Here is a 71,542-nt window from a genome sequence, read left to right as displayed (position 1 = left end):
TGTGTGTAGGGGCCACTATGGGACATTATACTGTGTGTAGGGGCCACTATGGGACATTATACTGTGTGTAGGGGCCACTATGGGGCATTATACTGTGTGTAGGGGACACTATGGGACATTATACTGTGTACAGGGGTTACTATGGGACATAATAGTGTGTGCAGGGGCCACTATGGGACATAATACTGTGTGTAGGGGCCACTATGGGACATAATACTGTGTGCAGGGGCCACTATGGGACATAATACTGTGTGTGTAGGGGCCACTATGGGGCATTATACTGTGTGGAGGGGCCACTATGGGACATTATACTGTGTGTAGGGGCCACTATGGGACATTATACTGTGTGTAGGGGCCACTATGGGACATTATACTGTGTGTAGGGGCCACTATGGGGCATTATACTGTGTGTAGGGGCCACTATGGGACATTATACTGTGTGTAGGGGCCACTATGGGACATTATACTGTGTGTAGGGGCCACTATGGGGTATAATACTGTGTGCAGGGGCCACTATGGGACATAATACTGTGTGTAGGGGCCACTATGGGACATTATACTGTGTGTAAGGGCCACTATAGGACATTATACTGTGTGTAGGGGCCACTATGGGACATTATACTGTGTGTAGGGGCCACTATGGGACATTATACTGTGTGTAGGGGCCACTATGGGGCATTATACTGTGTGGAGGGGCCACTATGGGACATTATACTGTGTGTAGGGGCCACTATGGGACATTATACTGTGTGTAGGGGCCACTATGGGACATTATACTGTGTGTAGGGGCCACTATGGGGCATTATACTGTGTGTAGGGGACACTATGGGACATTATACTGTGTGTAGGGGCCACTATGGGACATTATACTGTGTGTAGGGGCCACTATAGGACATTATACTGTGTGTAGGGGCCACTATGGGACATTATACTGTGTGTAGGGGCCACTATGGGACATTATACTGTGTGTAGGGGCCACTATGGGGCATTATATTGTGTGTAGGGGACACTATGGGACATTATACTGTGTGTAGGGGCCACTATGGGACATTATACTGTGTGTAGGGGCCACTATGGGACATTATACTGTGTGTAGGGGCCACTATAGGACATTATACTGTGTGTTGGGCCACTATGGGACATTATACTGTGTGAAGAGGCCACTATGGGACATTATACTATGTGTAGGGGCCACTATGGGGCATTATACTGTGTAGAGAGGCCACTATGGGACATTATACTATGTGTAGGGGCCACTATGGGACATTATGCTGTGAGTAAATGGGTGTATATATATCGTGTGGGGGTCAGGATATGTGGCCCAGTCTTTGCTAGTTATTGGGTAAAAATCTCATACACCTTACATGGTTGGCAAGGCCTGAAAAAATTCAGGCATAGGGTGGTTCAGCCAACCTTAGTCTAATGTGTATGGTCACAATAAGATGTTCTCCTGCTCTAGAAAGTAGACGAGGGCGTCCCCAGATCACTTTGCCACTGACCCTGAAGATTTTGTGGACCTGAGACATAAATGATGTATCTTACATGGTGGTTGAGGAGCTTTATGCTTCCAGTCTCAGTATTGGGTAGATGAAGGCTTCGGAGCCTCCTCAGATATATTTCTACTTCTTTACTTCTTTGGTAGGACATGAAGTTGTCACTTGAGTATAAAGGGTTAAGTAGAAGATGACGTCTGTTTTGTGTTTCTCCATGTTAATGCCTTGCAGGACCCTTCATCTCTGAAGACAGAGTTTTAAGTCCCAATATTTTTGGCACAGTGGCTGCTTTTGTGTAACTAGTTATCTCTCTCCCGCAGGAGCCTTCAGAGGAATGTGCAAGAAAATTGATCATTTTCCGGAGGACGCAGATTATGAGCAGGACACGGCGGAGTATTTACTGCGTAAGGACTTTACTTTGAGTGTTCACCCTGTCTGCTCCTCAACCTCAATACAAGGCGGCCCAGGCTATTCACGGTCAACTAATACATCTTCAGCAATTTCTCTTCTGACAGAACAGGGGGAGAGAATGGAAGAAGGTGGTGGAGGGCAATGCCAGTCCCAAACATGTGGACAGAATTGCAAGGAGAACTGGGCTTTGTATCCAGAGAGCCCAAAGGAAAAGTCAGTCATATATTTGTGCATTGGAGAAATTAGTAAAGATGGAGGAGGATGGACCGGAGGGGAGGACACAGCGTAGATACAGGAGCCATCTGAATGTAAAGATTATGTCCCCAAAATCCAGCACTGGAATCACAAATAATATATAACCCCCCTCCAGAACAGCCTAAAATAAATACAGAGCCCAGACCGGACCCTCTAAATATATACAGACTTCAGACCGGACCTGTCACGGAGCGAAGGTATACGTCTTCCTCCGGAAGGTCTTTTGAATCAACACGGACGCAAGAGGTCGGGAGACAACAGCAATTTATTGTAATCCACAAAGTTAGTAGCCGGCGGCGGTCACATCAACCGTAATAACAATAAGTCCACAGAAGTCACAATCCAATGATAGCTTTGGCTCCTTGGTCCTGTAACTAAATCCTGGCTCTCTGCAGAGCTGTGCACAGGCCGGCTAACACATACTAACTGCTAGCTACATCTATATACTAAGACTGTTACACCTATATCTGTGGGGGGAAGGGCTGAGTCACAGATCCTTCCCCCCTCACCTATACCAAGGAGAGCAGACTCCCTGTCTACTATGGACAATGCACCATCCAACATCTTCTTGGAGACACTGATCAGATTATCTCCACCCATTGTCCTCACTAGTTAGAGGTATTTGCATACAATGTGCTAACACACTAGACCCCAATCAGCCAACTACACACTGATGTATATAACAGGTTAGAGAATACATTCCACATGAAATATATATTACACATTGCCTATAGTATAGACTCTAACCATCCCGTGACAACCCCTCCCCCTCTCAGAACATGTGCATGACACAATTGGCCTACACAGGTAAATTGGGGAATGCACATCAGTCTCTATAGCTCATATGTCCTCCTGCCGGGATAACCCATCCGTGTTCTGGTGTTGGTTCCCTCGGCGGTACTGAATGGTAAAGTTGTAGGGTTGAAGGGCTGGCATCTGGCAGAAAATCCGGTGGATCCATGTTGGCTTCTCCCTGAGCTTGGCTTCGGGTCACTGCTCCCACAAAGTGGCACTGTAGATTTCCAACATCGTTGCCTAACAGAACATCGGCCGGCAGCCCGCTCATCACACCAATTGTGCATCGTTTTGGTCCATAACCATAGTCGAGTTCCACGGTAGCTTTAGGAATACGTCTTTGAGTACCCCCTGCCAACTTGATAGAAATGCCAGGGCCCTCCTCTAGGGCCTCGGGTCGCACAACTCGGGGGTCCGCTACCGTTAGGAAAGCTCCCGAGTCCCGGAATCCAACAACTGTTCGGCCATCCAGTAGGACCTCCTGCAAGTGCTTCCGCTGAAGGTTTGCGGGATGTGTGGCGGAAGGCTGAATCCCATAGACCCCTGGAGGTGGAACAGATGGGTCATTCATGGAGTCATCTGGAAATGGGGCTAAACTTTCAGTCCTAGGGGTGGTTCCCAGGTAGTGAATAGGCCGGGATGCCACGGTGGCCCGTGCCCCCATGTTAACAGGGCAACTAGCTTGCAAATGTCCAGGCCGCCCGCACCCAAAACATCTGCGCTCTAGCATTCTTCCAGTGGGTCGTTGTCTAGGGACAGGGTTGTTCATAGCTGGAGGCCGATGGGCTGGGGAAGGGGTAGAGGGGGAATTGTAATCCTGAGGCCGGGCACGAAAGGTGGGTGGCTGGCTGAAGGGTGTCTGGGGGATTGTGGTAGTTTTCCGCTCCTCTGCAAACAACCTCTTCCACTGCGGCTTGATGGTCAGGCCCTCATCTGCAAGAGAAGCAGCTTGCTCCACTGTGGCTGGGTTCCGTTCCAGCACCCACTCACGGATCTCAGCGGGGCACTGGGAAAAGAACTGTTCCTTAAGTATGACTTGGAGGACCTTATCGACTGTGACAGCCTCCTCTCCTTCTAGCCAGCGCTTGCATGCTTGCTTCAACTTGTGGGCGAACATGTGGAAGGAGCTTCCCCCATTGTAAGACAAAGAGCGGAACTGAACTCGGTAGGTCTCTGGAGTGACTGCATAATACTTCTGCACCGCTCTTTTAATGGCCTCATAGTCCTGCTGATCACTAGGGTCCATGGCTCTGAGAGCTTCCGCAGCCCCATCTCGTAGGTGCCCCACCAGATACCGGACCCAATCCTTCTCTGGGACTTCCATCAGGTGGCACTGGTGTTCGAAGTCCTGAAAATATCCATCAACATCCCCAGCCGCTTCATCAAAGGTCTTGAAGTGTTTATGGGAGACATATGGTGGTTCTCTCACTGTTGGGCTGGGGGTCGACTTTTGATTATAATTCCTCATAGTTATCTCAGCCATTCGCATTTCATGCGCCATTCTTTCCTTTTCATGCGCCATTCTCTGTTCCTCCTTCTCCGTTTCCTGAGCCCTCTGTAATGCTCTACTCCTTTGCTCTGCAGTTGCTCCTAGCCCCAGCACTGCCAATTCCTCCTCATACAAAACAACCCATCTGCTCTTTTGGGTCTGTACCTGCCACTCCTGTATCTCTCCAGTCTCCTGGGGGCAGCCCTCCTCATGGTCGCTTTGCAGGGTCATCTCCTCCAGTGCCTCCATCAGTTGCTCTTTCGTTCTTCCCTGGTAACTCAGGTTTAGTTCCCGGGCCCTTACTTGTAGACTTGCCATAGTCCAGTTCCTGTATTCTGAGGTTGTGGCTCCATTAATCGCTGGGCTGCTGTAGTCCATCTCGCTGTCCGCTGTTGATCCCACTGCTGCCAACCAGTTGTCACGGAGCGAAGGTATACGTCTTCCTCCGGAAGGTCTTTTGAATCAACACGGACGCAAGAGGTCGGGAGACAACAGCAATTTATTGTAATCCACAAAGTTAGTAGCCGGCGGCGGTCACATCAACCGTAATAACAATAAGTCCACAGAAGTCACAATCCAATGATAGCTTTGGCTCCTTGGTCCTGTAACTAAATCCTGGCTCTCTGCAGAGCTGTGCACAGGCCGGCTAACACATACTAACTGCTAGCTACATCTATATACTAAGACTGTTACACCTATATCTGTGGGGGGAAGGGCTGAGTCACAGATCCTTCCCCCCTCACCTATACCAAGGAGAGCAGACTCCCTGTCTACTATGGACAATGCACCATCCAACATCTTCTTGGAGACACTGATCAGATTATCTCCACCCATTGTCCTCACTAGTTAGAGGTATTTGCATACAATGTGCTAACACACTAGACCCCAATCAGCCAACTACACACTGATGTATATAACAGGTTAGAGAATACATTCCACATGAAATATATATTACACATTGCCTATAGTATAGACTCTAACCATCCCGTGACAGGACCCTCTAAAGAAATACAGACCTCAGACCTGACCCTCTAAATAAATACAGAGCCCAGACCTGACCCTCTAAATAAATACAGAGCCCAGACCTGACCCTCTAAAGAAATACAGACCCCAGACCGGACCCTCTAAATAAATACAGACCCCAGACCAGACCCTCTAAAGAAATACAGACCCCAGACCTGACCCTCTAAATAAATACAGACCTCAGACTGGACCCTCTAAATAAATACAGACCCCAGACCGGACCCTCTAAAGAAACACAGACCCCAGACTAGACCCTCTAAAGAAATACAGAGCCCAGATCAGACCCTCTAAATATATTCAGATCCCAGACCAAAACTTCTAAATATATACACAGCCCAGACTAGACCCTCTAAACATATACAGACCACACACAAGACCCTCTAAAGAAATACAGACCACACAAAAGACCACAGATGAAACCCGGGACCAGACCCTCTAAATAAATGCAGACCACAGATGAGACCCTATAAACAGACAGAAACCACACACAGGACGCTCTAAAGAAATTCAGACCCCAAACTACACCCTCTAAACTAATACAGACCTCAGGCCAGACTCTCTAAAAGGAATGCAGACCCCAGACCAAACCTTCCACCTATACAGAGCCCAGTAAGGTGCACCATCTATACAGATTCAATCCAGACTGTTCAGACTAGACAGAGCAGACCCCCTATCTATACAAATCCCAGACCAGACTCTCATCAATAAGGACCCCAGATAAGACCCCCATCATTACAGACTTCAGATAAGACCCACATAACTACAGACCCCCATATCTACAGACCCCAGACCAGATCCTACATCAAAACAGACCCAATGTCAGACCACCCTCAATACAAACCCCAGAGCACAGCCTCTCCCTACTTATACAGACCCCAGACCACACCCAGGAGCTGAAGTAGATTTCAGGTAATACTGACACCAGTTTTCTAATATAACTAATATCTAATGTATTAAGCCTTAGCCACCCTATGATGAAATTTTTGGAAACTGAGAATAATTGAGATTGAAGAGGAGAATTGTGCCCCTTCTGGTGTAGGCGCCAGGTGTACAGTAGCAAGTCCATAGCTAAAGAGAACCTTTCACCTCCTCCATCTTCATTCTAACAGCATTCCCTCCATTGACTGACACAGTTGGATTTTTTTTCTCTAGCCCCACCATTCCTGAGCAATCACTGCAGTTAGTTTTGGTGCCTGATGTGCTAACTGGACTCCCTAATGTCCAATGGGTGGTATCTGAGTGGAGCAGGCAAAGGGGTGTGACTCTGTCTGATACGGTCCGCCTCCTCTGAGTCACGCCCCCTTGTCTGCCTAACACCACCCACTGGATGTTAGGGAGTCTAGTTAGCATATCAGGCACCAAAACTGAATGCAGTGATGGCCCAGGAACGGCGGGGGCTAGAGAAAACATTCCAACTGTGATGAAAAGTCTTCTTTAACCAAAGATTAAGATTCAGCGTGCTATGCTACCCTAGTATCTAAATACCCTTGCCAAGACAAATTGATCTGGTACCCATCCCCGCCCCCTCAGGTTAATTGTAGTATTACAGGAATTATGATCACATGACGTGATTAATATAGCAGAGAGGATGCCGCACATTAAAAGCTGTTGCTATTATGTTGAATTGACTACATTTCCATAAAACCAAGCAGAACAGACTAGTCGCGGCAGAGCTCAGCCACTCAGCGGTCAATAATCAGTGACATCTATGTCCATGTAGCTTGGCGGTCCTGAGCCAATCCCGTGCGCTCCTCTAGGTGCCCCGAGCTAGCTGGCTGATAGGAACAAGATGCTTGCTGGGATTCTGTATAAATAAAGATACTGTGTAACAAGTTTCTTGCAATCTGGATGCCCTGGGCATTTCTCGGCCTGGCTAGATAGCTTTTTATTTATTGAGAGACAGACGTCTATTTTTCTTTGTGTCTTTTTATACCCTGGGAACTTTGAACCTGTTCTCTCGCATTAGAGATAGCACAGAAGCAGATACACAATTGTTACAGTGGGAAGAAAAAGAAAAACCTGCAAAAACAGAGCGCCGGCAGGTAGCACAGTCACAGCTGGAAAACGTTAATCAAAGGGACGGGGCTCTTATCCGTGTCACCCAGGTGAAGAGACCAAATCTCAGGAGAAGCTTCTGGGCTGTAGATGAAATTGAAGGAACATGAAGAGCAATTAAAGGGCAATTACAGCAATGTCCTGTCTGTAATAATTAGTATCTAGATAGAGAGATAGATAGATAGATAGATAGATAGATAGATAGATAGATAGATAGATAGATAGGAGATAGATAGATAGATAGATAGATAGATAGATAGATAGATAGGAGATAGATAGATAGATAGATAGATAGATAAATAGATAGATAGGAGATAGATAGATAGATAGATAGATAGATAGATAGATAGATGATAGGAGATAGATAGATAGATAGCTAGATAGATAGATAGATATGAGATAGATAGAGAGAGAGATAGATAGATAGATAGATAGATAGGAGATAGATAGATAGATAGATAGATAGGCGATAGATAGATAGATAGATAGATAGATAGATAGATAGGAGATAGATAGAGAGATAGATAGATAGATGATAGATAGGAGATAGATAGATAGATAGATAGATAGATATGAGATAGATAGAGAGATAGATAGATAGATAGATAGATAGATAATAGATAGGAGATAGATAGATAGATAGATAGATAGATAGATAGATAGGAGATAGATAGATAGATAGATAGATAGATAGATAGATAGATAGATAGATAGATAGATGATAGGAGATAGATAGATAGATAGATAGATAATAGATAGGAGATAGATAGATAGATAGATAGATAGATAATAGATAGGAGATAGATAGATAGATAGATAGATAGATAATAGATAGGAGATAGATAGATAGATAGATAGATAGATATGAGATAGATAGAGAGATAGATAGATAGATAGATAGATAGATAGATAGATAGATAGATAGATGATAGATAGGAGATAGATAGATAGATGATAGATAGATAGATAGATAGATAGATAGATGATAGATAGATAGATAGATAGATAGATAGGAGATAGATAGATAGATAGATAGATAGATAGATAGGAGATAGATAGATAGATAGATAGATAGATAGATAGGAGATAGATAGATAGATAGATAGATAGATAGATACTGTAGATAGATAGATAGATAGATAGATAGATAGATAGATAGGAGATAGATAGATAGATAGATAGATAGATAGATAGATAATAGATAGGAGATAGATAGATAGATAGATAGATATGAGATAGATAGAGAGATAGATAGATAGATAGATAGATAGATGATAGATAGGAGATAGATAGATAGATGATAGATAGATAGATAGATGATAGATAGATAGATAGATAGGAGATAGATAGATAGATAGATAGATAGATAGATAGATAGATAGGAGATAGATAGATAGATAGATAGATAGATAGATAGATAGGAGATAGATAGATAGATAGATAGATAGATAGATAGATAGATAGATACTGTAGATAGATAGATAGATAGATAGATAGATAGATAGGAGATAGGAGATAGATAGATAGATAGATAGATAGATAGATAGATAGGAGATAGATAGATAGATAGATAGATAGGAGATAGATAGATAGATAGATAGATAGATAGATAGATAGATAGGAGATAGATAGATAGATAGATAGATAGATAGATAGATAGATAGGAGATAGATAGATAGATAGATAGATAGATAGATAGATAGGAGATAGATAGATAGATAGATAGATAGATAATAGATAGATAGATAGATAGATAGATAGATAGATAGATAGGAGATAGATAGAGAGATAGATAGATAGATGATAGATAGGAGATAGATAGATAGATAGATAGATAGATAGATAGATAGATATGAGATAGATAGAGAGATAGATAGATAGATAGATAGATAGATAGATAGATAATAGATAGGAGATAGATAGATAGATAGATAGATAGATAGGAGATAGATAGATAGATAGATAGATAGATAGATAGATAGATATGAGATAGAGAGATAGATAGATAGATAGATAGATAGATGATAGGAGATAGATAGATAGATAGATAGATAGATAGATAGATATGAGATAGAGAGATAGATAGATAGATAGATAGATAGATAGATAGATAGATGATAGGAGATAGATAGATATATAGATATGAGATAGATAGAGAGATAGATAGATAGATAGATAGATAGATAGATAGGAGATAGATAGATAGATAGATAGATAGATAGATAGATAGATAGATATGAGATAGATAGATAGATAGATAGGAGATAGATAGAGAGATAGATAGATAGGAGATAGATAGATAGATAGATAGATAGATAGATAGATAGGAGATAGATAGATAGATAGATAGATAGATAGATAGATAGATAGATAGGAGATAGATAGATAGATAGATAGATAGATAGATAGATAGGAGATAGATAGATAGATAGATAGATAGATAGATAGGAGATAGATAGATAGATAGATAGATAGGAGATAGATAGATAGATAGATAGATAGATAGATAGATAGATAGGAGATAGATAGATAGATAGGAGATAGATAGATAGATAGATAGATAGATAGATAGATAGATAGATAGATAGATACTGTAGATAGATAGATAGATAGATAGATAGATAGATAGATAGATAGATAGGAGATAGATAGATAGATAGATAGATAGATAGATAGATAGATAGATACTGTAGATAGATAGATAGATAGATAGATAGATAGATAGATAGATAGATAGATAGATAGATAGATACAGTAGATAGGAGATAGATAGATAGATAGATAGATAGATAGATAATAGATAGATAGATAGATAGGAGATAGATAGATAGATAGATAAATAGATAGATAGGAGATAGATAGATAGATAGATAGATAGATAGATGATAGATAGATAGATAGATAGATAGATAGAAGATAGATAGATAGATAAATAGATAGATAGATAAATAGGAGATAGATAGATAGATAGATTGATAGATAGATAGATAGGAGATAGATAGATAGATAGATAGATAGATAGATAGATAGAAGATAGATAGATAGATAGATAGATAGATAAATAGATAGATAGATAGAAGATAGATAGATAGATAGATAGATAGATAGATAAATAGATAGATAGATAGGAGATAGATAGATAGATAGATAGATAGATTGATAGATAGATAGATAGATAGATACAAAATGAACCGTCGCTATGTTTTTGGGTTAATAAAGTTCCCACACTTTTTTCTTCACCAGTGCTGCTTGATTTTTTTTATCGATAGATAGAAAATGAGACATAGAAAATATACAGATGTGACATTTTGTTATATTAGACGTTACTATGATATTTCCTGGCCTCCGCTATGTCTGACTACATGTCCTCTGTCTTCTTCAGGTGCAGTTCGGGCTTCCAGCATCTTTCCTATCCTCAGTGTCGGCCTTCTGTTTTTTGGGGGTCTGTGTGTCGCAGCCAGTGAGTTTTACAAAAATAAGCACAATGTCATTCTCAGCGCGGGGATCTTCTTTGTCTCTGCAGGTAAGTATACTCTCAGTAATCGGTGCTGATTGTTCTACAATTATTCATCTAGGATCTTTAAAGGGGTTATCCTGCTAAAATGGAAAAGGTGGGGTCCTCTTTACATCCCACACAGGCACTGGTTGGGCCAGAAGTGAAGCATCTCAGGTGACTGGCCTCAGGGGTCACATTTTGGGCACTGGTGACCCTATTAGCATAAGCCCAGTCACTGCACAGGATGAAACGGGGGACCTGACACCAGAACAGAGGACGGGGTTTTACCCCACCTCTTCCTCTATCCCAGGTTTCCAATTTGCCTGGAGATCCCCTTTATATGCAGATTTTGTTCTTAGGGGAAGTTCACGCTACCATTATTACAGATCATTGCTTTCACCTGTCATAGGATAAGAGCAACGGACATTAATGGAAGTAGAGCGACGGATACGGTATCCGTTCCCATAGACTATAATGTACACATGATGATGGCCGCTTTCTTCTGTCTTCATTGATTACTTTTGTAATGGAAAGGTCCCGCATGTGCTCCTTCCAGGTGTCCTGGTGTACAATGATTGACATGGATGATACCTTCGATGTCATCCACAGACCGCTCCAGCAGAGAACCGGCGCATGCGCAATTTGTGTATTTTACTTTTGGAGGGAAGAGACATCTTTGTTGTTCTGCCCATGTCCTGGTCACCGTCAAGGAGATGGCTGATGTCTCTAGAATTGAGATGGGGACTGGCGCATGTACAATGCCTCTAAATCTAGAAAACAGTAAAACTCACTGCGCATGCGCCGTCCTCTGCCGGCCATAGTAGACTGAACCGCACAGTTAAGATCCACTTTCTGAATCCTTTTGGATTTCTAATGACTAGGGTTGAGCCGATCTTGAGATTTCAGGATCGATTTTAAAATCCGATCATTTTCCAGCCAGTCCCGATCGCGTTCGTGAAATTTTGCTCCATCGCCGATCGGGATGCGATCTTTCCCGATCGCTCAACCCTAACTGTATATTATATATACAGTAGGGTTGAGCCGATCTTCAGGTTTCAAAATCCGATTTTCGATCATTTTTTAGCCGATCCCGATCGTGAAATTTGCTCGATCGCTGATCGGGATCCGATCTTTCCCGATCCCGATCACCCAACCCTACTAATGACTAATTTCTGTTTCAGGCCTGAGCAACATTATTGGAATTATTGTCTACATTTCTGCCAACGCCGGAGACCCTGGCCAGAGTGACTCCAAGAAGAGCAACTATTCTTATGGTTGGTCCTTTTATTTCGGGGCCCTGTCGTTCATTATTGCCGAAATGGTGGGAGTCTTAGCTGTACACATGTTTATCGAAAAGCATCGGCAAATAAGAGCCAAGTCCCATTCCGACCTCTTCAAGAAATCTGCCTTTACCCGGATACCAAGCTACCGTTATCGTTTCCGTAGGCGTTCCAGCTCCCGTTCTACAGAGCCTCGCTCTAGAGACCCTTCCCCTGTAGGTAAAAGTTTCAACCCCATTCCCACCAGCGATATCTCCCTCTACACGTTAACCGCCCGAGACCCTACCAAGATGACTGTTGGATCTTTACTGAATTCTGAGAGGGAGCATAACTTTCTTCAGGTTCACAACTCCATCCCTAAAGACTACAAGGAGTCCCTACACAACAATCCTTCCAACAGGCGCACTACACCCGTCTGAGGCCTGTGTTAAAGGGGAAACGTGACCTAAAAAAAAATTAAAAAAAATTAAATATGGTGGCAACTGGAGACAAGTCACAGCGCTGTTTACTCTTTACATGTTGTTTTAAGAAAACCACAAACCACAAAGTGGCGGGATGAAAAAAATTCCACAATCCGTGTCACTTCCTGCTTGGAATGTCACTTCCTGTACGGAATGTTACAACACTGCCGGAATCTAAGGAGCTTCTATGGTGCCCCATATGTTGTAACTGGGATATTGGGATGACTGCCTATGTTATATAAGTGTTTGTGTTTTAGAATGATGTAGGAACACTTTTTAAGAATTTATAGGTATGTTTTGAAGGTATCTTATACATATACCTGCTCTTTCGAAGGAGAAGTCAAGGGTCTTAAGGGCAACGCTTGGTCCTCAAGCCAACCACCCTCCAAGAAGGTTCAATGTATTAGATAGTTGTGCAAAATTTTTCCTAAATTGCTTCCTTTTTTTTTTTTCGAGAGGTGGAAATAGGACAATAACATCCTCCTAATGATTGTATAGCCAAATCTTTTGCGTTCTCGACGAGTGGCGGTGGATGACACCGCGTGAGAGAGTGTGTAGTGCCTGTCTAGAATATATTATTATGTATCTTAGAGGTACGGCAATACACATGACGCCAGAGTGAAGAATCTTACGATATGTAGCACGTTGGTGCTATCGATATTCAGATTTTCATTTATTTTCATAAACCAAAAAGAAAAAAAAAAAAAAAAAAAACAGAAAAAATATAAAACTGTGTCGAGAAATGTGATGCTAGGTAATCTCCCCCACGCAAAATTCGAGAGGGTTTTAAAAGCGCTGTTTTGACAAGTGTGGGGGTGGCGTGACGGGTATACTGTTGATGAAGACATGATGGGCCAATCAGAGAACGTAGACTGTGCATCAACAATTTTTGCGAAGGTCTCCAGACAGAAGTTTTTTTTTTTCGACTGGAACACATGACAGAATGAAATTGAGACTTTGTTGGGGATTTGTACAAGTTCCTTGGATATTAGCAATTGTGAGGATTAACAAAGTCGATGTATACAAGGTCAAGGAAGGACTTCACGTTGCGAGCGGTGGCTCTTAAGGATCGTCTATGTCAGACTTGGAACGTTTATCCATTTCCATGGAAATTCCGCAGCAGATCTTCGGTACATACTGAACAGCGATGAGTGGGAGAGATTCCTGGTTGGTCTCCAAGTCAACATTCCAATATTTTTTGGTTATATAACTAATTATAATAAATAATAGCAAACATTCTGGCCTGATTATTTGGTTTACTGTGCCCAGGGGAAGCAGATGTGGGCGCCATTTTGTAGCCTACACTAATATTTACAGTATCTGGAATCTATGCATTGTGGTTTCAAAGGGTTTATTGATACAATAGGTCTTCCATGGCTGACTGATGGAGATACTTTGTCCTGTGGCAAAAAGAGACCCATTTAGAAAAAGACCAACAAGCCACTGGCATTCCTGTCCTTGGCACAATGGCATATCCGTATGAGCGGCTTACCCTGGCTTGACCCATTCAAGAGGGAACAATTATACTTTGTGGGCCACATGGAGGAGGCCATTATGCCATGCAAATATTTATACTGTAGGGGGCCACAAAGAGGGAGCTATTATATTGTGGGGGCCATTATACATTGGGGGTCACAAGGAGGAAGCCATTATTCTGTGGGGGCCATTATATATCGAGGACCATAGTGTTGGAACAGGGAAGGTCACTAGGAAGTGGTCATTATATAGTGGAAACCATACTGTTGGGACCATTATATTATTGTGGGAAACACAAAGAGGGGCATTATGTTGTGGAGGTCACAAGGAGGAGGTCATTATATAGTGGGGCCATACTGTTGGAACCATAGTACAGTGGAGGTCTCAAGGAGGTCCTCATTATATAGTGGGGACCAAATTGTTGGGACCATTATTCTGTTGGAGTTAACAAGGAGGAGGACATTATATAATGGGGACTATTCTGTTAGAAACATAATAATGTGGAGGCCACAGGGAGAAGGCCATTATATAGTGGGGACCAAACTATTGGGACCACTATACTGGTGGGACCCACACAAAAGGGGAATTTATACTGTGGGGGTCACAAGGAGGGGGACATTATACTATGTAGACCATTACACTATTGGGTGCCACAATGATGGGAATATTATGCAGCCACTGTTTGTAGTGGTGTCGGGGATTGGACTTCCACCAATGTGATATTGATAACTTATCCTAAGGATAGACCATCAATATAAAAGTTACAGGAAACTCCTTTTTTTTGTTTTTTGAAGGCCTCTACACTGTGCCATCATCACACCCAGTGCACGAAAAAAGTGGGTTGCCACTAAAAAAAATGTGCGTCGGATGCGTCTGCTATAGAAACCCGTCTTGAAAGACACCATACTCCCGACAATCCAAGACTACTGGACCAAAAGGTACCAAGTAGCCAAGGGTTACAAAGGCCAATCCGCCAGAGCAGAAAGACCAACACTGCTCAGTTTCCCCTCGGGCTGCCACCACCAAGGGCACTTCTAGAGCCTGTCCTGAGTCTGGATTCCTCCTGGGCTGCCCCCACCTGGAGTACTTCCAGAACCTAAGACTGTGTCCACCTCCACAGAAGCAGAGGTGAACCTGCTAGTCAGAGAGGGGGGAACCTAGTGGCCACACCACCCTACTCCTAGGGTGACAAAACGTGACCTTGATCCTCAGGGGTCGTCAATCCCTGGTGGTTTCGCTGCCAGCTTCCATGGTCTTTATTGGTTCCCTACGGCGGGGCGCCTATCTCCCACTGGCAGAACCAATTACTAGCCGTTTCTGCTGACAGGTACTCCACAAGTGGTTCTCTTATTCCCATCTCCACAGCTTTCGGTCTGCTTCCGCCATTAGCCTCGCACTCAGGCCCTATGGACAGAAAGGACGTACTAACTGCTTCTGATAAGAACAGATACTACACTTGATCTTAGCCAAAAGGCCGAGAAGCGACCCGTTACAGGAATCTCCTTATTCTGCCATGCATCCCTCAGGCTCCTGTGATGTAAATCCTCTCCCATTTATAGAGTCTAAATTTGTCCCAAAGGCTCCTGGCTCTTGAAGACGTCTTTCCTGCACTTCCTGCTATGTAGAGTACTGGGGATCAGCTGCCAATCCCTCTTTGTGCGCCATAACAATGGTGTGATTTTGATTTATCACTGACATTGTTGTTCAGTCCCGGCTTTGTTTGCTGATGAAAGCTGTAGGATTTGTGTGTGCGCCTCATGATCAGCGCCGTTTTCATCGCACACACTTAGTTCGGGAATGTTTTTGGGGAGGGGGGGCAGCTGTTTATCTCTCCTTCCTACTCATAAGATTTCTCTCAAACAATCTTTTGTAAACATCGGCTCAGCGGAGATCTTCCTCCTGGTCCTTGTTAATTTCTGTGGGCTACTGGAGTCTAACACCAGTCATTTACTGGGATTATACAACTATTTTATTCTCTAAATGACATTTAAGCTGAAAATGTTTTATATCAATATATCAAAGAATTCTGGATTATGGACTGTATTAAAGCGGGAACACCTGCACTGCTGCCAATTATACTGAAACGGGTTCTCCATGCTTATAACTACTATAATACTAGACCCTATATACAAGAATATACCTACTATAACACTACCCCTATGTACAAGAATATAACTACTATAATACTGCTCCTATATACAAGAATATAACTACTATAATACTGCCCCCTATGTACAAGAATATAACTACTATAATACTACTCCTATGTACAAGAATATATCTACTATAATACTACCTCCTATGTACAAGAATATAACTACTATAATACTACCTCCTATGTACAAGAATATAACTACTATAATACTACTCCTATGTACAAGAATATAACTACTATAATACTACCTCCTATGTACAAGAATATAACTACTATAATACTACCTCCTATGTACAAGAATATAACTACTATAATACTACCTCCTATGTACAAGAATATAACTACTATAATACTACCTCCTATGTACAAGAATATAACTACTATAATACTACTCCTATGTACAAGAATATATCTACTATAATACTACCTCCTATGTACAAGAATATAACTACTATAATACTACCTCCTATGTACAAGAATATAACTACTATAATACTAGTCCTATGTACAAGAATATAACTACTATAATACTGCTCCTATGTACAAGAATATAACTACTATAATACTGCTCTTATATACAAGAATATAACTACTATAATACTGCCCCCTATGTACAAGAATATAACTACTATAATACTACTCCTATGTACAAGAATATATCTACTATAATACTGCTCCTATGTACAAGAATATAACTACTATAATACTGCCCCCTATGTACAAGAATATAACTACTATAATACTACTCCTATGTACAAGAATATAACTACTATAATACTGCTCCTATGTACAAGAATATAACTACTATAATACTACTCCTATGTACAAGAATATAACTACTATAATACTACTCCTATGTACAAGAATATAACTACTATAATACTAGTCCTATGTACAAGAATATAACTACTATAATACTGCTCCTATGTACAAGAATATAACTACTATAATACTGCTCTTATATACAAGAATATAACTACTATAATACTGCTCCTATGTACAAGAATATAACTACTATAATACTGCCTCCTATGTACAAGAATATAACTACTATAATACTACTCCTATGTACAAGAATATAACTACTATAATACTACTCCTATGTACAAGAATATAACTACTATAATACTAGTCCTATGTACAAGAATATAACTACTATAATACTGCTCCTATGTACAAGAATATAACTACTATAATACTGCTCTTATATACAAGAATATAACTACTATAATACTGCTCCTATGTACAAGAATATAACTACTATAATACTGCCCCCTATGTACAAGAATATAACTACTATAATACTACTCCTATGTACAAGAATATATCTACTATAATACTGCTCCTATGTACAAGAATATAACTACTATAATACTGCCCCCTATGTACAAGAATATAACTACTATAATACTACTCCTATGTACAAGAATATAACTACTATAATACTGCTCCTATATACAAGAATATAACTACTATAATACTGCCCCCTATGTACAAGAATATAACTACTATAATACTACTCCTATGTACAAGAATATAACTACTATAATACTACTCCTATGTACAAGAATATAACTACTATAATACTGCCCCCTATGTACAAGAATATAACTACTATAATACTACTCCTATGTACAAGAATATATCTACTATAATACTGCTCCTATGTACAAGAATATAACTACTATAATACTGCCCCCTATGTACAAGAATATAACTACTATAATACTACTCCTATGTACAAGAATATAACTACTATAATACTGCTCCTATATACAAGAATATAACTACTATAATACTGCCCCCTATGTACAAGAATATATCTACTATAATACTGCTCCTATGTACAAGAATATAACTACTATAATACTGCCCCCTATGTACAAGAATATAACTACTATAATACTACTCCTATGTACAAGAATATAACTACTATAATACTGCTCCTATATACAAGAATATAACTACTATAATACTGCCCCCTATGTACAAGAATATAACTACTATAATACTACTCCTATGTACAAGAATATAACTACTATAATACTACTCCTATGTACAAGAATATAACTACTATAATACTGCTCCTATGTACAAGAATATAACTACTATAATACTACCTCCTATGTACAAGAATATAACTACTATAAGGGTGAATTCACACTGAGTAAACGCTAGCTTATTCTGAACGTAAAACACGTTCAGAATAAGCGGCGTCTAAAGCAGCTCCATTCATTTCTATGGGAGCGGGGATACGAGCGCTCCCCATAGAAATGAATGGGCTGCTTCTTTCACTCCGTGCAGTCCCATTGAAGTGAATGGGGAGTGCCGGCGTATACGGCAAGCTCTGCTCATGCCGGAGCGTACACGCCGGCACTCCCCATTCACTTCAATGGGACTGCACGGAGTGAAAGAAGCAGCCCATTCATTTCTATGGGGAGCGCTCGTATCCCCGCTCCCATAGAAATGAATGGAGCTGCTTTAGACGCCGCTTATTCTGAACGTGTTTTACGTTCAGAATAAGCTAGCGTTTACTCAGTGTGAATGCACCCTAATACTGCTCCTATGTACAAGAATATAACTACTATAATACTGCCCCTATGTACAAGAATATAACAACTATAATACTACCTCCTATGTACAAGAATATAACTACTATAATACTACTCCTATGTACAAGAATATAACTACTATAATACTGCCTCCTATGTACAAGAATATAACTACTATAATACTGCCTCCTATGTACAAGAATATAACTACTATAATACTGCCCCTATGTACAAGAATATAACTACTATAATACTGCTCCTATGTACAAGAATATAACTACTATAATACTGCTCCTATGTACAAGAATATAACTACTATAATACTACTCCTATGTACAAGAATATAACTACTATAATACTGCTCCTATATACAAGAATATAACTACTATAATACTACTCCTATGTACAAGAATATAACTACTATAATACTGCCCCTATGTACAAGAATATAACTACTATAATACTACTCCTATGTACAAGAATATAACTACTATAATACTGCCTCCTATGTACAAGAATATAACTACTATAATACTGCCCCTATGTACAAGAATATAACTACTATAATACTGCTCCTATGTACAAGAATATATCTACTATAATACTGCCCCAATGTACAAGAATATAACTACTATAATACTACTCCTATGTACAAGAATATAACTACTATAATACTGCCCCTATGTACAAGAATATAACTACTATAATACTACTCCTATGTACAAGAATATAACTACTATAATACTGCCTCCTATGTACAAGAATATAACTACTATAATACTGCCCCTATGTACAAGAATATAACTACTATAATACTGCTCCTATGTACAAGAATATATCTACTATAATACTGCCCCAATGTACAAGAATATAACTACTATAATACTACTCCTATGTACAAGAATATAACTACTATAATACTGCTCCTATGTACAAGAATATAACTACTATAATACTGTCCCCTATGTACTATAATACTGAGCTTTCATGTCCTCCCCCAATATAACCAGTGCTGTAGTTGGAGCTCCCCAGTATTTTGGGTGACTTGGTATATTTTGGGCTCGGCTGCTTGTCTCTGTAGCTTCCATTTTGGCGGAGTCCTCCATAGATGACAATGCGGCAATAACCCGCTCCCTGGTTTCCAGCTGCTGTGATTAGAAAGGAAATCTACACTGACGAGAGACATTCACAGTCTTGTTTCCCACCGCCAATATGAGGAGCAGCCAAGATCCTGAAACCCGCAGTAATAACAGGAACTCATCAGGAGATGTTCAGAGAGGAAGCCGCGCTCGTCGCCATTCACACACATAAATGCATCATTTGCCTCTTACAAAAACAAGGAGATTTTTCCCTCTTCCCCCCTCGGCTCTGTGTTTGGTTCGGCGGCTCGCAGATCTCTTGTGAATCCTATTATTCTGTGCAGCACCTTGATCCTTCCTTCCCTGCTAGGAGAGCATCGGCTCAGGTCAATGTATAAAAGCATCAAAGGATGGAAATGTCTTCAGAATCGGCAGCGGATAATGATGCGGCGTTTGGTTTTCTAGTTTATACATATTTTTTATTTTGCGCTTTCACAATATGCGGCGAGTGGCCATTTTTTTAAAGGGGTCAAATAAGCAGCACCAGGGGAGCCACATAAAGCACCAATTTACTGCATACGGTGCTGAGATACATGGTACACGTATTACACCGCCAATACAGTGCTAGGATACATAATACACGTATCACACTGCCAATACAGTGCTGAGATACATAGTACACGTATTACACCGCCAATACAGTGCTGGGATACATAGTACACGTATTACACCGCCAATACAGTGCTGAGATACATAGTACACGTATTACACCGCCAATACAGTGCTGGGATACATAGTACACGTATTACACCGCCAATACAGTGCTGGGATACATAGTACACGTATTACACCGCCAATACAGTGCTGGGATACATAGTACATGTATTACACTGCTAATACAGTGCTGAGATACATAGTACACGTATTACACCGCAAATACAGTGCTGAGATACATAGTACACGTCTTACACCGCCAATACAGTGCTGGGATACATAGTACACATATTACACCGCCAATACAGTGCTGAGATACATAGTACACGTCTTACACCGCCAATACAGTGCTGGGATACATAGTACACATATTACACCGCCAATACAGTGCTGAGATACATAGTACACGTATTACACTGCCAATACAGTGCTGAGATACATAGTACACGTATTACACCGCCAATACAGTGCTGAGATACATAGTACACATATTACACCACCAATACAGTGCTGAGATATATAGCACACGTATTACACCGCCAATACAGTGCTAGGATACATAATACACGTATCACACTGCCAATACAGTGCTGAGATACATAGTACACGTATTACACCGCCAATACAGTGCTGGGATACATAATACATGTATTACACCGCCAATACAGTGCTGGGATACATAATACATGTATTACATCGCCAATACAGTGCTGAGATACATAGTACACGTATTACACCGCCAATACAGTGCTGGGATACATAGTACACGTATTACACCGCCAATACAGTGCTGGGATACATAGTACACGTATTACACCGCCAATACAGTGCTGAGATACATAGTACACGTATTACACCGCCAATACAGTGCTGAGATACATAGTACACGTATTACACCGCCAATACAGTGCTGAGATACATAGTACACGTATTACACCGCCAATACAGTGCTGGGATACATAGTACACGTATTACACCGCCAATACAGTGCTGGGATACATAGTACATGTATTACACCACCAATACAGTGCTGAGATACATAGTACACGTATTACACCACCAATACAGTGCTGAGACACATAGTACACGTATTACACCGCCAATACAGTGCTGGGATACATAGTACACGTATTACACCGCCAATACAGTGCTGGGATACATAGTACACGTATTACACCGCCAATACAGTGCTGGGATACATAGTACACGTATTACACCGCCAATACAGTGCTGAGATACATAGTACACGTATTACACCACCAATGCAGTGCTGAGATACATAGTACACGTATTACACCGCCAATACAGTGCTGGGATACATAGTACACGTATTACACCGCCAATACAGTGCTGGGATACATAGTACACGTATTACACCGCCAATACAGTGCTGGGATACATAGTACACGTATTACACCGCCAATACAGTGCTGAGATACATAGTACACGTATTACACCACCAATGCAGTGCTGAGATACATAGTACACGTATTACACCGCCAATACAGTGCTGGGATACATAGTACACGTATTACACCGCCAATACAGTGCTGGGATACATAGTACACGTATTACACCGCCAATACAGTGCTGAGATACATAGGATACGTACCACACCGCCAATACAGTGCTGAGATACATAGGAGATGTACCACACCGCCAATACAGTGCTGGGATACATAGTACACGTATTACACCGCCAATACAGTGCTGAGATACATAGTACACATATTACACCGCCAATACAGTGCTGGGATACATAGTACACGTATTACACCGCCAATACAGTGCTGGGATACATAGTACACGTATTACACCGCCAATACAGTGCTGGGATACATATTACACGTATTACACCGCCAATACAGTGCTGGGATACATAGTACACGTATTACACCGCCAATACAGTGCTGGGATACATAGTACACGTATTACACCTCCAATACAGTGCTGAGATACATAGTACACGTATTACACCGCCAATACAGTGCTGGGATACATAGTACACGTATTACACCGCCAATACAGTGCTGAGATACATAGTACACGTATTACACCTCCAATACAGTGCTAAGATATATTGGAGACGTACCACACCGCTAATACAGTGCTGGGATACATAGTACACGTATTACACCGCCAATACAGTGCTGAGATACATAGGAGACATACCGCACCGCTAATACAGTGCTGGGATACATAGTACACGTATTACACCGCCAATACAGTGCTGAGATACATAGGAGACATACCGCACCGCTAATACAGTGCTGGGATACATAGTACACGTATTACACCGCCAATACAGTGCTGAGATACATAGTACATGTATTACACTGCTAATACAGTGCTGAGATACATAGTACACGTATTACACCGCAAATACAGTGCTGAGATACATAGTACACGTCTTACACCGCCAATACAGTGCTGGGATACATAGTACACATATTACACCGCCAATCCAGTGATGTATCCTCTGACAGTCATCATGCCCATGATGATAAGGGGACCGGGAGTGGGCAACGAACCACCGATGAAGGTGAGCCTATCACCCTGACCTCCCCAAATCCTGGACAACCCCTTTAATAAATCTGCCAATTCTCTACATCTTGTATTTGTGCTATCACATGGAAAGGCTCTTTAAGGTGAAGTCACTTTGGGTTCTTTTACCCTAATTTAATCAAACAAGGATCAAGTTAATGGGATTATTTCACCGAAGAGCAGAATTTCGTTGGCACTGGTATGTCGCTGCGTTCGCGCGTGCTTATCTGGGGTGTAATTACGGACGCGGCAGCTGTCATAGTGATTTACTATCCATATCACCCCAGCGCCATTGTTATAATTGCTGTATTTGTTACCTCATCCTGGTGAGGGCTCCTGACAATAATCTCACCCCACTATTACCGCCTGTACATTAACCGAAATCAGCGTCCGAATTACAGCAGCGGTGCAGACACGTGGCGGGGAGTATACCGCAATGTACGCAGAAAAGGTGGCGATCAACATTTACACCATAGGGACATTTAATAATGCATGGAAGCCCAAAGTGCGAGTTACTGAACTGCAAGTAATGCACGGAGGTCTTAAAGGGAAATGGAAGATTTATTGTATGTGTCCTCATAGTCCTTCTACATAAAATAGGTCCCTGATATCAGATCTGGGGGGGGAGTCTGACACCCGCCACACCCATGATACACAGAAAATGGAGCAGGAAGCAGACAGCACTGTTCTCTGTGTAGTGGCAGAACTGGGGTACTGCAGCTTAGGTCCTATTCAAATGATAGGGAGCTGATCTGCAGTATCTGTGCTTGAAATAAGTGGACTGTACACTGGAGAGTGAATACTAAACCACTGGCCACCAGGGACTGAACACAAACCATTATGTAATAGGGAGCGAATACTAAACCACTGGCCACCAGGGACTGAACACAATCCACTATGTAATAGGGAGCGAATACTAAACCACTGGCCACCAGGGACTGAACACAAACCACCATGTAATAGGGAGCGAGTACTAAACCACTGGCCACTAGGGACTGAACACAATCCACTATGTAATAGGGAGCGAGTACTAAACCACTGGCCACCAGGGACTGGACACAAACCACTATGTAATAGGGAGCGAATACTAAACCACTGGCCACCAGGGACTGAACACAATCCACTATGTAATAGGGAGCGAGTACTAAACCACTGGCCACCAGGGACTGAACACAAACCACTATGTAATAGGGAGTGAATACTAAACCACTGGCCACCAGGGAATGAACATAAACCACTATGTAATAGGGAGTGAATCCTAAACCACTGGCCACCAGGGACTGAACACAAACCACTATGTAATAGGGAGTGAATCCTAAACCACTGGCCACCAGGGACTGAACACAAACCACTATGTAATAGGGAGTGAATACTAAACCACTGGCCACCAGGGACTGAACACAAACCATTATGTAATAGGGAGTGAATACTAAACCACTGGCCACCAGGGACTGAACACAAACTATTATGTAATAGGGAGCGAGTACTAAACCACTGGCCACCAGGGACTGAACACAAACCACTATGTAATAGGGAGTGAATCCTAAACCACTGGCCACCAGGGACTGAACACAAACCACTATGTAATAGGGAGTGAATCCTAAACCACTGGCCACCAGGGACTGAACACAAAACACTATGTAATAGGGAGTGAATACTAAACCACTGGCCACCAGGGACTGAACACAAACTATTATGTAATAGGGAGCGAGTACTAAACCACTGGCCACCAGGGACTGAACACAAACCATTATGTAATAGGGAGTGAATACTAAACCACTGGCCACCAGGGACTGAACACAAACCACTATGTAATAGGGAGCGAGTACTAAACCACTGGCCACTAGGGACTGAACACAAGCCACTATGTAATAGGGAGCGAATACTAAACCACTGGCCACCAGGGACTGAACACAAAACACTATGTAATAGGGAGCGATTACTAAACCACTGGCCACTAGGGACTGAACACAATCCACTATGTAATAGGGAGCGAATACTAAACCACTGGCCACCAGGGACTGAACACAAACCATTATGTAATAGGGAGTGAATACTAAACCACTGGCCACCAGGGACTGAACACAAACCACTATGTAATAGGGAGTGAATACTAAACCACTGGCCACCAGGGACTGAACACAAACCACTATGTAATAGGGAGTGAATACTAAACCACTGGCCACCAGGGACTGGACACAAGCCACTATGTAATAGGGAGCGAATACTAAACCACTGGCCACCAAGGACTGAACACAAAACACTATGTAATAGGGAGCGAATACTAAACCACTGGCCACCAGGGACGTATGGCAGTAAATCACTGATAAACACGATGTTATATAACAATTTCCACTTTAATGACGTGTTAATTTGCTGTATTTCCCCCACATTACAGAGCGCGCAGCTTTCCATCAGTCACAGCAGTTTTATAAATGTTCCTCATTGTCATTACATTAAGTTGAGCCTAATGATGAGCGGAGAGACAGATGTGGGTATAATTCTGCAGATTTGGAAGCTTGCCCCGTCTCATCCATCACACTTACCAGTAATTGATTCTAGATGAGCAGCCTGATATTTACAGGGTCCCATACTGTACGGGTACAATGAGCCAAAAACAGGAACATCAATGTAGGCCAGATACGTCTGAGACAGAAGATCCGGAGAGAGGACTATTCCCTGTGGCCAATGTTTCCTCTGCCCTACAGTTTGGAGAAAGACTTAAGCGCCAGGAGAATACCATATGCTCTGCTCGGGCCAGCGCTCCCATCCCCCAGACATAGATTTCACTTTACATCTTGTCACTCTCCTCGCTGATCTCCTGCATGGTCAGCTGAGATTTCTGTCCTTTCTGGGAGCCCGTTATGTGTCTATACATGACTATAGTGCCAAGGTCCTGCGCTTACGTCTGCTTACCCGGATCCCCTCTCTAGTTGTATTCATGTACATGCAGAAAATGTAAAGACAAGACATGGCCGAACCTCCCAAGATTCATTATGTTTTGGGTTTGCAAGGCTTAAGTCCCTCATTTGTTTCAGGTCGAACAAGTTCGGATAACTATATAATAGCTGGAGGCTCAGGGGAGGTGTGAAAAATAAAAACACGTACACTCACCTTCCCTCGCCTCTTATGGGCCTCCTTGTGGCGTCCGGTGCTGGTGATATCCTATGCCCGGGGTCACATGGGCCTCAGCGGTGACAGGGGCATCATGATGCTCGCTATGCCCATGTGACCACTGGTGACCCAATCACAGGCCTCGGCGGTGACCCTAGGCTCATGGCATCACCAGGAGAGCACTGGAGACCGTGAGGAGGCCCAAAAGAAGGCAGAAGGTGAGTATGCATGTTTTTTTATTTTTTTCACTTCCCCTGGACCTCCACCTATTATACTTACCCTTCCCCGTTCCCCTGTTTTCTTCTGTCTCTGGTCCTGAAGTTTTCAGGGAGCAACAGGTGCAATGTAAGTGACATCACGACAAGGCGCCTCCAAGGGACCGAATGGTAAGGGGAGGACTCTTGTCTCATCATTGTACTAAACTCCAGGGGATGCTGATGAGTTAGAGTTGGGGCAGCCCTAACCCACTGCCCAGGACAGCGTGACCACAAATACAAGTCCAAAAGGGCCCCTGATACCACAGGGCCCAGTGTAAGTGCACCATTGGCCCTATGGTTAAAGCGACCCTGGCTGCACATAACAAAACATCATCTGCAAATCCCATGAGATGATTCCGTGAAACTGTGAAAATGTTGTGGACGGCGATGATATAAAGAGAGACAACGGACACCTAATTGACTCTATCGGTAACGACCTCCAGAGCTGCGTGCGACTAAGCCGTAAAGTAAGGCCTGTGAGAGGGCGAAATTACTGCAAGATGCTTGTTCTGGTCCTAAGAGAAAGATGTCTAACCATGTACACCCACACAATGGACCTGAAGGAAGGTAATTTACCCCTTATAGGACACATAAAGGTCCCCGGGGCCGCTCATGACTCTGGACAAGGTGCATCTCTTATAAGTCAACCTTGACCTAAAGTGCAATAAATGGAAGTCCTTAGAGAGGAAATAACCTACAGGTAACCTCACATCCCTGCTCTTCTTTGGGGGACAAGGATCACGTATGAGATGACAGTGGCGCCACACGTGGATTCTACGGTGTTCTTCTGACCTCTAGTGGTGGAGAGGTAAATTGTTCTATACTAGGAAGATCATTTACTGTACCTGCTGAACCTATTTGGTATGACCATTGAGAGGTGCGGTGGAACATTTATTATTCTGTACAATGTACTGGGAAGCTGGAAAAAAATTCAGAATGGGGTGAAATTAAAGAAAAACTACATTTGTGCGACTTTCTTACGGGCTTCGTTTTTACAGCATTCACTCTGCAGCCGAAATGACATGTCATCTGTATTCTATGTTTCAGTACCATTCCGGGGATATCAAATGTATGCAGTTTTATTTATATTTTAACCCCTTAACAAAAATGCTAAACTTTGCAAACAAAATTTGCAATATTTTGACACCCATAAGCTCTTAATAATGCTCTTAATAATTTTTTTCCCCTAGAATGGGAGGAAATCCATGCAAACACGGAGAGAACATACAAACTCCTTGCAGATCTTGTTCCTGGTGGGATTCGAACCCGGGCTCCAGCGCTGCAAGGCTAACCACTGAGCCACTGTATTGCCCCCAATGAAAAATAAGTTTTCACCCCAGGGGTCTGATCACTAATGCAATGCATTGCAAAATATTGTCAATTCTTTTTCTGGTTGCATAGAGCAGTCTATAGTAGAAGTAATGGCGGTCCCCATGTACCACCGGAAAAATGGTGTCTCGGTCAGCTTTGACCAAGGTGTCGGGGACCTAAATGCCAGCAAATACAGCTCCAGAGCGGCTCCCATATTTAAATACCCGACATTTGCCATACTGTTAATGCAGATGTTCGGAAGAGGCTAAGCTGGGGTAATACATCCTGGCCTCTCTGTGCATGCTCCTGTTTTCCGGCACATGCAAAGTAAAATGAAGATGTGCATGTTGTAGGAGCAGTCACAAATTTAGGTGACAGGTTCCCTTTAAAATAATAGGTGTATAGACCAGGGCTGTGGAGTTCATAGGCCAAACCACTGACTCCAACTCCTGCATAAATGACTGACACTCACGGCACACACACAAATCCAGATTAGCCAAGGCAGGGTTCTAGCCCAACACCAACTGAGATTCTGCAAGTCCATCGTAGTACCCCAGTGCCTGTGGAGATGAGTTGCACAGATTCCCTCTGTACTTTACAGCCCAGAAGAGGGCGCTATCATTCTGCACCCATTCTGACATATTAGTAGAAAGGTCCCAGTGTGGACCGATACGTGGTGTACTGCTTTTTCCAATAAAAGGACATTTTCCATCCATACAAGCTGCTGACAGACCGGATTGTTTTTTAGATAGATAGATAGATAGATAGATAGATAGATGATAGATATTTCATTGATATTGGCGTTGATATGATTGATACATAGATAGATAGAATATAAATTAGACTCTAATGGCAATTCATCCCATCTATACACATTGCTGTGGTCAGACATGATGGATGACACTAGTGAATCGCTCTTCACTGCGCCTTGCATGGATGATTTTCTTCTAATAATCCCATCAGATAAAGCGTTTCTTGTTAAGCAGGCAATGCAGGACACAAATTCTAGAAGCGATACTTGCTTTCACCTTAGCCGTCCTCCTGTAAATCCTCTGCACAGGACAATGCCATCACGTCTGTAAAGTAATAATGCCGCCATTACATGCTGTAATCGGAGCTGTCATCAGCACAAGTGAATTCTATTTCCAGCGCCTTCCAGCAGCCAGACTTTCATTACATCGCGAACATCATAAGAGCGAGACAAGAGCGAGAACGTTCTGATTAAATGGCGTTTAATGTTACTATTACCCAGTGTAAAGAGCAGGCCGGACCCCGAGCATCAGCAATAAACACATCTCTGGGGCGGCGGGGCTGCGCACATCTATGAATAATGGATCACAATACTTTTGTTCTTGGTTTACTGTATGAGAATCGTAATAATGGACTGACCTCTTCTCGACGCCATTTATATTGTCTGTGTTATAAGGCCGAACATAAAGAATCAAGTAGAAAGGATATGGGCACAGAATATTAAAATGTACAAATGCAGATCAGACGCTCCCTATACTGGGTATCATTCCCTACCATAGAGCTACAGGGGTTCACAAGTAGTCCGCGCACCCAGATCCTGGTGCCTGAGGGGGCCCCTATACTATATAAGTAGATACTAGTCTTATATATAGATGGCAGATCTGGTATGGCACGTAGGGTTGGTATAGATTTTGGATTGGCGTTCAGGGGCTTCAAGTTGGTGCCTATGGGGCTAAGAGTGAAATGCGGCAGACTTATTAAAGGACCCAGGGCTACAAGGCGATAGAGCTAACCACTGAGGTGGGGATCCTTGTGATTATCTTATATGCCCAACAAGATTGCACAGCATGTGATTGTTGCGCCTCCATCCACCTCTATGATTTATCAGCTATGGAACACTCCTTTAAGTTACCCACAGTGGCGTAACTACAGCCGTAGCAGCAGAGGCGGCTGTCACAGGGCCCGGGACATTAGGGGGCCGGCGACAGCCACTACCAGTGCAGGGTCTTTTTTTTTTTATAGGCCGTTACCAGCTGGAGTTACTCCAGTCGGTAACAGGCCCTATTTACTTACCAATCCTGGCAGGGCCGGGATCGGTAAGTGACACCGCGGGCCCCACAAACACTAGTATACTCGGGGGTCTTTTCAGACCCCCGAGTATAATGATCGGAGGCCCGGGATAGGTAAGAAACATAAAAAACACTGTTACTTACCTCTCCACGATCCGGGCAGGCTTCAGGCCTAGTCCCACGGCCTGCGTCCCAGGTCATGTGACATCTGACGTAATTGAAGATGGACTACAGTGGAGGCCGACAGCGGAGGACTGCAGCAGAGCCAGGAGATAGGTAACAGTGTTTTTTTTATGTTTTTCTCCCCCTGGGTCTCCGATTATTATACTCTGGGGTCTGAAAAGACCCCAGAGTATAATAATTGTTTATGGGTGTCCACAGTGGGACATAATATTGTGTGCAGGGGCCACTATGGGGGGATAACACTGTGTGTAGGGGCCACTGAGGGACATAATACTGTGTGCAGGGGCCACTATGGGACATAATACTGTGTGCAGGGGTCACTATGGGACATAATACTGTGTGCAGGGGTCACTATGGGACATAATACTGTGTGCAGGGGCCACTATTGGGGATAATACTGTGTGCAGGGGCCACTATGGGACATAATACTGTGTGCAGGGGCCACTATGGGGGATAATACTGTGTGCAGGGGCCACTATGGGGGATAATACTGTGTGCAGGGGCCACTATGGGGGGATAATACTGTGTGCAGGGGCCACTATGGGGGATAATATTGTGTACAGGGGCCACTATGGGACATAATACTGTGTGCAGGGGCCACTATGGGGGGATAATACTGTGTGCAGGGGCCACTATGGGGGGATAATACTGTGTGCAGGGGCCACTATGGGGGGATAATACTGTGTGCAGGGGCCACTAAGGGAACATAATACTGTGTGTAGGGGCCACTATGGAACATAATACTGTGTGCAGGGGCCACTATGGAACATAATACTGTGTGCAGGGGCCACTAAGGGAACATAATACTGGGTGCAGCGGCCACTATGGGGGATAATACTGTGTGCAGGGGCCACTAAAGGGTATAACACTGTGTGCAGGGGCCACTATGGGGCATAATAGAGCGCGCAGGAATGCGTAGGAGGGGGTCGGTCGAGGTCTTTGGTGTCAGTCGGGGGGGCCCCATGTCAAAAGTTCACCACGGGGCCCCGCCATTTCTAGTTACACCACTAGTTACCCATACCTATTTAATAGAAGTTAACCATGTGATCACCATATCTAAATACAGACAGCTTTGGCTCCTTCTTACCTATCACTAGTCTTACAAGGTACCGCTATGGGCACACAATCCACCTCTAATAAACATTCAGTTTTATGTAAGAACCTATACCGCCATAACATTAAAACCTGGATAATAATGTGGATTATCTGGTGACAATGATGCCTGTCAGGGGTAGGTTATATTAGGCACCAGGTGAACAGTCAGTTTGTGAAGTTTATGGCAAGTGTAAGGATCTGAGAGTGTGAAAGTGCAAATACTCATTCCCATTGTGTGAAATGACTTTCTTTGTAATGTATCTGTCTGTATTTGAACCCTACAATTTGTACAGCGCTGCGGAATATGTTGGCGCTATAGAAATAAAATTTATTATTATAATATTAAATACAGATAGCAAGACGACTAGGAGAGAACCTCTCCAAAATGGCAGATCCTCAGGGGTTTTCCTGTACCAAAATTGGTTCAAAGAAAGAAAACCAGTGAACGGGTGACAGGGTCCTGAACACCCAAGGTTCACTGTTGTGCATAGGATAGGTGGCCCCTCTGGAATCTCTCCTTGTGGGTAGTTAGCAGTGCGATATTAGCAATAACACCCTCCCCCCACCCAACAATCTATTCTGGTGAATCACTGAGAAAGCTACACGTGTTGCTGCACCTCCTGTATACACAGAACCTGTTATTATAACCCGGGGTAGATTACAGGTTGTCATATACATGTCTCTGCGGAGAATCAGCCTGACATTTACCAATGATTGTCAGTCCAGGGGGATAAAAACACAAATAGCCGAGCTCTGCCCCCCAGAAGGTCTGTATGGACCGGGATCAGAATACCAAATATTCCTGTTACAACACTGTCCACGACCAATGATTCTCTTCAGAACCATCTCTGATGCTCTGCCAAAATGGAGGTTTCACTATGAGCCCCACTGTTCTTGGTCCCTGAATCTCAGCACGATAAGCTGTAAGGGTATGTTCACATGGAGGAATCGATTACAGATTTGAGAGCGGATTCTGTTCCCATTCCATTCATCTGGGCCTAGTCAGCAGAGGAAAGTCGCAACAGAAAGCCGATATCCTGGTCACATCTGAGAGGTCAAGTCCATCACCCAAGCTCACACCACCCGTGCCCCTCACCATTCCTGCAGCTGCCTGACTGTTTCTCTTCCCAGTCTCTTTGCCCAGTATTGTTGAGGGAAGACTGACGGGCAGAGAAAGATGGGAAGAGAAACAGGCGAGCAGGAGCAAGAACGGCGAGGGACCGGCCTTCACCTTGAAGACGTCATCAGTAACACTTGCAAGGTGACAGTCACAAATGGCTGCCGTTTGCAAATTCTTGGTCACATTTGTGATCCTTTTGGTTGCTATATGGAGCCTTTTAATGGGTCTATTCACATGCCAATGTCTATGCCCATTTTCACAGACAAAGATGGTGCACGTCAGTTTTTGTGACAGCCGTGAAGAGAAGTGACATGCACTATCTTTGTCCTGTACTATAATCGGTGCAGGACACTATTTCACTGGAAGGCAGAGACTCTGAGCGGCATAGATGACTGTAATGGAAGGAATCCCCCTCCTGGCATATATTCAGGACGGTAAATCTGACCCACACATGGACACAGTTACACAGCTAAAATTTGGTTGTGTGGATGGAGGGTGAGCCTACATTCACCCGATCGTGACAACGGACCAGCAAAATAATTGCAGCCTATAATAATAGGGATATTATAGTGTTAGCCTATAGACAGTGAAATGTTACATGAAACTGTCATGTGAATAGAAGCTAACCCTATAATATCCCTATGAATATAAGCTAATGACTGCATTAATGTCAGTGTCTGTTATCTGCTGGGGTCTCGACTGCTCAGTGTATATACTTGGGTCTCGGCTGCCTAGTGTATATACTTGGGTCTCGGCTGCTTAGTGTATACTTGTGTCTTGGCTGCTCAGCTTTAGCCCAACATTCCTTATGCGCTGGAGTCCTGGGTTCAAATCCTGCCAAGGGCAACATCTGCAAGGAGTTTGTATGTCCTCCCTGTGTTTGCGTGGGTTTCCTCCGGGTACTCCGGTTTCCTCCCACATACCAAAGACATACTGATAGGGACTGTAGATTGTGAGCCCTATATGGGACAGTGACTGACAATGTCTATAAAGCGCTGCGGAATATGATGGTGCTATATAAGTAAGCATAATAAATAAATAAATAATAATTATGACTTTGTCTTTAGACTACATCCTATTAAGCTTTTGCAATCACAATGAAACTTATAGGAGCTCTATCAGCAAAATGATGCTGTATAAGCCCCACATATGCGTGAATAGGAATAAGGCTATTCAGGCACCGGTAAAGTTATATTAAACTACCCCCCCCCCGCCCCCCCCGGTTTTAAAATAAAACCCTAAAACAGAATATGTTCAATTTACCGAACGTGCACGGGGGGCGGGCATTCGGGGTCCGACGTCATCTTCAGCCACGCCTCCTCTTCCAGCGATGTCCTCGGGTCCCATCTAACTAACGAATTGACATTGATAAAAAAAAATGGCGCGGATGCATGTGCAGTAGCATGCTGCTTCTACTACCGCTACTGCACATGCGCCCGCGCCATTTTTTTTTTTATCAATGTCAGTTTGCATAATTTTGCTGCTAGAGCCCCTTTATGGTTGTCATTACTTTTAAATAAATGTCTTTCATAAGTTAATGACTTGTCCATTGAAATGTGTTTATGCAAAATACACCTGATAAAGGATCCTTAGACTTTTTTTTTGTTTTAATGTAGATTATGAGCCCCATATAGGGATCACAATGTACATTTTTTTTCATTTAAGTATGTCTTTGAAGAATGGGAGGAAATCCACGCAAACACGGGGAGAACATACAACATCCGAGAAGATGTTGTTCCTGGCAGGATTTGAACCCAGGACTCCAGTACTGCAAGGCTGCAGTGCTAACCACTGAGCCTCCGTGTTGCCCTTAAAGGATCCTTAGACTTTTGCATTCTGAATCAGGTCCAGACAGTTTTGCATCATAACAGCTTCGGTTAAATTTCAACTAAACCTTCAGAAATGTTAATAAATTTTGTAATTTACAAGAGACATTTTGTCTCCTTCCCATGAACTCCTACGTTCCTTTATTCCCTCCCTGCTTCTGACTGTGTACAGCCTGTGGGCTTGTGTGAGATGCAGGGACAATAAGGTGTAAGAGAAGGTCACACAGTTATGTCGCAGGCGCTATAAAACCTAGAAATGTATTTGTGGAGTTATAGCACAGAGATTATGTCACTAAGGCCCCTTGACCCATGGTGTGGGTCAGTGTGCTCTCCGTGTATTTCATGGATTACATACCGACCCATTCTTTTTTATGGGCCTGTACACACGACCATAGATAGTAGACCCAAAGCCTTACTTACTGATCCCGGCTCCTGCAGAATGGGAAGTGCCGGTGGCTGAGAGCAGGAGTGGGGATAGATAAGTAAACAGCGCCTGTTATGTGCTAGAGTTACTCCAGCAGGTAACAACTTGTTAAAAAAAAAGCTACCCCTGCTACCCCAGTAGTCAAATCAAATCAAAAAAGCTTTATTGGCACGTCCGAATAGATATTTGGCATTGCCAAAGCTAGTAAAGTGTGTGTGTGTGGGGGGGGAGTTGGACTCGGGTGGGTGAGTGGTGGGGGTGGGGTGGGTGGTTTGGGGTATAACAGGTAGTTACGCCCCGGTCTGCTGACTGGTTTCAGGCAAGGAAACCTGGGTAATGTGTGAAGTCCTCAGTGTGTATGGGGCCTATGTGATATAGGCAGGATTCTGGTGACTTAGCATTGCCCTCAGCATCTTCTTCCGACTTAAGACTTTCTTGAGATGGCTGCCCCGAGTCTTGCCAGTGGGTTTCCTGGCTGCTTTGGTTCCCATGAGTGTTCCATTCACATTAAACGTCCTCTTTTCTCACGGATTATGGATGCCACATGGTCAGGAGACCTAATTGGTCTTTCAGCTAGGGTCTTTGGAGGTGCTGATGTAAATCATCCATTATCAGTGTTGTATTGGCCCACCAGAATACCAGGCTGTGATATAATAATGGTACGGCAAGGGGCACCCAAATGTGGAGGGCGAGCCCAAGGAACCTCAGCACAACACTGTCCAGAACTGCACCTCTAGGGGGCCCCCTGCCTGCGCCCACACCAGACACCACGTGCTAACACTGCAAACAATGCTGTAACTGCCAACACACAAAATGGCCGCCGAAAGTCTTACGTAACCCCACGTGATGCGTCCTTTCGCCGCCCACTCGGCTCTGACGCAGGAACGTCGCCCTCGCTGAGCTGCCTGGAAACCCCGTGAGGTGTGAGAGACACGGTCATTCCGCCATTAGCTGCCGTGAGGAGGAGAAGAGCGAGCAGAGGAAGAAGACGACGACTACGACGACAACGAGGAGGCGTTTACCGGTGACCGCAGGACTCGGGATTATCTCCGTGGGTTTCTCTCGTGTTTCAGGCGGCGGCTGCGCGGACTGAGCCGCCCGGAGCGGAACTGCAGGAGCCGCATTAGGCCGCAGCCCCTTCTATTGTGTCCGGGGCCTAGGAGACCTCCGCTTCTTCGCTGGGAAGGGACTTGCACGGACTTGGCCTGTGAGGACTGAGGCTCCGTTTTACGGACTGTGCCGGGATTCCTTACGGACTTGCTCTGCCTGGGGGGTCTCAGTGGACTGGACTGCCCGCCCAGGGCGCCCCCTCTTTGTTGGGGACTGTGTGGAGGACTGTAGGGGGCCTCGGGCCGGGCGGTGGGGGGTGAGCACAGCCCATGGCTCGTCTCCTGCTCCCTGGTGCAGTGTCCCCGGCCTCCCCCATGTGCTGAGGCCGCTGTGTGTGTGCTGTGGTGTGGTGTGTGTGCCGCCTGCTGCTGCTGCTGCTGCTGTGTGTGTTCTCTGCATTGCATTACCCTATCTATTATAATAACATGTCCTGTGTGCACTATAAGTTCTCCTCCAAACTCAACTATGACACCGTCACCTTCGATGGGCTGCACATCTCCCTGGCCGACCTGAAGAAGCAGATCATGGGCCGGGAGAGGCTGAAGGCGGCCGACTGTGACCTGCAGATCACCAATGCCCAGACTCAGGAAGGTAACGCATCAATACTGGGGCGCCGTGGCCCTTATACTGTGTCATTTACTGTGTCATTGTGTATGTCATCAAGGTAAAGCACTGGCGGGGGCAATACCTGGGACCCCTGCACATGGGGCAATCTGGGCCCGGCAACCTGCTCTATGTATTCGGTCCTTGTATCCTGGTGGTCTTCGGTGCTGTGTCTGGATTTTATACAGTGCGGGACACAGTCGTGATTCTAGCACCAAAGATCACTATTATATAAGGGGTCCGGTCTCTAGACTGGGTACAGACTGGAGTTTCTGGTCCAGATGGCCCCTTGTGCATGTGGCCTGGGGCCAATGACTGTTTTCCCCCTTATGGCTCCATTCATTGGGGTAGGGGGCGGATGTTGGTGTTCTGCTAGACACCATACTTGATGCGTAGCTTTAGGGTGAGGCCACGCATTGCATTAAAGATGTTTTTGTGTTAGTAGATTTTGCAGCAGTTTATTGAGCCAAGTTATAGGAGATGTAACAGAAGTTCTTATATTTCTTCCAAGTCTTGGCTTTGGCTCAAAATAAAAACAAGGAAATCTGTAACAAATAAACAGCTTTTCTGCAATATGCGGCCTCCCCCCACTAATAACACTCACCTCCTATCATGTGAGTAGATGTGTGCGGGACCACGAGAACACGTATCCCAGACTGCCCCATGTGAATGGTCACCACTCCACTCGCTTCTGGAATGGCGACCGTGGCTAAGCATAGCACGCCTCAAGGATTGGAGCGCCCCAAATCATTGTGGATCCCTACAATTAGACACATACATTATATACTATGCACTGGGGAAATGTCTTTAGGCGGAAGCATCATGGTGGCGGATGGAGATGTACTGTTTCCCACCATACACGTGTTCTTGGTTCACTGATGTCATGCTAGTTTATATAGGGGGTAAAGACCCTTTAAATTCTTAATACCAATTGTTTGAAATGTGTATTAGTTGATACTTTGGATGTTTTTTTTAACAATCTGATCACTTTCTGCAGAAATATTTTTGTGTCTATGCGGTATTGTTTGTGTCTTGTTTTAGTGGTTTATTACTATTAGATATTGGTGTTTAAAAAAAAAAAAACATATAAAAATATGATGGCGCTATATAAGTAAGCATAATAAATAAATAATGGATAACATTTGGGCTGAGACCTCACATGATGGAGACGCAGCTTTTGTTTGTTTGTTTGAGCCAGAAGGGAAAAGTATAAGAACTTCTTAGATATTTCGTATTCATTTTGTAGCCATAATTGGCCTTGGCTAAAACAAAAAGCTGCGTTTCGGCAAAGTGCGGCCTCGGCCCTAAAGAGAGTCTATCAGCAGAACCTATAAATTCAGCATTGCAGATGTGTTGGGATCACCGGAGTCCTACAGGATTTTCCTCTTGGTGAATTGTTACCTCCATGTAGAGATCTTGCTGTTTTTAAGATACAAATGTTGTGTTTGCTGCCTTTGTCCACAGGTGAGCCACAACACCCTTTGTGCTCCAGAGTTTATTTGCATATTGTTAAAAACAGCTATTTTGGCAACAGTAACTCACAAAGGGGGAATGACTGTTTTGATTCAGGCGACCAGTCTGGGGGTCATTGTTCTGGTGACATGCACCTTGTGTGAGCTTTCTCATGAGTATCCCTCCTGCTGTGCGCACTACTCTGCTTGTTTGTCTGTGCGGTTTATGCAGGTGAAACTTTGGTTGTATCTGCATAACTGAGAGGAGACAAACAAACAATTGCCTAATAGCAGGACGTACACGTAACCCTGCACAGTATGCGGTTACACATCTGTCTGCTCACGTCAGCACATGCTTTTTTCCCCCTAACCGCACGTGTTTTTCATCAGTGTTAGTCATTTTTATTAGTGAATAAATACCGCACATCCGTATGTGTATATACAGCACGTGTAACGCTGCCGCGACTTCCTCACGACTCTGGTCATTGTGGACACTTCATTTTGACAAGATTCAGCAAATTTGTTAGAAGGAAAAAATGCAGCCGTTGTCCATAGCAATTGGTCAGATTCCAGGGCCTCCTTCTAGAAACCTCTGAAAGGGGGGGAAAGGTTAAAACCTACCGGATTTTTCTATGACTGTGTTCACATTACGTTTAAGGCCTCTATAATGTGGAGAAAAAAAAATTAGGAAAAGCATCCTGTGTAAGCTAGAGGGAGGATTTTTTTTTTTTGTGACAGATTCTTTAAAATGTTTCGTCAGGCTAATGTAACCCCATGGACAAGTTTAGTGTGTTTGTACTTGGGGAGTGGTGTGAACACGGCCTTACTATTGCAATTGTTTGATAAATCTGCACTGATGGTTCTGGTGTCTTCTATGATATGAGATTGCTGAGGCTGAATGTTATATATATTTGGTGCACTGACCATTATATATAACATTCAGTATATCTTGTACTGCTCTATATACCTGTTGTTTCTCTGCTTGTGGTCCACCACTACCTGTCTGCTCAGTTATGTCCGCCTGTCTCCTCTTGCAGCCTGCAGATAGGACTGTATATACAATGTGACGGCGGACATGGTCTATAGCCATTTGTGCTCATTATAGGCCACATGGCTCTGTGGCACAGGTTGGCTTGTGGTTTGCTCTGGAGATAGATGGCTCTCCACCTCTGTACAAGTTATTTTTCTGCTGCTTGATATCCTTGTGGCAATGGCTTGTCTTGATGGGACAAAAGCTACACTTGGTCTTGTCCTGTGAAGGGTCCTGCATTGTGTTATGCTAAGAATGGTTGCTCATTGGGGGGGCACTGCTAGCCTACTGAAGTGTAGAAGTTGGCGGCTGCCCCACGTATCGTTCCCCTTGTGTCTCCGTGTATGGTTTGCATATGCCTGGATTTTTTAATGACCATGTATTACACCCTGTTGCTCTACAGCAGGGGTAGGGAACGTACGGCTCTCCAGCTGTTGCAAAACTACAATTCCCAGCATGCATACTGGCTCTGCTGTTCTGGGAACTCCCATGGAAGTGAATGGAGCATGCTGGGAGTTGTAGTTTCACAGCAGCTGGAGAGCCAAAGGTTCCCTACCCCTGGTCTACAGTGTGTGTAAAGTATATTGGGAATGAGGCTACCTCCAATACAGAGGCCTGAACCCTCCTCTCCCCACTGGCCCAGTTCTGTCCCTGCTGGTCCCCACTGCTTTCTACCTCCCGGTCCCATCTTGGCACACAGAAAATCTTCAGAAATGCCCGGATTGTCATGTCCAGATGGGACAAGGAAGAAGAAAGCAGCGAGACCCCGACTGTGTCAGAATGTCATGGCAGCATCCAGTTCAGCTGCTTCTTTGTGACCGTCATCTTTAGGTTGTGCAACAAAAGTTGCAGTCAAAGTAGCCGTGTAGTGCTCGGTATCACTTACAGCAGAATTGTCACAATTCATTATTTGTTGTAGAAGTCCCTTCTGTAACATTGTATCGCCTGTGTAATATCGCTATTGTCAGTCTACATTACTTGCTGACATAGCAGTCACTGATACAAAGGGCTTGTTCAGTCAGTCACAATGTGACCGTACTATATGGACCGTTATATGGCTACAAATCCAGTCCTGGCCTAGTGACCTGAACAATGCACGCGGTGTATACAGTGCACTATGGCGGTGTATACAGTGCACTATGGCAGTGTAAATAAGTCCTGAGTAGCCGCCGGGTAACACCTTCCAGGCCGAGGTTCTGATGAGGTTCAGCTCTCTGTGTTCAGTGGTCATTGGTGTGTGTCACTGGATTATACCCCCAGTGTGATTTGTGAAGGTGCTGAGCGTATTCCTGCCATCTCTAGAATGACGTGTGAGGCCCCAGATATAGATTTGCCTGGTCCTAGAATCCATGTTCTTCCCGTCACCCTATAGATTGGGGATCATTCATGCGAATCTGGATTTGCGTACTAGAAAGGCCATACAAGGCCTGTGTTTTTGGCCTATAGCCCTCTCCCCACTGACCATTCCCTATTCTAGTGTAGACGTCTTGTAGAGACTATTGTTGTCAATGACTATTGATCGGCTTTTGTCTTTGTTGTGTTCCCAGCCCTGGCTGGTTTGGGCCAACTCTTCACAATGGGAGTGATGGAGCCCTGTGGTGTCCCCTTCCCTCCGCTGGCTTATAGACTAGTCTTGTGGCATTTCTGTAGGGCTCAGTGTATAGTAATATTGGCACGGGGAAGGGAGAGCTGTACTGCTAGACAGGTGCAACAATCCCACTATCTGAAGGGTGTGACTACTACCTCCCTGCTGGGTACATTGTGTGCTAAGTGCTAAATCCAGCTGATAAAGGCTACAAAAGGTGTCCAGACCCGATTATTCCCAGGAATCCTATTAAGGACAGATCTGCTGGGATCAGACAGTTGTCTATGCCCCTCGTCTTGCTGCCTCAGTTCTTATGTCCACTTCATTCTTTATGCCTTGTATAGGTGACACATCCCACTACACATATGGATATAATACTGAGGGTATACTATATGTTAGAAGTCATTCTCTAGTTGTGATGGCAGTAGCCTAATCCATCCGCTCACATTATAGGGCCAGTGACTAGCCTGTTGTATATATGTTTATGGGGAGCGGCCATCTGCACTTATAGAACTACAGAACAGCGTTGACTTCTATGGGGGAGTTTTCTTTGCCCTGTGACCTGGGGAGGGAGTAGAACTTGCCTCTCCTATTGTAATATCCTGTAATAGCAGTGTTGTTTCATTGTGTTCTGCCTCAGAACAGGAAGTGTTGGCGATAATAATATGGAAAATAAAAATCACCCCAAATTCTAGAGTCCTAGGCAATGGTGCAAAACCTGGCACCCCATTAACCAGCCGCTACTAAATAGATTTGCACAGTCTATGATGCCACAAGTGCTCCCTTCTATACACCGTGTAGTGACCATAGTGCTCGGCTCCTATATACTTGGTCCATTTTCTTCCATGTTCCCTCTACGCCGCTGCTTTCTCAATCACATAACAGAAGGATAAGACCTCTGTCTTATATAGGGGGGTTACTGTGGTGGTTCTTACAGTAGCGGTCTGCACCCCTCTAGAGGTAAATCGAAAGCTGCGATAGATTGTTGTACGTTCCTAGATCTCGGGGTCTACATTTCCCTGTACTGTCATCTCTCGATATACATAAGTCTGCTGAATCTGTTACTGACTCCTCTTATCCACCCACTATAGAGTACACAGACGAGGCGGCTCTTATACCCAAGAATTCATCTGTCATTGTTCGGAGAATCCCTATTGGAGGAGTGAAAACCGCCACGAAGACATATGTCATGTAAGTCCTGTAATATGTGATGGCTTTGTTGCACAGAGATGTTCACTAGTGACCCTTTGCAGGCTGCAATAACCTCCTAGTAAATCGTGTATTAGTGAATTGTCTTTGTGGCTTTATGTTCTGTCCTAGAAGATCCTGGTAAGATGGTCTCCATTGCTTTTAGTGGCAAGAATGGCTCGGTGGGCTGTTATTACTGTCAGAAATGTTCCTATAGTTATATCACTGAACTGCTGTATTATGATGTCAGTTTCTGTCCCACTGAAATTAAAGAATTTGCAAAAAAAAAAAACCCTATGTTATTGCAAGTAAAGAATGCATGAGTAAGTGAGTGGAAACGTGACGGCTTTGTTCACTCTTGTGGAACCGAAACATAAGTTTCCATTGTCACAGATGGGCAGGGCAATAAAGTCATATTCTGCTTTGGATCGGTGACTGATATAAAGAACAATAAGGACTAGGTCCATTTGCTCTTCCTTCTAGGGGTATTCTAATTTTAAAGTAAAGGGCATTGTGTTCAGATGAGGCCTAACTCCAACAGAAGGGCGGCTGCTCTGAACTCGGCCCCTTTACCCTTTTCCTGTACAGCGGCTCTGCTGGAGGAAAATGTTGAAGGAGCTACAGTAATGAATCTTTGCTGCTGCCCCTTCTCAAAATAAATTGAGGGTTCACGGAGGTTCTTAAAGGGATCCTATCATTGCATACCCTTTATTTTTCTCACTAACACATCGGAATAGCCTTAAGAAAGGCTATTCTTCTCCACGCTGCTGTCCGGTATAAATCCCGGTTTTCGTCAGTATGCAAATGAGTTCTCTTGCAGCACTGGGAGCGTTACCAATGCTGAGAGCAATCTCCAGCGCCACCTCCATCTTCTTCTGGAACGCCCTCTCCTTGTGTCTTTTTCCATCCTGGCTTTCAATCTTCTAGGCCTCGGGCTGAGCTGACTGCGCGTGCCAGTGGCCACAAGAAAATGGCCGCTTATTCAGTAAGCTGTGTAAGCGGCCATTTTCTTGTGGCCGCGGGCAATTGTGTATCAAAGCATTTGAGTACAGATGGTTTTCTGTGACTTACTTATTGATGACCTGTCACCCCCTCTGTCCTATCAGCTGTTGAGAAGTTTGTTGTAAGTGGTCTGAAGAGGCCGTGGCAATCGCCAACACTGCGGCCTTATCTTAGTCACCTGATACAGAATGGGAATAAACTGCAATGCCAAACTCATCCCTCTATATAGTGTATGGCACTGTGCCTGGTACTCACCTGAACACCGTGGCCTGTATAACCAGCGGATTGGCGGGGGTCCGACACCAGGGCTGCCCCCACCAATCACATATTGGCATAACTGCGATGGGTGCTCACCATACCGAAATACTAATGTCTGTTTTCTTTCTCTCAATTTGCTTTCCAGAAGCCGCGCTGAACCAGTGAGTGGAACATCGAAATCAGTATGTAACCCCACAATCACCCCCCTTTTTTTTTTTTTTTTTCCCCCCCTTTTACCTCTTTTTCTCCACCTTTTTATGCCGCGGGCATTGACCTGCCTTTTTTTTTTATTCCTCCCCATTGTGTTTCTGTATAACTTGCAGATTGTGACTACTATGTATATTCCCGGTGCCGAGCACTTTGTGTATAAGTGCCTGCCATTGTATTTCATATTGAATGCTGCCTTCTCTCCTGTTACACAGGGCCTCGTACCGTCTGTATGATCGGTCACTTCTGTGAACATGATGTCATGTTCTGTTGTGTTTTTCTACTAAGATATATCTGTACTGTTTACTGCAATAAAGTATACCACGTGATTTGTAGTTTTTTGCAGAGTATATATATAAAAAATGCCATTTTTGCAAAGGAATGTTTTATACCTGCCAATGTGTTTTACATGTGTATTGTTTCTAATGGTTAATATTCTTGCAATGCCTTTTTCTATGAAATGTTCCTGTTGCCGTGTCTTGTGTAATAATAATATGCTATGCCAATTTCCAGATCTGTTCTCATTGCACCTTCCCCCACACTGGGCTGCAGCGTTCTCTTCTTGTCTGTCACATGTGACACGTTAGAGGCCACTTACTTACATATATACGTATGACTTTATACCCAACCGTTCTAGCAATGAAGTGTTCGGTCCTCTGCACAGAGATGAAACTCTAATCTTATGTGTAGGCTGAACTTTTTGCTGCCAAGGACAAAACAGACTTCCACCCACGGCCCATGTACAGTAGCAGAGGACGTGATGGCCGTGTCAATGGCGTTTAGTGTTTTAGTGCGCAGCCGCCTGTTCTGGATAAACCAGGCCAGGACTGTGCAGGTCAACATTTGACCTGATTTGTTTGACACGCATAGGAGGAGGTGCGACTGCCGTGTCACGTCCCAGGGAAAGCCTAAGACTGTTAGTATTGTTCTTGTTCTGCCTATCTGATCAGTATTCTGAGCAGGGCGTTGGGAAGACGGCAAGCGACATATGTTTGCTTCCTATCTGTAGTGTTAGTGCAGGTTCACTTTCTACATTTAAAGTGTACGCTGCGGCCGCCTGATCCCAGACACAGGAATCAAGACCAGTCTTTACATCAGTCGGATTTAACAGTTAAACTCATTTTGGAGACCCAGTCTGCCTGCGGTAGAGATCTGTGATGTCAGGCCTCGCTCCTCTGTGCTATATATAATGTAGGACATCACAGCGACCAGTATAGACCACTATGATGCCGGAGTCTGTCTCTTCAGAGTGAATTTAGGCTGGGAAATCTGACTGATGTACAGACTGGATTATTTGGGCTGACTTCCATCGTGTGCATGGAGGGGGCATACAGGGTTAACATTTGAGATCCCCCATCCTTTTATTTTGAAGGTCCCATAGGCCACATTTATAACATTGGGGAGGGGGACTACTGGTGTCTGGTAAAATCTAAACAAGTGTCGCCTAATTCTTTCCCGCCCAGTACTGCTATTGCATTGCACACAGCCCCTGCTCCTAAAGGGATCTATTGTGATCTATTTGGGGATTACTTGGGGTGCTCTGAGTGACATGGAGGATGACATGATTAATACTCAGGGACTTACAAATAACATATAGGACATGGCCTCCTGACCGGAAACAGGTAGAAGCCTGCTCATTCAGCGCATGCTCATTCAGCGCCCCCTCTGGTCTGTTACTAGTGTTCTGACACTGATCAGTTGGAGTGGCCGCAGCAGCCACATGGCTACTACGGCCTCTCCAGTACATTGCCCGCACAGCGCTGTAGAATTATAGTAGCTGTGCTTGGTATTGCAGCTCGGCCCCATTCACTTGAATAGGAATGAGCTGCATCCTAACCTTGTGGCAAATGCATGTAATGACATTGCCCCTTTCCTGTTAGCTTTTTAAGGGTTAATAAGAAAAGCCTTTTAAAGCTTCTACCACAGGACAGTGCTGGGGGTTCGTCAGGACCCTGCGCCCCCCCGTGGCTCATCCTTCCATTTACCCTTTCCGTTGTCAGTATTATGAACTCTCCCTCTGCTCTATAATAGTTGGTTTCTGTGTTTGGCACCTAAAATAGCCTTAAAGGGGTTATCCTGTTATGGACACTTATCCCCTACCCACAGGACAGGAAATAAGTGTTCAGTCATCAGGTCCCCAGTGGTCTGGAGGACACGAGACTGAAAGCCCCCCTAAAGGCTCATTATAAATGGAGGGCCAGTGCACGCGTGTGATCTGCGCTCCATTCACTTCTATGGGGCTGTGGGCACTTCACACACACTGATACTGGGTAATGCTTTTAAATTTCCTTAAATCTGAGGCCATGTGCATGGGGACCACAGTATCATCTGCAGTTGAGCCATCTGAGCCAAAAGGCAGCCAATATTCTCTAGTTTTAAGCCCTGTGGATGAGCCAGTTCTTCACCGTTTGGGGTGACCTGCTATGGGCTCAAAACCTCCAATGCAAGACCCATGTGTTGTCTTACACCGGTAGTTACTACAGCACTTGTGGCCTCCAACAAGGAGGTGTATCCCAGGCCCTTGCTGATCTGTGTCATTCTGTGTCCCCACCGATCAGCTGTTTTTTGGAGGGGCTTTGCACTTTGGCGAGCACTGCAGCCTCTCCATTGTAGCTGCTCTGCAGGATGTCGCAAAATTACCACATTGAAGAGTCAGATCTCCATAAATCTGCTATCAGGGGCCTGTTTTATGGATTGTGTGAACCTATAAACCCCTTTCTTGTTGCCTTTGTTCTTATAGAACAAATGACCTACTCCTCAGTTCCCAGTATTGTGTGAGATCTCACCGTTATAGCCTGTAGGTGCCTGGATGCCCAATAGTCGGGTCCTGAAGCCACAATGTATGGCTGAGGACTCTTACAGGTCTAGATTTACATCCTGCAAACCTAGGCTTAGATCCCAGTAGATATGTAATGCCGGTCATGCACGGAACCATGCATCAGTCATTAATGGGCTACAGGGGGGCTGTTGTGCCCCTAACCATAATACAGAGGCGGGGGCACATAGTGCACAAAACTCTTTGCAACTCGAGGTTAAGTTTTTCCACTTCAGAGATGGGAGACTCTGCTCTCTCACTATACGATCTAGTATTGGAGACAATGTGCTCATCTTTAGTGATGTCTTCGCACTCCCAGGAAATTGGGTCCATGTATTTACCGCCCTAAACCCTGCATAGCGGAGCTTGGTATGGGACGGCAAGTTGAGCCAATATATGGAAGGAGTTTGCCAACTTGAACTGGGCTGTGTTCACATCTGGGTTGTTGATTTCTGCTCCTCTGTTATAGGAACAGGATTAGATCCCACAAATCAGGCACAAAATATTCCCAACAGACCCATTGCCTATAATTGCTTCAGTCTGGTTTCCAGACCTATGACAGGGGCGTCTATTTGAGTCCCTGATGTTGATGAGCCTGAATTCTCTTCTAGGTGACACAAAATATTAGTCATGACACTTTAATACTAGGGATAGGTGTATTTGTCAGGAGGGCGTCCTATGGCCCCCGGGCTCCGGTCCGGCTCTGTGACTGACCCCATACTTGATCCTCAGCACATGCTATTCTACCACATCAAGTCTGTGAGATATTGCAATGGGCTCCCCTCACATCCAGGTATAATCCCCCCCTCCCCCCCATAAGTGTGTTCTAGTACATCAATATCACAGCTCAGGGTTTGCAGTCACTTTAGTGCTCACTGACTGACTCCGGTTTCTGCATATTTTGCTACCTCTTGTGTATGTCTAATCCTAATCCAGAAGATTGACCTCTCTGCCTCATGTCCACACAATACAAGTCGTTCTTTGTATTGCTTTTATGATATAGTATTAAGAAAACGTTATCTGTATCTTTGTCCCGATTTTGCCATTGCTATAACCTGTTGACCTGAGTTGTATTTGCATCCGTTGTGCAAGTATATGACGGTTCCTATGCAGTTCTGTTCCCTCCCTTAATTTCAGTTTTCCTTTTGTTAGCATGTGTATACAATGAGTCACATGTTTTATAAAATAAAAATTACTATTTTTTTAGCCATTTGTGTTCCTTGGAATGTCTTGCATTTCAGAGTGACCGCTGCAGCTATTCTCCATTTTGTTTTCTTACATTTCTGCTGTTGATTCACAATATTGGGTACATGGCCGGGCTACACCGGTTTTATGAAGAGCTTTTAGACGTGTTAACGTGCTATGTTCTATTGAAGATTGTCCCAAAAGTCTGTCACCAGCCCCTCAGATTGATTCAGGTGACCCCAACCTATCTAATGGTGGTTGTCCCTTGTGCATCGGTGTCTGCGTTGCAGAGATATCGCTTTTTCTGCACATCGGCTCTTTAGGGCAATGAGTGTGTTGTCTGTTGCCTATCTGGAGCAATGACAACGCCCTTGTTGCTCCAAAGTGCTCATTTATATATCGGCGAAAAAGTGATTTATTCCTGCCGCGGAGCCTCCGATCCACAAGGGGCAAGTGCCATGTGATTCAGGTGACCCTAAGCGATCTGCGGGGCTACCTTCTAGTAATGACTCCATTGCTAAATTTTGTCATGTCTTTACCTGCTGTTAGGCCTCGAGCCCATGGTATATCCCCCGTACCTGCATCTAAAGCCTGTACACTACTATATATACTTCATGATAGGGCACCCGATAGAACATGGCATTGGTCAATCCCATAGGAAACTACCAAGTGCACCAAAAGTAATAAGGGCCTGTAGACGCCTATGGGTGTCCTGTAACATTTGGGCATGTCATGATGCTAGACTCAGGGTCTCTCCGTCAGTTTGCTGCTGCTGCTTCTTGTGTCTGATGTATATAAATTATTTTATCAGAATCCTTTGCAAATCAGATTTGTTGGAGTTTTCCAAAATGTTACCACGAGAGAGAAGGAAATGTAACCCCTCCCCCATATGGTCCTGCAGTGATGTCATGTACATTATTCATCTGTGTGCCGGCCTTAGTGGTGACCGCTGCGATGGAGATTACACTATATTTCTGTAACCCGTGACTGTCGGATGTGTTATGTACATGGCAACATGGAGACCCCCGCCCTGCACCAGGTGATTACTCCATAGCTTTTTGGAATTCCTGGACAACACCTTTTTAAGTCCTAGAGCACACGAGTAGATCCAGACCGTAAATTGCCTTTATTTCCTTGGACTCCTTGTCCCATACTGACCTAGGCTACGAAGGCTCCCTGCCACCCAGCGGCTCCGCTTTCCTGTATATATAGTATGGGACAGTAAAGCCAGGGACGTAAGGGCAATATACTGTCTAGATGTCTCACGTAGGAGATCTGAAACACTTGTGGGCTGTTTTATGGCTGGGCGGGGAGCGCGGACAGATTTGGTAGTACAGTACAGTTTTTAAGGGCGGGGGAAGCTCATCTGAACAGTTGTCCACGCGTTAGTGGGGATTTTTGGGCTAAAGTTATTGATGATCTGTCCCTAGGAATAGGTCTGACATCCCCACCGATCAACTGTTGTCAGCAGCTGGAGCGGGAAGTAAACAGCGCTGTTCACAGATGTTCCCACTCGTGTGAATAGAAGCTTAAACTGCAGTGACTCCATTCAGCCATTTCAGAGAACAGCACTATCTCCTTTCTACTCCATTCTGTGTATTACAGCACTGTCTCCTTTCTATGCCATTCTCTGTATATTACAGCACTGTCTGCTTCCTACTCCATTCTCTGTGTATTACAGCGCTGTCTGCTTCCTACTCCATTCTCTGTGTATTACAGTGCTGTCTCCTTTCTACTCCATTCTTTGCATTAGTGCTGTCTGCTTCCTGCACCATTCTCTGTGTATTACAGCGCTGTCTCCTTTCTACTCCATTCTCTGTGTATTACAGTGCTGTCTGCTTCCTGCACCATTCTCTGTGTATTACAGTGCTGTCTGCTTCCTGCACCATTCTCTGTGTATTACAGTGCTGTCTGCTTCCTACTCCATTCTCTGTGTATTACAGTGCTGTCTGCTTCCTACTCCATTCTCTGTGTATTACAGTGCTGTCTCCTTTCTACTCTATTCTGTGTATTACAGCGCTGTCTCCTTTCTACTCCATTCTCTGTGTATTACAGTGTTGTCTCCTTTCTACTCCATTCTCTGTGTATTACAGTGCTGTCTGCTTCCTGCACCATTCTCTGTGTATTACAGTGCTGTCTGCTTCCTACTCCATTCTCTGTGTATTACAGCGCTGTCTCCTTTCTACTCCATTCTGTGTATTACAGCGCCGTCTCCTTTCTACTCCATTCTGTGTATTACAGCGCTGTCTGCTTCCTGCACCATTCTCTGTGTATTATATGCTGAGAACAGCTAATTGATGGGACTTGTGGATCTCAGACCCCACAGATGTTACTGACCTATCCTAAAGAGAAATCCTCAATATTTTTTTTGAATCCTCCTCCTGGTTTGGGATACTTGGGGCTCTTGTATATAAGCACATTACAGCTCCTTGCACGAGCTGTATATTTAGTGTATAGACATCCCATCCTGTAAGATCAGGACAGACTTTCCCGATTGTTCTCATCGTGCCTCGGTACACGGGTCATGCTCGGCGCTGTAACACGGCCGTGTGCAGGAGCACCAACGGGATACAAAGCATAGGGGTACAACATTGAGCAAAGCAGAGTATGGAGACCCCACAATAACATGGCACCTTTATGGCAGTAAGGAGAGGACAGTAGAGTGTGTATATATAATGTAGGGATATTCAAGTCCACAGGTAATGAGGAACATCTATCCAGGTCCCAGTTGTTGTAGCCCTGTCTTCAGACGTCTTCTCCACTGGCCAGCGCCTCGGCTCCAGATCATTGGCGTATTGCCGCTACCATTATGGCGCCTTTATATTTTTGTACAACTACTACTAAAGCCAACTCTTTCTAATGATTTTTTTTTCTTCCCAATAACGTAAAACTAATCTAAATATCTTGACCAATAAAAAAAATGGCCAAAAGTTTACTAATTGCTTATTAAGACTGATGTGGCCATTATTTATATATATATATATATATATATATATATATATATATATATATATATATATATATATTTACTTTTTTATTTTTTTATTTTTTTTTAAATTTAAGGCAGATTTCCTCTCTTCAAGAGGGGCCAAGGCTAAATATTGCTGAAATGGATGTGAAACTGCTGACTATATTGGGGCAGTAGCTTCAATGGTTGCCATTAGATGAATATGAGCCCTAGACCTATTAGGTGGGACCAGCTGGCCATTTAATGTGTATGGGGGCGTTCTTAGGGTTGGGCTATTGGATTTCAACATGTCAAGGGAGATAAAGGGCTTTATTCAAGTTAATGTATCCTAATAGATTCTCTGCAGATCTGACACCTCCTTGAACAGTAGATGTACAGAGAACAGAGCAGGAAGCGGCTCCCTCCTGTGTAGTGGTCAGACCTGGTACTGCAGGTCAGGAGCTAAGCTGCAGTCACACTGTTCAGCCACTACAGAGAACAGCGCTGTCTGCTTCCTGCTCCATTCTCTGTCAGTTAGAGAAGTCATGGGGGGAGGGGGGTGTTGAGTGTGGGGACGCTTTTGATATCGATGACCTAACATTTGGCCAACTCCAATCAAACGCTAGAAATGATACCACATCCGTTTAGGGAATAAGCCCCCAACCCATTCTCAAAAGAGGAGGAGATTCCCGGACCTAATCCAGTACATAGAACAATCCGCCATCGTGCCCTTTGTATTGTGGCCTGGCCGGCAGCTATGGCCTCCTTCCATTACAGCTCTGCCCTCATATAGTCAGCAAACCCAGCCTTTATATAGGACTAACCTGGCACAATATGGTTTGTTTGATTTTTTTTTTTTTTTTTTTTGATTTTTTTTTCTTTGCTGCCAAATATTGGCAGAAAGCGAAGAATCCCTTCTAATATTCCTTTCTAATATTCCCTTATTACATGTGCGTTATGCAGAACGTTCCTATCACTTGTGTGGGTTTATTCTTTCCTATATACCCTGGCCGTGCGATCTATATACCCCACAGTACATACACATGATTAGTGATTTCTTTACCATGTGGTAGAAATAAAACACAGTAAAGTTTTTGTCATGTCTGATTCTTACCATTTTTTCTTTGACCCTATGAAATGTATATGACCTGCCGTCTGATGATCTGTATTGCTTTCGGTATACACTGTATGTCATGGCTTTCCTATGTGTGTATATATATATATATATGTACACCATTTATTACTGCACATTTTGCTTTTATTGAACTTTTTGTTTTTTTTTTGTTTTTTTTATACTTGAACATATTTTTTTTTTTTTATTTAATTTCTCATGAACAGATTGATGACTCTTCTGCCTCTATATCTCTGGCCCAGCTTGCTAAGGTATATGTATACGAATTACTCTTCTTTTGATTTTTTACCATTCTAGTAATTTTTTGTGTTTTTTATGAAATTTCCTCATGTGAACGGTGCAGGGGTTTATATTTTTTCCATTTAAAAATAAAAAAATTACAATTTTGGAAAGGGATATTTACAGAGTACAATTTTTCCTCCATGCTATACCGACTAGTTCTCAAGAAGAAGTAACTGAGTTTTTCTTCACAAGAAGACATTGGATATTTTTTCTCAATGTTTTTTTTTATATTGTTTTTTTTTCTCCCGGAGCTTTGAAGACTTAACACTACAGAGGAGAACATGTAGCGTTGGTCATTGCTGGACTTTCTATCCCCTTCTTGTGATGAGTTTTGATGGACATTCGCCATCTTGGTCCCCTCACGTGTTACTATGGAGTGTTGTCATTGTCATTCCTGCGATATATATCTATATAATGTGACGTCAATCTCCATCTTGTTTTGACTAAGCGCTTTTTTATTTTTGTAATTGGGTCCTTGCACTTATTCCATGTGATACTTGTACATGTGATGCTTTGACATTTTTATCTACAAGTTTTGGAATGGTAAATATCTGTATAATAAGAAAAAAAAAACTATACATAAAAAATGACCTTGTGTTGAATGTTCTTATCCATTAAATGTAACATTTATATGGACTGTAATAAAAAACACCAATTGAACAGTTTGCTTGTTTTGTGAGTGAGTGCAGAGCCCATCCACTGTGTGCGGGTTAGTATTGGAAACTGGCCATGGAAGAATCGGTACTTGCCCATCTGTAGCCACGGTCCGAGGTTTCCAGTCCATGACTGGTGAGATGCGCGGTCTGCATAGGGGTCTAGTCCATGTTTATACCTGCGTAAGATAGAAATACCAAAGTTAAAGGGATTCTACTACTAAAACGCTGTTTTTTCTGCTTTAGATGTCGGAATAGCCTTTAGAAAGGCTATTCGTCTCTTACCTTTAGACGTCTCTTCCTTAGAAATCCCAGTTTTTACCGATATGCTAATGAGTTCTTTCACAGCAATGGGGGCGGGCTCCAACACTCAAACAGCGATGGGGGCGTCCCCACTGCTGCCAGAGATCTCTCTCCAACGACACCTCCTTCTTCTGCTGCATCCTCCCCTTCTCTCGTCGTCTCCGACGCCTGAGCAGTCGGCTCTGCCAGCGAGACATTAGTAGAGCCGACTGCGCATGCCGGCCAGCGGCCATATTTCCGAGGCCGCAATTGCGCGTACGCGCAGTACACTCCTCGAAGTCTTCATGAAACAGCGTACTGCGCATGCTCTGTATGGTCTGTACAGCCCTCCGACGCACAAGTGAAGTCATCCAGGCTTCAGAGGGTCTGTACAGACATTACTGAGCATGCGCAGTACACTCTGTTCGGCGAAGATTTCGAGGATCGTACTGCACGTGCAAACGGCGATGGGGGCGTCCCCACTGCTGCCCGAGATCTCTCTCCAGCAACGCCTTCTTCTTCAGCTGCATCCTCCTCTTCCTTCTGCGTCGGCTCCGACCCCTGCCAGCGAGACACTAGTAGAGCCGACTGCGCAGGTGTCGGAGCCTACACAGAAGGAAGACGACTAGAGAAGATGAGGATGCAGCTGAAGAAGGCGGCGTCGCTGGAGAGAGTTCTCTGGCAGCAGTGGGGACGCCCACATTGCCGTTTGAGTGCTGGGGCCTTCCCCCATGGCTGCGACAGAACTCATTAGCATACCCGTAAAAACCAGGATTTCTAAGGAACGGAGCCGCGTAGACCACATCTAAAGGTAAGAGACGAGTAGCCTTTCTAAAGGCTATTCCGACATCTAAAGCAGAAAAAATAGCGATTTAGTGGTAGAATCCCTTTAAGGAAATGCAGGGGGCGATACAAGTTATAACACCATTGGTTTATGTCCCTATTGTATTAGCCAAAGGATTGCACCCTATGACATAGGAGTATCTCAGGCTGTATTCCACATCTGTTTGCCTTGTACCTCTACAGCTACACAGGAGAACATGAGACAATCCTGACTGAAAAAGGAGATCATATTATATATATATATATATCTTTTTTTTTTATTTATCCTAATATTGTTATACATTTTTAGTGATATTTTTAATTGTATTAAATTAAAAATAATTTTATAAATAGTTTTACTTTTATATTTTTAAAAACTTAATTGCAAATTCAAAATTATTTTTGGCTTAATTTTTTTTTTTTTTTAAATTTTAGTATTTTGAATTTTTTTTCTACTTATTTACACTTTCCATCGTGGGGTTAGAGGTTATGAAAAATACAATGTAATCTATGTCAGCAGTTATATTCTGTTATATTACACACTTGTGGGAAAATATTCTGTATCGTTTTTTTAAATTCATTTAACTCTACTCATTCTGTGCCTAGGAGTCCAGTGGGCGGTCCTACCCAGTGACTGACAATTTTGTGTACAACAAGGGACCACCCCCTGGACTCTTAAAACCAAAATGAACATGGATTCTCCTCTAGCTACATGTAAGACACCTTTAGATTAAGGCTATTCGGTACCTCCTTCAGATCTAAGTTGTATCTTTGACCTTCCAACATTTTTTTTTAGTTTACTTTTTGCTCTGATCTGTATAAAGCGATCACATCTGATGTATTCTGATTTATTGTACAAGCCGTTGCACTGCATTATAGAAGATGAGTTTATTATCCCCCCCTCTGTACATGATCATGGTCTGCTCTATACATAATACCATTACTGGGGGTGTCAGAGCTGAGGACAATCCTATAGACCTCTGAACACATTGCTACACATGACTGTAATGAAAGTATTGTTTGTAGATTGTATAGAGATGGAAATGATCTTAGTGTCAGTCTGTCCTTTTAATGGTTTGTTCCCTCATTGTGATCTCTACCTGTTAACACCATGCCTGTCCTGTTTTCCTGACCCTCATTCCCATGTTAGATCTTTTCATCACCTTCATTGGTGCCATCTCTTTGCAGCCTTCAATAAATCTGGCACAGTTGGGATTTTTTTTCTCTAGCCCCTTCCGTTCCTGAGCAATCAGTGCTGTTAATTTTTGTATGCAGCATTCTCTTATTGTCAGGTGGGTGGGCCTGTGCTGCAGCAGGTCGTCTGAGACTCGCCCACTTGACAGAGCCTAATCAGCATATTGGGCACTTTTTGCTCAGGAACTGTGGGGACTAGAGAAAATATTCCAACTGTGCTGGAATCAGTAGGATGCAAAGATCTGGTCCGACCCAGCAGGTAATGCTAGAGGATGGATGTTCATTCCCTTTCTGTATCACCCCGTATCAGTGTGCCTTAGTCTGCAGCCCTGTATATAGGTATACATATGATGTCATCACCTGACAAGCATTACACAGGCCAGTTATATGAAGTGGGTGTTTCCTGATAGTTGGCCCGGTCGTAGGGCTGTGTAAAGAGGCCGTCACAAGTTTATTGAAAATCCATAATGTCCCAAAGACCTCTAAGAATACCCCTTTAAGGCTAAATCCCCACATAGCGGTGACTTAATTATTCACAACGTGTTTAACCCCTAGGCGGCACTTTCATTTGACAGGCCATGTCTCTTCACATTCACCAAATAGCGTGTTTGTCATGAATGGGACAGAGCTGCGATATGAGGCATGACGAGACTGCAACACCATCCTAAGGATAGGTCATCCATTATTATGCCTGAAAACCCCCTTTAAATGATGGCCTGCCTGCGGTTGCCACTAGAGGGAGCTTATCCTGTATACAGTCTACAGCATGGTGTTAAGAGGCGGACACTCGCTTTACGGAACGTTATTACAACCCATTTGGACTGGCGTTTTAGGGCGCTCATTTCCCCAATGTACAGTTCTGGCTACACCTTTAATTCCCCTCGGCTTGGATTCTCTCTTACCAACTGAACACTACTTGTATTGCACCGTGTCTGGCTGTACTGTGTATTTCCTAGGTTGCCCCATACATTCTAGCTCTTCCCGCACGCAGGGCGTGGTTACATGCGTTGCGTTACTTTGCATTATTTTGTAGGGTTGGATCAGCTCCACTTTTTGCATTTGAGGTTTATATTCAGCCGATTATTTCCTATCAGACTGTGAACAGACTTGGAAGTTTTGGGTCCTGGGCACACGACTATCTTTGACCTTAATTTTTTTTATGCTTCTAGTCTGTCAGTCGAGGCTTGCATAGACTTCCTATGCGGGTCACCCTGACAGACGCCCCATTTTTATTTATTTTTTTGCCATTTAACTCTTTGCATGCCTTTTATTTTTTTGGAATGAAGCCACACGCTGCCCATTATCCTTATCATCAGGTATAAACATGGCCTAAGTAGATATTAACCCTTCCGATGCTGATGGTCTTCCGCTTTGCAGGGGTTAATACGTCATTAGTTGGGTATAGGAGTCTCCTAATGTCGCACCGCGTCCGACGATGCTGAATGTGAGTGTGTCTGGTTGTGTTTGGGCCTTCTGCGTCCTTGTTTCTGTTTTGACTAATTTTTTCTCCTCCTCCCAAACCATTGCCTGTTACACAGACCGCCAACCTGGCTGAAGCCAATGCTTCCGAAGAAGATAAGATCAGAGCGATGATGTCTCAGTCTGGCCATGACTATGACCCTAGCAAGTAAGTTGACGGCGGCCATGTTCGCCCGCACATCTCCAGTGTGACCGTGTTATGAGGGCTGAGATAACCGAGGTTTTTCTCTCTTCATTCTCTTTAGCTACATGAAGAAGCCTCTGGGGCCGCCGCCTCCAACATACACGTGTTTTCGATGTTTAAAACCCGGCCACTACATCAAAAACTGCCCTACAAATGGGGTAAGTCTATAGCCTGGGGATCATTCAGCAAGCTAGTGGGTTATATAGGGATTACAGGGGTTTGGGATTCTTCATGCTGATGACATCCACAGGAGCTAGGTGATCAGTTGGGGTCTGACCCCTGGACCCTTCACAGATCAGGGTGGGGACTGTGTAAGGGGTAGGTGTGCGTTGCACCCCCGTGCCTTGAATAGCATTGGTTCAGGGGAATTTAGTGTTGCTCCTATCACTTGCACACACCTTGTCTGCAGCAGTTTCTGGTGGCCAGAGAGTGCCGAAACTTGGGATCTATGTGGTGTCCGGTTGTCAGACATAGTTTCCCCCTTCCCCACGATTGCATGCTGATGGTCTATGCTGCGGATAGATAATTGATATGAAAATCCAGTTGTCCAGATGACTTCCAGTCTCAAACCCCGATATGTTTAAGCTCTGCCATGCTGACACCCTCGGTTATGAATCCTATTCAACCATTGATATTTTTTTCCTTTAGGACAAAAGTTTTGAGTCGGCTCCCAGGATAAAAAAGAGCACTGGGATTCCTCGCAGCTTTATGGTGGAGGTCGAAGATCCCAATATGAAGGGAGCTATGCTTACAAACACTGGAAAATATGCCATACCTACCATTGATGCGTAAGTTTCCCTTCTGTCTGCTTGATGTAAACTGCGTGTCCGTGTTTTCTATGTCATTAAGCTTCTGCCGCTTTCCCCTGCGCGCTTTTGATAGGTGTCTCACTGTCAGCTCTTACTGGCAGGAGGCAAAGGAGAGCAGTATGAGGCTGCGTCTCACAGGATACACTGGAGTTTCTGCACACAGCAATCACAAAGTATAGACAGGCTTGTGGGACTATATCACTGCACTCCTGCTCCTTTTAGATGTGGCACAATTTGTCCTCTATTCATGGAGAGATATACGAAGGAACAGAGGGCAGAGTTTAGTGAATGTTGCAAGAAGGGGTTTGATAGGTATAAGCCTGTAGATCACAGTCAACCACACAGAGAAGACTGACCGCCTGCCATGGTAATAGCAAATTCTGCACTGGTGGTCAAGTGACCCAGCTGCTGATAATGAATGGGTTAAAATTCATAGCTTGAACAAATAACATTATTAGAATATTAGGGGTGAGCAAGCAATAGATGTCAACAAAATCCTGGGGTGCGGTATTATGTGGGATTGCAAAATCATCCCAGAAACTGCACCACTCTTGTGCATGTGCTAGACCAGCCCGGATCCTGCAATACCAGAGACCGCCTATGAACAACAGTGGCACTGTTACTTGGAACAAGGTAGATTCTCTCCCATGACGAACCATTCTTCTTCTATTGCAGCGTGGCGTATGCTATGGGCAAGAAAGAAAAGCCTCCGTTTCTTCCCGAGGCTCAGTCGTCCTCGTCCGAAGAGGAAGACCCCATTCCCGATGAGCTGCTATGTATGATATGTAAAGATATGATGAGCGATGCCGTTGTTATTCCTTGTTGTGGAAACAGCTACTGTGATGAATGTGAGTACAGCTGCCTGGATTACACCTCATGATAGTCCTTTTATCAGTGACCTGACGAGGGGTTGGAGGTGTCCTCAGGATAGAGATTGGGGAGGGCCCGACACAGGAGACTCGGGGCTGCGGCACTCGTATAGGTGCCGTGACCTCTTCACCGTTTACATCACACCATCTGGTTCATAGCGGTCACACTATGACATTACTGTTTTGTACCATTCACTTCTATGGGAAGCGGTTGTGGTGATATTGTATGGCCACTAAAAAGCAGATGGCATGCAACGTAAAGACACAAAAAAGCTGATCATCTGGGGTGCAGGATAATCGCTATAACCCTTATATAGCTATGGGCAAGAGTCAAAAGAAGCTTCCCCAATCATCAGGTCACCGGGGTTCAGGAGATCTTTGATGTCATTCTGACTATAATGTTCTGTGTCTGTTTTCTTCCCGCACTCCTAGGTATCCGCACTTCACTACTGGAATCGGAGGACCACACGTGCCCTACTTGTCATCAGTCGGACGTCTCTCCGGATAATTTAATTGCCAATAAATTCTTACGTCAGGTAAGGCAGAGACTCCTACGGAAGCGAATGTGTCATGGTATCGTTTTGTCCAGGACTAGAAAAACATGGCTGCTTAAGACGTCAGCGCCACACCTGTCCACAGGTTGTGTGTGGTATTGCAGCTCATCCAATATAGCAGTGCAATATCAGACACAAACTTACAAAACTCATTGACTTTTTTTTTTTTTCTTACTGCTTTTAGGCTGTAAATAATTTTAAGAATGAAACTGGTTACACAAAGAGGATTCGTAAGCAACAGGCTGCTTCGCAGCAGCGACAACAGCAGCAAGTGTCTCAACCCCAGCGCAACGCACCGCAGCCGACACGTCCGGTACAGTCTCGCCAGCAAGATCCTCTTATAGCTCCCACTGCTACTGTAGCCCCTACACCAACTAGCACACCCCAAAGTGCTGCTCCGACCACATCCAGTGCACCCAGTGCTGCTCAGCCACAGACCAGTGCGCAGCCTCAGCCTTCAGCGCCCCCTACAGAGACTGTATTGCCTTTACCAATCCACAAGGAGCGAGAGCGAGAGAAACCAGAACCAGAAAGAACATATCAGTAAGTTTGTGATGGAAATTGGTGTGTCTAGCACCTACAAGATAGAAGTTGTTGACCCTCTTGTTTAGTAGCCAACGGCTTTTTTTTATCAGCCACAAGTTGCAGTAAAAAATGTTTAGTTTTTTTTTGTAATTTTTTTTTTCTCTGTTCACATTTATTAGTCATGAAAAGCGTGAGAGTTCCCGCGCTCCTCCGGCTCCTGTCACATCCGCCAGCAACTTACCGTTACCCAACAGCCTCCTCGTGGGAGACAAAGTGAGTCTTTACATACAGCGCACTGGACCTGCGGGGGACTATAGAATCAGTCCTAACCTTCTCGCTTCTTTGTTTCAGGGTTTCCATGTCCCAGTGCTTGGACAGATGCCGCCTTCTGCTCACTGCCTCCCTCCACCAAGTACGTACTGGTTACAAGGCCTAGTGACCGCATGCTTGTATTTTGTTTCTGACGTATATAGTGTAAAATACAGTGTTTTCAGTGCCAGAATTACGTCTGCAATGCCCTGAGCTTTCCCTACGGTGGTCTAAGTTTGGCACGGTTGATCTCTAGGAGATTCAGGCATTGTAGCTGTAATAGAATTGGGTCTGTGGTGGTCCAAAGTGACTCTTATCCTGCACAGTGCTGGTTTGGGTAGCCTATAGTTAGCACTGCAGAAGGTGTCTGTGTCATGTAGATGGTTGTTATCTAAGTGACAGCCTGTTAGCTCCGCAGTGTTTACACAGTACTTTGATTCGCTTGGTACGTAGATTAAAGCAGGTGCTAAAAAAGTACCAAGTAATAGTCTTACTATTGGAAAAACAATAAAAGTGGTCCGAGGTGAGCGAAGATGATTCTGCTACCATCTAGTGCAAAAAGGGTCGGCCGTTGGATTCCTGACACAGGTTTGCAGTTTATACATTCGGCCTGTGACCCGCCACAGTTTCTGTGCTGAGTATATAAGAATTAGTGCCGCATACACTACAACGCAGATTCACACTGAAGTCATTGGGCGAAGGTTTCCCATCATTAAATTGATTCTCCATGTATTAGCATTGTTCCCCAAAGTATGAAGCATACTGCCTCAGTATCTTAGAGATCCTATCGCTCAGACATGATTTTTTTCTAAGTACCACGTCGGAATAGCTTTAAGAAAGGCTATTCGTCTCCTACCTTTCGTTGTCTTCTCCGTGCCGCCGTTCGCCTACAATCCCGGTTCTTGTCAGTATGCTCTAATGAGCTCTCTTGCAGCACTGGGGGCGGGCCCCAGTGCTCAAACAGCACTGGGGGCGTCCCCAATGCTGCGAGAGAACTCTTCTTACTTCTAGACCTTGGGCAGAGCAGACTGCGCATTCCCACAGGCCACGAGAAAATGGCCGCTTCCAATACTGTGCAAGCGGCCATTTTCTCCTGGCCTGTGGGTATGTGCAGTCTGCTCTGCCAAAGGCCCGAGCCTTAGAAGTTACAAGCCACCGTCGGAAGAAGAGGATGAAGATAACGCTGCTGAAGAAGCGGCGGCACTGGAGAGAGTTCTCTCACAGCATTGGGGATGCCCCCAGTGCTGCGAGAGAGCTCATTAGCATACTGACAAGAACCAGGATTGTAGGCGAATGGCGGCGTGGAGAGGACAACGAAAGGTAGGAGACGAATAGCCTTTCTTAAGGCTATTCCAACGTGGTACTTAGAAAAAATCATGTCTGAGTGATAGGATTCCTTTAATGCATGTCTGCAAAATAAAAGCACCCTAGTGGACGACATCAGCAAGTGCAAATATGTCGAAACAGTGAGAAAGGGGATGTAGCGGTTGTCCTCAGCACCCACTTGTAGTGCATGTTGCCAGGGTTGGTTACTTGCTAGCTTTAAGTGTGTTTGTGTCGCCTGTTGTACCATTTGTGCGGCTCTACAATCTGCTTTTATCCTTTATTTCACAGCTCCACTGATGAGAGCCAATATACCGAGACCTTCTGGACCAAGACCGCACCTAGGATGGGATGGGTTAGTATTAAAATGTCATGCTGAATTATTACAAAAACTTCCAGCTTTGTTCTTAGTTTCTGTAGCTGGCAGTATAAAAGCGGGGCTGCTGGGCCAAACCACCGACTCCGACTTTATAAATGACAGACAGAAGCAGTGATTGTTTCCTATGATAAATGTACAATAAAAATAATCATTTTATATTGAAGTTTGAGTCGGTAGCTTTTTTTTTTTCCATCTCCCACAAGTTTTTTTTTCTTTCAGTCATAACCGTGGCCGTCACCCTCACAACGATCGCCCACCTAGGAACCAAGTACCGTCTATGACGTCTACGGGTCCTGTGTACGTTCCACCACCAGGCCCTCTCTTTCCTCCACCGCCACCCCATGGTCTTCAGTTGCCCCCCGGTGTGCCTCCACCTCAGTTTCCTCCACAATTCCCTCCTGGACAGCCTCCTGCCGCTGGCTACAACGTTCCACCCCCGGGCTTCCCATCAGCCCCTGCTACAGTGTCTGCCCCATGGGTGACTCCAGCCGTTCAGGCCGCACATCCCAACGCTATTCCCGCACAGTCTCTGGCACCGCCACTGTCTAAAGAGGAGTTTTATAGAGAGCAGAGACGGCTGAAGGAAGAGTAAGTATGGCTGTATGCCTGTGTATGATAGAGATTGTAATAAAATGTCATGTAAGACTGGTTGTACTAAGACATACCATTGTAGTTAAAGGGATCCTATCATTCAGACATTTTTTCTAAGTACCACATCGGAATAGCCTTTCGTCGTCTTCTCCGCGCCGCCATTCGCCTACAATCCCGGTTTCTCTCGGTATGCAAATTAGCTCTCTTGCAGCACTGGGGGCGGGCCACAGCGCTCAGACAGCACTGGGGGCGGCCACAATGCTGCGAGAGAACTCTCTCCGGCGTTGCCTCCATCTTCGTCAGGAGCGTCCTCTTCATTCTCTTCTTCCGGCAGTGTCTTCTTACTTGTAGGCCTCGGGCAGAGCAGACTGCGCATGCCCACAGGCCCCAAGAAAATGGCCGCTTACAATACTATCCAAGCGGCCATTTTCTCGTGGCCTATCGGCATGCGCAGTCTGCTCTGCCCAAGGCTGGAGACCTTAGAAGTTACAAGCCACCGCCGGAAGAAGAGGCTGAAGATGACGCTGCTGAAGAAGAGGAGGCGGCGCTGGAGAGAGTTCTCTCGCAGCATTGGGGACGCCCCCCAGTGCTGTCTGAGCGCTGGGGCCTGCCCCCAGTGCTGCGAGAGAGCTAATTTACATACCGACAAGGACCAGGATTGTAGGCGAACGGCGGCACGGAGAAGACGACGAAAGGTAGGAGAAGAATAGCCTTTCTTAAGGCTATTCCGACATGGTACTTAGAAAAAATGTCGTCTGAATGATAGGATCCCTTTAATGATACCGTGCTTGGTATAGTAACATTTTAGGATAATGTGGTTATGTGCCTTAGTATGGATTGCAGGTTCCAAAAGTCAAAAACAAACTTTTTAGGTAGCCATTTACCTAAGATAACTTTCTAGCTAACATGTACTTCTACTGATCTCCCCCCACATACACATGCATGCTCATGTGTTCTCAATAGCGAAAAGGGGATAAGAAATTTCCAAACACCTCTCCCTTGAGAGAAAACCCCCCCAAAACTCAGGTATGTTAAAATCCCACATTGCCCGACCCTTCTTTTCCTGACATCTGCTATAGGAGGAAAGATGGGGCACACATAAGTTGGTGGACCAGTCCTCAGAAATCTGAGTTTTGCGGCAGTTCCTCTATCGCAAGGGTCAGCCACTTTTGGCACTCCACCTGTTGTGAACAACTTCCAGCAATACATCTTGCTCTGCTGTTCTTAGAAGTGAATGGAGCATGCTGGGAGTTGTAGTTCCATCACAGATGGAGTGCAAAGGGACGTAAATAACATGACCTTAGCCTTTCCCCATCGATTGTGTGATAAGACAAGATCCTGAAAGCGAACACTTGAGACAACTATGCATATAGCTCTCTTTTCTCTCATAAAGACAGCAACTTGCATGTTGACTTTTTTTTTTTTCCCCCTTTTATTTTTTTGTTTTTTTTTTTGTGTGTAATTCTACATTTTCCTTTAGAGAGAAGAAGAAATCAAAACTTGAAGAATTTGCAAATGATTTTGCGAAAGAACTGCTGGAATACAAGAAGATTCAGAAAGAGCGGAAGCGTTCCTACTCCAGGTGAGCACAGAATAAAGCGCTCCGAAGCATGATCAGTCACTTTTTTTTCTTTTCCTCGTTTTTGTTGGGGTGTTTTGGAATTTTCATTCCATTTCCATTCCTTCCATTTTTTTTCTGTGTACATTTTCAGGATTTTGTCTATCACTGCTAAAAAAAAACGTCAGTTCTCCATACCCCAACGTCCATGTTTGTGATGGTATTGTGCATTTGCACGTACCTGACCTCTTCCAGGTTGGCTCATGGATCCTATGCATGCTTTAGTAGTGTCAGTAGTGCATTGTCATGTATAAGGTTGTTGCATAAAGCTGAAGGCTATACATGCTCTTATTTTTTCACATATTGTTGTTCTCTTTAATAGGTCCAAATCTCCTTACTCTGGATCATCCTACTCTAAAAGTTCCTACTCTTACTCGAAATCAAGATCTGGCTCTTCAAGATCACGCTCTTATTCGCCTCGGTCTTTCAGTCGATCACGTTCTCGCTCTTTCTCGAGATCTCCTTCGTATCAGAGGAAAGCCCACGGAAAGGGGCGTACTTACCGTTCCCGGTCGCGGTCTCATGGATATCCTCGGTCCAGGTCGAGATCTCCATACAGGAGATTCCACTCTAGATCCCGATCCCCACCCTATAGACCACCTTCTCCTGCGAATAAGAGACTACTTCAGCAAGTGGAAGGGGAGCGAGACTATGCAAACCGTTATCGCGAGTTCCCACCCTATGATGTCAAAGCTGTGTATGGCCGCCAGCCGGATCTGAGAGATCCTTACGAAAAGGAGGCGTATAGAGAGTGGGAGCGTAGTTACAGAGACTGGTATGAAAAGTATTATAAAGTATCTGCCATTAATGCCATTCCGAGACAGAGGTCGCCCATCGGTAGGGAAAACTTTCCCGACAACAGATTTCTCCTCCCTCCTCAGACTCGCAGAGAACACTCTCCTTATAATCGTGGCCATAGAGACAATTATCCTCCGCCTTTACTACCCCGGCTGCGCCCTATGGGTGGTGGTGGATATCAGGAAAAGCTGCTACCACGTGATACACATATAAAGGATACTAGAAAATCAAAGGAAAGGGAACCTTTTATCCAATCGGGCGACTCCAGGGCAAACAAACATAAGAAACACCGCAAGAGACGGAAAGAGGAAAGCGAAGGGGTTTCTAAGACTGGAAGTGATGGGTCCAGAAAACACCGAGATCCTCATGGGGATGATGGCAAAAGATCGGAACATATGTTTGTGCCTACAAGCAAAGATGATGCCACGCCGGTTAGAGATGAACCCATGGACGCCGAGTCTATTTCTGTGAAACCTCTCTCGGACAAGGACAAACGAGAAAAACCCAGAGTGAAAGTTGATAAGACCAAACGTAAAGTTGACGTTAACCAACCTAAGAAAGAAACCCCTTCCAAGGTAATAAAGGTTGAAAAAGTAGGAGATGGCGAGAAAGCGAAACCAACAAGCGCCGAGCCACCGCCGAAGAAGATCAAAGAAGAAACTCCAAAGACCGAAAACTCCAAACACGTCTCTAGCCAAAAAGAGGATAAAACCATGTTGCCTCGTAAAGTCCATCTCAAGGCGATAAAAGACAATCAAGATAAACAGACGAAAGATGAACAAAAGAACAAAAAGGAACACCCGAAAGAGTCCAAGGTGGAGAAAACACCGGTGAAAGAAGATAAGTCCAAAAAGGTTACGGAAAAACCAAGAGCGGCTGAGTCCAAACCTGAAAAACGTAAGCGAAAACTCGATGATAAGCCTACAGAAAAGGAACCAGAAAAAACAGCGAAGAATACAAAAGTGGAGACCATCGAAGCTCCAAAACCACCTGCTTCGAAAGTGAAATCTGAGGCTGAGATTGTCAAACCTGAAAAGGTTCCAGAGAAAGAGAAAGCAACGACCTCGGCGACCACTGTGAAAAAGATTAAACTGAACCGCGAGACCGGGAAAAAAATCGCCAACACCGAAGCTGTCGGTGCAACGGAAGAAGCACAAGAGAAGAGTGAGCCAGCAGCCCCAGCCAAACCAAAGACGGAGCGCGTTAAAGGAAAAGTACGCAAGAAGGTTCCCGCTCCTGATGGATCTGGCTCCACCTTGGTGGACTATACCAGGTAAGATTGATTGAGAGATATAATTTTTTTTCCCTCCACAGCTATACGGAGAGAGGGAATTGCTCGTGTGTATTGGCGAATTCTTGTAGTTGTACTGTAGAGGAAAGTTACAGGGGCTGGATAAAGAATGTCAGATATATTGAGGTGGGTCCATTTACATCTACATTGGACTCTCTATCATACATATTGGGAAGAATAGCATCGAGCAATATTTAGCGACAGATCCGACACTCCATCATTTTCAGTTTTCTGATCCTTTAGTAAAACAAACCCAAAAATGTCTACGCCGATGTGAGCTTGGCTGCACATGAAATGTAAAATGACTGCATTTACTAATCTACTTCATTGACTAAAGTTCTACCGCCATTCTCAGTCTACACATTCACTTGTGGTTTGGTCTCGACGCAGGAGAGCATCTTCTTTCTGAGTTTGGGATATGCTTGCCGGGTATTGCCTCACTGGCTCTTTTTAGTAGCTAAGCTAACCCCATTTATGTCGGGGATGATGCAGAGACACAAGGGGGGTTTGTGTCGCTATTGAGATGGGGCAGTCAGCCAGCCTCTCCTGCCTCGAAGCCTGTGCGCTACTAATATGTTAAGCTTCTTGCACACGACTGTGTGTAGTTTACGGGTCCATAAAAACAGAATAGGGCTGGTTCACACCTGCGCCCGGTCTCCACTTTGCAGGTTTCCGTCTTCTGCCTGAGAAACTGGACAGGAGACCGGCAGTCATTCATTTGAATGGGTTTGCAAAGTGTCTGCCCGTGAGCGTCTTCTGGTCTCCGTGGCGAAACCATTTTTTTTTTTTAAACTGGACACAAAATCGGACATGTAGGACTTTGTTTCCGGGTTTAAAAAAACGGTTTTGCTGCGGAGACCAGAAGACGCTCACGGGCGGACACTGACTGCCGGTTTTCTGTCTTCTGTCCAGTTTCTCAGGCAGAAGACGGAAACCTACAAAGCGGAGACCAGGTGCAGGTGTGAACCTGCCCTCAGATTGTTCAATTTGTGGGTTTTTTTCGGTGGCCCATACGCTTGAATGAATGGACTGAGATGCTGAAAAAATGGACCTGTATTGCCGTACCTAGAAACATGCGTAACATCTACAGATGTGATTATGGGGCTATAGATATGAATATGTCCTGGACCCATAATAGCAGATTTTATATGGGCAAAAACTGTTGTGTGCATGGGGCCTTAAGTCTATATCGACGACTAATGACTTGTATTTGGTGCGCTTCTCCATGTCACACATTCATTTGCTAGTGATGTAAGAAAGTTTTAAGACTGAAAACATTTTATGTTTCTTATAATTCTATTTTTTTTCTCAACAGCACAAGCTCCACGGGTGGAAGTCCCGTCCGAAAAGCCGAAGAAAAACAAGACACCAAAAGAACGGTTATTAAGACCATAGAAGAGTACATCAATGATAGTACGGCACCACCGGAGGATGTCATATTAATGATTCAAGTCCCACAGTCAAAATGGGACAACGATGAGCTCGAGTCAGAGGATGATGAAGCTAAGGACGCACAAGGAACATCCAGTACTGGGAAGCCAATGAGTGTAGTATCCAAACCAGCGTCTACGGTCATCTTACCAGAAAAAGACGTGAAACAGGGAAGTGAGGGCACGCCACAAGATGCCAGATCCATCAAGGAAACCTCAGTGTCCCAGTTAAAGACCAGATCAAAAGATAAAGACAGCCCTGCCAATGAAAAGGAATCTTCCGATAAAAGAAAAGGAAGTTCCCAAAATGGTAGCAGCTCCGATCGCAACCAACAGTCCTCGAAAGACAGGACGTCAGAAAAACCAGAGGCAGGACGGAGCAGCTCCAGCAAAGACTTTACCCCCACCCGGGAGAAGAAGTCTGACCATGGAGACAGCAGAGAGAGAAAGCAAGAATATGAGAGCAGAGAGAGGAAAGATCATGACCGAGATCGAAAGACCGAACACGACAGCAGAGACAAAGACAGAAAGAGTGATCATGACAAAAGGCAAGACCATGAATCCCGGGACAGAAAGTCTGAACGTGACAGCAAGGATCGGGAAAGGAGACAAGAACCTGACAGCAAAGAACGAGATAGAAAACAAGAACATGAAAGCCGTGAGAGAGAAAGGCGGCCGGAGCATGAGAGCAGGGTCAAGAAGTCTGACAGCGATGGCAAAGATAAAAAGTCAGATTATGACAGTCGGGAGCACAGTGGCTCCAGGAGAAGAGACGAGCGGAGAAAAGAATCTCCTCCAAGGAGCAAAGATTCATCATCCAGCTCCCAAAAACCGAGAGCCAGAGATGACTCCAGGGAACCTAAGAAGCTTGCGAGAGACTCCAAGAGCGGAAGCCACAGCCCTGCTCAAGAACGCAAGCCAAGGGCTGAACAAAAGTCCTCCGAATCTAAGCGACAGAGCAATACCGATCAAGTGTCATCCGACAGGAGTAGTGACCGAGGAAAAGAGAAAATCCCATCTAAAACAAAAAGCTCGGAAGAGACGAGCGAGAAAAGATCATCACACTCTAAACGTTCCTCGCCAGATGTAAAACCAGACAAGGAATCCTCCGAGAGGACCAAGGTTCCTCAAAGTCGATCAACGCGACTCTCGGCAGACTTGACCAGAGACACCGATGAAGCCTCTTTTGTGCCGGATTATAACGAAAGCGATAGCGAGGCCTCTGTCAAACAAGACGACCCTCAGGAAACCAAAAATAAGGACAATGAACACCTGGATACCACAGATGTGGGCAGTAGTAACTTGCCTGCCACGGCTCACAGTAGTCCGGCCGGTAGTCGTAGTCACAGCCCCGGTGATTCTGGCAGCAGCAGCGTCAGCTCCACGGGCAGCCCAGACCGAAAGAAAAGGAAGAAGGAGAAGAAGAAACACAAGAAGCATAAGAAACACAAGAAGCATAAGAAGCACACTGGCAACGAGTCAGAGACTGAGAAGGGCCAGAAACACAAACACAAAAAGAAAAAATCCAAGAAAAGTAAAGACAAAGAGACTGAAAAGGAGGAGGCCAAAGCCAAACCTCCGGCGCCCATGTAATGAGGCCTGGCCTTCTGTCACCTGTATTCATTTGTATTTTCCATGTAATGTAAGCTATCTCGCTGTGTAAATAACAGAAAACTGTGCCACACCTAATATATTGATTCTTCAACTTTTACATCAGAGCTTTATAAAGGAAATATTTGTACAGAAATCTGTGTCTCGTGGCCGCACTGCAAATACTTTGGTTCTCTTTAATTTATCTTCTAGGCGTTCAGCCATGATGGGATTTAGGGTACCGTGAGCCAGGGCAATGGCCTGAATGTCTGTATCTGTCCTGTCATCGTATCAGCTTGTGATGCCATTGGGTGACGGGTTTGTCTTTACCCCAGATACCACTTGCCTGCCTTGATGGGTTAACATGGCTGACAACTACAGGCACCAATCTCCTGACTGATGCCCATATGGCCCTAACGATATGTTCGTGTAGCTTGGTCATTAAGAACAAGGTCTATTCTAGGTTCTTAAAGGGGTTGTGCCACTAAGGGCCTATCCCTTAGACAGAGGACAGGCCACCAGCATTGAGGAGAATGGGGGACCGAAAGTTTACCCGTGATTCCTTGTTTTAGTCACTTCTATGGGGCTGTCAGCGTTGCGAGAGATTTCAGTCCTGGGAGCACCGGGTATGGAAGGGCACTGGCTCTATGTGCACAAGGGGCAGGTATATCTTGTCCCCCTGTTCTCCTCTTTGCTGTCTGACATTGATGCTGTGGATCATGAAAACCCTGGGTACAACCCCTTTAAGTAACTTGGCCATTCTCAATATAAGTGAACCTCTCACTAATTCTATACCATATAGTCCTACCAGCAAATTATGCATAAATGCATAGAATGTAAAATTTTGCAGAAACTTTGCAGATTTTGTGCTGGTTTTTGAGCTGCCGCAACGCACTGGGAGTCAGAATAACTTTAGATGACGGCACAATATAAGTAAAGCAAAGTGATGTGACATTTTATGCAGATGATGCCAGTATCCCGGCCATATAGCAATGTCTGTTAAAGGGGCGTTCCAGGGCTTTAATATTGACAACAAGCAGTTCGTAGGGGTGACTAATTTTCCCCCCACCTATATGATATTGATGGACCTGTCCTAAGGATAGATCATGAATACCAGTTTATATTTTCCGCTCCAGATTCCCCTTGTATGTTCTCAGGGGGTCCAGGGTATAGAATATATTACAGGATGTAGATTCGGGAACGGTTAGGGGCCTGTACACACTTTGAGGACAAATACTACATTGCATCCACAGTCCCCCGACTAGACTAGCGTCTTATACATATATACCCCAGAAGAAGACCCTGCACGAGGGCTGAGCTTGGGCTGCTGCATGTTGCAGTAATATATCACGGAGGTGGAGTAGTATACAGGGATTTTGGGTTTTGCTCTATAGACAGATGCTGGCAGACGAGTCGTCATATCTAACCCTGCCTACGCTGCTGCTCTCGATGGCTTCCTTTGCACTTTTTACCAGCTGTACAGGTTGTTTTTTTTTAACTGGATTTTTCATAATTTTTTTCTGCATTTTTTTTCTTTTGTTTTTATTTTCATAAGAATTGGCACTATGCAGAGAAGGTAAATGTGACGAGACGTCCCCTTGTTTGAAACCATTTGTAAAGAAAAGAGCAAGCGACCCTACCTCAAATAAAGCCGTGTAAAATATTTTTTTTTTTCCTTCTGTGAATAAATGACAATGAATTTAAAGTTATCTGCACCCATGGTCTGCCTTCTGTCATCTCTTCATTTAAGGGTTAATCCCCGCTTCTGCTAGACTAGAAGTTGTCAGGGAGAAAACACTCGGGTCGTGGTCACACGTTGTGGATTTCGGTCACTAGCAACAAGAAAAGATTTCCTGTTCTCTCTCAAACTGAGATTCACTTTGAAATCTGCTGAATCTGCCTTGGTTTAACAAGACGGACTGTCCGCTCACACAGGCATCAGATTACACGAATACAAGACGGACTGTCCGCTCACACTGGTATCAGATTACACGAATACAAGACGGACTGTCAGTGCACACTGGTATCCGATTACACGAATACAAGACGGACTGTCAGTGCACACTGGTATCCGATTACACGAATACAAGACGGACTGTCAGTGCACACTGGTATCCGATTACACGTGTACAAGATGGACTGTTCGCTCACACTGGTATCAGATTACACGAATACAAGACGGACTGTCCGCTCACAGGTATCAGATTACATGTATACAAAACGGACTATCAGCTCACACTGGTATCAGATTACACGTATACAAGACGGACTGTCCGCTCACACAGGTATCAGATTACACGTATACAGACGGACTGTCCGCTCACACTGGTATCAGATTACACGTATACAAGACGGACTGTCCGCACACAGGCATCAGATTACACGTATACAAGACGGACTGTCCGCACACAGGTATCAGATTACACGTATACAAGACGGACTGTCCGCACACAGGTATCAGATTACACGTATACAAGACGGACTGTCCGCTCACAGGTATCAGATTACATGTATACAAGACGGACTGTCCGCACACATAGGTATCAGATTACACGTATACAAGACGGACTGTCCGCACACAGGTATCAGATTACACGTATACAAGACGGACTGTCCGCTCACATAGGTATCAGATTACACGTATACAAGACGGACTGTCCGCTCACACAGGTATCAGATTACACGTATACAGACGGACTGTCCGCTCACACTGGTATCAGATTACACGTATACAAGACGGACTGTCCGCACACAGGTATCAGATTACACGTATACAAGACGGACTGTCCGCTCACACTGGTATCAGATTACACGTATACAAGACGGACTGTCCGCACACAGGTATCAGATTACACGTATACAAGACGGACTGTCCGCACACATAGGTATCAGATTACACGTATACAAGACGGACTGTCCGCACACATAGGTATCAGATTACACGTATACAAGACGGACTGTCCGCACACAGGTATCAGATTACATGTATACAAGACGGACTGTCCGCACACAGGCATCAGATTACACGTATACAAGACGGACTGTCCGCACACAGGTATCAGATTACATGTATACAAGACGGACTGTCCGCACACAGGCATCAGATTACACGTATACAAGACGGACTGTCCGCTCACACAGGTATCAGATTACACGTATACAAGACGGACTGTCCGCACACAGGCATCAGATTACACGTATACAAGACGGACTGTCCGCACACAGGTATCAGATTACACGTATACAAGACGGACTGTCCGCACACAGGTATCAGATTACACGTATACAAGACGGACTGTCCGCACACAGGTATCAGATTACACGTATACAAGACGGACTGTCCGCTCACAGGTATCAGATTACATGTATACAAGACGGACTGTCCGCACACATAGGTATC

General features: G+C 44.3%; 2 protein-coding genes and 1 pseudogene across 4 annotated transcripts in view; 2 read left to right on the top strand and 1 right to left on the bottom strand.

Moving 5' to 3' along the window:
- CACNG3 (calcium voltage-gated channel auxiliary subunit gamma 3) overlaps positions 1–13,176 on the top strand; it is a 52,939-nt gene extending 39,763 nt beyond the window's left edge. Inside the window, exons 2-4 of the mRNA XM_075285620.1 lie at positions 1,814–1,897; positions 10,904–11,044; positions 12,199–13,176. Coding sequence (XP_075141721.1) covers positions 1,814–1,897; positions 10,904–11,044; positions 12,199–12,716 — 743 coding nt within the window. The 3' untranslated portion in view covers positions 12,717–13,176. The remainder of the gene's footprint in view (positions 1–1,813; positions 1,898–10,903; positions 11,045–12,198) is intronic.
- Positions 13,177–15,600: 2,424 nt separating this feature from the next.
- LOC142217749 (U2 spliceosomal RNA) lies at positions 15,601–15,720 on the bottom strand (annotated as a pseudogene).
- A 19,856-nt stretch (positions 15,721–35,576) lies between these two features.
- Positions 35,577–69,832, top strand: RBBP6 (RB binding protein 6, ubiquitin ligase). 3 transcript variants are annotated; one of them, XM_075284069.1, is made up of 17 exons: positions 35,577–36,348; positions 41,518–41,617; positions 43,020–43,035; positions 51,367–51,411; positions 55,932–56,020; positions 56,118–56,214; positions 56,705–56,844; positions 57,541–57,713; positions 58,167–58,270; positions 58,473–58,831; positions 58,993–59,086; positions 59,165–59,225; positions 60,737–60,800; positions 61,044–61,412; positions 62,896–62,997; positions 63,356–65,104; positions 66,438–69,832. In XM_075284069.1, exons 1-17 carry the CDS (start codon positions 36,183–36,185, stop codon positions 68,143–68,145), a joined length of 5,436 nt encoding a protein of 1,811 aa, XP_075140170.1. In that variant the 5' UTR covers positions 35,577–36,182; the 3' UTR covers positions 68,146–69,832. The 3 variants fall into 3 exon arrangements, with proteins under 3 accessions (XP_075140170.1, XP_075140169.1, XP_075140171.1); XM_075284068.1 differs by having other exon boundaries at positions 43,020–43,056; XM_075284070.1 differs by lacking the exon at positions 62,896–62,997 and having other exon boundaries at positions 43,020–43,056.
- Positions 69,833–71,542: the final 1,710 nt, after the last annotated feature.

Source organism: Leptodactylus fuscus, chromosome 8, assembly GCF_031893055.1.
Source record: "Leptodactylus fuscus isolate aLepFus1 chromosome 8, aLepFus1.hap2, whole genome shotgun sequence".
In the NCBI taxonomy this organism is placed as follows: Eukaryota; Metazoa; Chordata; class Amphibia; order Anura; family Leptodactylidae; genus Leptodactylus; species Leptodactylus fuscus.
This window is presented reverse-complemented; position numbering and strand designations above follow the sequence as displayed.

What these genes read in the sequence shown, in the direction of transcription:
- RBBP6 (XM_075284068.1), top strand. Translation starts at nt 36,183, where the DNA reads ATGTCCTGTGTGCACTATAAGTTCTCCTCCAAACTCAACTATGACACC. An exon ending in GCCATACCTACCATTGATGC is followed by an intron (nt 56,845 to 57,540) that starts GTAAGTTTCCCT and finishes CTTCTATTGCAG; the next exon opens with CGTGGCGTATGCTATGGGCA. An exon ending in TCACTGCCTCCCTCCACCAA is followed by an intron (nt 59,226 to 60,736) that starts GTACGTACTGGT and finishes TTTATTTCACAG; the next exon opens with CTCCACTGATGAGAGCCAAT.